Source organism: Vulpes lagopus, chromosome 11 (assembly GCF_018345385.1).
Source record: "Vulpes lagopus strain Blue_001 chromosome 11, ASM1834538v1, whole genome shotgun sequence".
In the NCBI taxonomy this organism is placed as follows: domain Eukaryota; kingdom Metazoa; phylum Chordata; class Mammalia; order Carnivora; family Canidae; genus Vulpes; species Vulpes lagopus.
This window is the reverse complement of record NC_054834.1, coordinates 74,950,817-75,018,816: the sequence shown is the minus strand read 5'-3', so window position 1 is coordinate 75,018,816 and position 68,000 is coordinate 74,950,817. Positions and strand designations below refer to the sequence as shown.

Genomic DNA, 68,000 nt, shown 5'->3' with positions numbered 1-68,000 from the left:
GCCACGGCCACTGCCGCGGATCCAGGTCCAGACCCTTCTCCTGCTCCCGGCCCCATCCCAGAGCGTGCGGGAGCTGACCGCAGCGTCCCAGGCGCTGTCCACCCGGGAAGCCCAGGCGGTGGGGCCCTCTCACCTGCTGGCCTGAAGTGGGGGTCTGCGCCGGGCCGCCGTACGCACCGCCGGCCCCGGAGCTCGGTCCGGGTTCCCCGAAGTCTCGGAACATGCCCTGGCTGGCTGCTCTGTGGGGTCCGCGTCGGCTGCTTGGGTTCTGACTCACTTGCTCCTCTTTTCTTTTTATGAATGAAAAGTTCTCGGGCTGAACCACTTGGATGGGGGGGAGGAGCGGGCGATTTTCAACGGCGCTGGACACCTCGCGGCTCCACCTCCCCAGACGCACCGCCCTCTGCCAGTCCGCGCTGAACTTCTCTACGCCTCCCACAGTCCGGTAGCCGCCTTTTCGTAGGGAAGGGGACGGACCTGGCGTCCCCGAGCGGCAGGTCTGCCCCCTCTGACGTAGTTGCCCATACATGGTGCAATTTCCTCGCCGCGCCCAGGTGGAGCCGAGGATTCCCCCGCGGATTTACGCACCTGCCTGCAGCTGGGCGCCCCGCCGCGTCCCGCCCGCGAGCCCAGACTCTGGGCCGCGGTCCCACTCCCGGGAGCCCATTCACCGCTTGGTCTCGCCTTAGTTTTTGCCTCCTTCAGATGGGACGAAGTAATTACGCCTTGCAGCACGTGGGAGGTTGGAATGAAGAATGAGGAAAGGGTCTGGAAACAGTAAAGTGGATTATAAATGTGCTTGTTGTGGTTATTCTTTTATTTACTAGATGCTTACTTCATGCTAGGGACCACGCTACTGCCATCCAAGGCTTCACAGTGGTGGCGTGAGGCCCTTTTGCTGGCATTGTTTAAAGGTTCAGGCATAGTAAAAGTGGACAAATGATAAAGTAGGGTTACCAACGGGGTAGTATATTTTAGATGTTTACAATGAGCCTGTTAATGGTTTGAACTACCCAATACAAGGCAACCTGATTGTGCTACTCATAATTTAATTTTGGAAGCTGTAACAAGTTTTAGTTCAGAGCCCCTATAAGCAGTAAGAGCCTGCAGTGGGACACAGTTGTCCTGTGGGCTGATACATGCCATCTTCTTTAAATACTGCCACTGGTCTTTAAATACTGCCAAATAAGGCTTGGAAGCCTTATTTGGAGATTATGTCAAAGGTCTGTATGAATGTGAGGCCAGGGCCAAATTTTGACAACCAAGGCCAACCGCCCTGGGGAGTAGTAGGTACTGTCATCATCCCTATTTTACAGATGGGAAAACTAAGGCTGGGAGATGTTGAAATGAAGTGCCTAATATCACTAAGTGAGTAGCTGAAGGAGGTTGTCAAATAAGGGCTGTGGGTCCAAGCCCAGGCTCAGGCAAGATTTCTCAAAGACCCTCTCAATAACTTTCTCATGGGTGCAGAACATCAGTGCTGAGAGGACCATCCCAAAGCTTCTCTACTTCCTCCCACTCTGCAGATGGGAAAACTAAGGCCCAGCAAGACTAAAGAGCTGCCAATGTCACACAACTATAGAAAGAGAGCTGGGCTCTCCTGCTTTCCACTGCTACCTCCATTTGATCAGCTCCAGTTTTGTCCACAGGGAAGAAAGAGTTCAGGGAAGGAAGGTCCTGGGCTGCCTTCCTTGGGGACTCAGGCCAGGAGTCTGTGGGTGCATTCAGGACTCAGAGACAGGCCAGCTTGGCCCTGGGCTTCCAGTCCCAGAGCTACTACCATTTTCTGTGTTTGTGGCCCTGGCTGGGTTAACTTCCCTATGAATCCCAGTCCCAATGGGAATAATTGGGCCTCCTGCTGACCTCATGGTGTTGCTATAGGATCAAATGAGATCATAAATGTGAAAGTGCTTTGTAAGCTATAAAGTGCTGTGTACTCACAAGGCGGTTACCAGCTTGGTGCCTCTCCCTTGTCCAATGCCTGTCTTTTTCTAAAAAGGAAAGAAACCAACAGCAGTTTACCAGCATAAGAAAAACAGAGATGAGAGAGAGAGAGAGAGATTCGAGGCACTGTGATCCATGGAAAAGAATGTGCATGCCAGAATCAGACAACTCTGGGTTCTGAAGTTTGAATTCTGGTTAGGCTGCTTGCCAGCTGTGAGATCTAGATGACACAAACAATCTCTCAGAGCCAGAGTGTCCTGTTCTGTAAAATGGAAGCGTAAAGGTAATTACGTCTCAGGGCTGTTAGAGAATAAAAATAAAATTATATCACATGTTTAGCCCAGTGGATAGTAAGAATTTGACAAATGGCAAAAATAAATAGACATGTTAGTAAAAACTTCAGAAGTGGGAGTCCTTGGGGTTCTGATCACATGCTAGGGCAATCATGCAGTGTACTCATACTACTGATGTTCTAACTCTTTGGCTGAGATGGGTTGAGGTGACCAAGGTGGCCAGATGGTGGCACATGTGAGGACTGACAGGTCAGCCTTGACAGCATATACATGCCAGATCCAGAAACACCACGCTGTCCCACTCCCCCAGCATCCTGGGGCAGTGACTGAGCAGGGGCTCAGGTCTCAAATCTCTGTGTGTGATTACATGGTTCTGAAAGTCCCTTCCTGCTCTAACCGTTGGTGGAGCCACAAGGAGGTCCTTTCAGAGGCAGCACATTCCAAGCTCCTCAATCACTAACTCCTAAAAAAAAAAAAAAAAAAAAAAAAAAAAAAAAAAAAAATCACTAACTCCTGCTTCGTGGCTGCAGAAACGTTCCTGATCCCTGACCTCACCAGCTCCCACTCAGGGAGGCCAGGCAAGAATCCCAAGGGATTGCCAAGGGGCCACCATGATTATAGGAGTCTGGAGTCTGAGAAACCAGGGCACTGTCCCTTGGCACCCTGTGTGAGCTTGGCTCAGTCACTTCCCTCTCTGAGCCCCAAAGAATGCCCACTTCCATGGGGCTGCAAGGAGACGATTAGTGAGGAAAAAGGAGATGATGGATGAGTGTGCTTGGCACCCAGCAAGTTCTGTCAATGTCCCCAGGATGTTGGAGGTGATGTTTATGTGTTTCATTTTCCATTCATTTCTTATTTTTATTTTTAAAATATTTATTTATTTATGTATTTGAGAGAGAGAGAGAGAGAGAGAGAGAGAGAAATAGAGAGGAGGGGTAGGGGTGGGGCAGAGGGAGCTGGGGAGAAATCCTTAAGCCAACTTCCCACTGAGCATGGAGCCAGACTTGGGGCTCCATCCTAGGATCCTGAGATCATGATGTAAACCAAGATCAAGAGTCGATACTTAACCCACTAAGCCACCCAGACATCGATTTGCTCTTTAAATTAAAGTCTAGGGATCCCTGGGTGGCGCAGCGGTTTAGCGCCTGCCTTTGGCCCAGGGCGCGATCCTGGAGACCCGGGATCGAATCCCACGTCGGGCTCCCGGTGCATGGAGCCTGCTTCTCCCTCTGCCTGTGTCTCTGCCTCTCTCTCTCTCTCTGTGACTATCATAAATAAATGAAAATTAAAAAAAATAAATTAATTAAAGTCTATTTTATAAATGAGGGTGAAATTTACATAACATGCAATTAACCATTTTAAAGTGTTGACTGCAATAGGATTTTATGCATTCACAATGTTGTGCAACCACCACTTCTCTCTAGGTTTTTTTTTTTCTCTCTAGTTTTCAAAACTTTTTATTATCCCAGAAAATCATCCCATCCCCATGAAGAAATCACTCCCAATCCCATCTCCTGGGGACCACAAATTCTCCTTCTATCTCTATGAATTCGCCTATTTCATATAAATGGGATCATACAATATGTGACCTTCTGCATCTGGTTTCCTTCACTTACTGGAATCTTTTCGAGGCTCATTTATGTCATAGCATGTATCAATACTCTGTTCTTTTTTATTGCTGAATAATATTCTATTGTATGGATATACCACTATTTATTTATTCTTAAACTGATGAATATTTGAATGTTTCTCCTTCTGGGGTGCTATGACTAATGCTACAAATTTTTATGTGGACATATGTTTCTATTTATCTTGGGTATGAGAATTGCTGGCTCATATGGTAATTCTGTTTAACCTTGTGAAGAACTGCCAGACTGTTTTACAAAGTGGTTGTACCATTTTACATTCCTACTAGCAGTGTATAAGTGTTTTAATTTGCCCACATCCTTGCCAACATTTATTATTTCTGTTGTTGAAATGAAAGACATCCTAGACGGTCTGACATGGTATCTCATTACGTTAATTTGTATTTCCTTAATAGTCTATCATGTTCCTTAATGATGATTATCTTTTCATGTGCTTGTTTGCTATTTCTACATATTTTAGGGACAAATATCTATTCATGTTCTTCATCTATTTTTTTAAAAAATGTTTTTTAAGGCTCCATATTCAACATGGGGCTTGAACTCATAATCCTGAGATCAAGAGTCCCATGCTCTACTGACTAAGCCAGCCAGTCACTCCTAATTGGTTTGTGTGTGTGTGTGTGTGTGTGTGTGTGTGTGTGTGGTTGTTGAATTAAATGAGTTCTTTATATATTCTGGCTATCAAACCCTTATCAAAAATATGATTTGCAAGTATTTCCTCCCATCTTGTAGATTGTCTTTTCACATTTTCCAGAACGTCTTTTGATGTGCAAAAGTTTTTAGAATTTTTATGAAGTCCAATTTTTTACTTTTTTACTCTTTATTTTTTTTAATTTTTATTTATTTATGATAGTCACACAGAGAGAGAGAGGCAGAGACACAGGCAGAGGGAGAAGCAGGCTCCATGCACCGGGAGCCCAACATGGGATTCGATCCCGGAACTCCAGGATCGCGCCCTGGGCCAAAGGCAGGTGCTAAACCGCTGCGTCACCCAGGGATCCCTGTTTGTACGTTTTTTAAAAAAAAGATTTTATTCATTTATTCATGAGAGACACAGAGAAAAGCAGAGACATAGGCAGAGGGAAAAACAATCTCCCTGCTGAGAGCCTGATGCAGGAGTCCATCCCAGGACCTCGGCCTCAGGACCTGAGCCAAAGGCAGATGCTCAACCACTGGGCCACCCACGTGCCCGTTTTTACTTTTATTGCTCATTCTTCCAGTGTCAGATCTAAGAATCCACTGTCCAATTTGAACATTTACCCCTATGTTTTCTTCTAATTATTTTATAATTTTGGTTCTTATATTTAGGTTCCTGGCTAAATTGAAGTTTATTTTTTTGAAGATTTTATTTATTTGATAGAAAGCATGAGCAGAGGAAGGAAGAGGGAAAAGCAGGCTCCCCTCTGAGCAGGGAGCCCAACTTGGGGCTCGATCCCAGGACCCCAGGATCATGACCTGAGCCGAAGGCAGACGCTTAACTTAGTGAGCTACCGAGGTGCCCCTAAATTGAAGTTTAATATACATCTAGTGAAGTGCACTAATAAAATATAATCAGCTCAGTGACTTGTTACAGGTATGGAAACCCATGGTGCTACTGCCCTGATCAAGACAGAGGACGTTTCTAGCAGCTCACAAGTTCCTTGTGCCCTATTCTGGTCACTATTCCCCACCCATAGGTACCACTACTGTGACTTCTACCCTTGATGATGACTTTTGCCTCTTCTTGAACTTCATATAAAAGGATGTGTCCTTTGGTGGCTGATTGCACTCATTTTTCTGGGATAAGTGCTCAGGGATGGGATTATTGGGTCACAGGGTACATGCATGTTTGCTTTTGATGTTCTCCAAGGGAATTTCTGCTCCTTTGCAGTCAATCTCTCCTCCCCTCCAGGAAGTCACTTATCTCAGTCCTATTGCCATACGTCAGTTCTATCTCTTTTGGACTTTTACGTCGGTGGAATCCTACCATGCATGCTCTGTTGTGTCTGCCTTCTTTCTCTCACCTTTTGTCTGAGACTCATCCAGGTGTGTGGAGCAGTAGTTCACTCCTTTCGCTTGCTGAATCCAATCCCATTGCATGATGGACCAGTTCTATATCCATTCTCCTGAATTAATGGAATATAAAGTCGAATGGAGCTGGCTGTGGAAGGGGGGCAGTAAGGATGATTAAAGACTTGGTCTTGGCCCCAAGGCATGTACAGTGTAGAGAGGTGATCAGACACTGAAGAAAACAGCCCTGGCAGTAGGTGGACAATGCAGGAGGCAGGAGCTGGAGAGCACCAGGGACACTATAGGAGGCCCCTAAGAAGGAAGGGTGCTTTCCCACTAGGGAGGGCAGGCTTCCTGGCAGAGGAATCCTTGAGATTGTGGGAGCTATTCCTGGGGTTGAAGTCAGTGGGCACAAAGGCCTGGGGGTGGAGAGACAGGAGGCCTGGGGACTCTGAGGTCCAGAACATGTGCTGGAATGTTTGTTGGGACTGTGAACTGGAAGGGTGGGCAGAGTAAGGCCTAAGCCAGGGTCTTGGATGCCTCGCCAAGGAACTTGACTTGGGCTGGGTAACAAGGGGACTCCTGAGTGGTGTTTGAACAGGGAAGTGACCTGTGCCCTGTTTGCTGAGGCTGAACTCTAGAGAAGAGGGGGCTGAGTCTCTCATGGGAAGGCCTTCTGGGCCTGGCCATCCAGGCTTTCAAGGTGAGAGGGAGTCATATGGTGGGCCCTGGGAAGAGGAAGAAGATGAGGCAAGAGGGAGGCTGGGCTGCTGTTTCCAGAGTCTGTGTATCACTCTACTCAGTCCCCAGATGCCAACTGAGCATACACTTGTGCCTGTCCCTCTGCGGTCCTTTGAGGCTCATGCCACCCTCCTGTAATGGCAGTCCTGTCCCCATGAGGCAGATGAGGACCCTGCTACAACCAGGATGGCTTGGGGAAGCAGGGGAGGATGACCACAAGAATTCTGGAGTCTGGTGACCTGGGTTCGAGTCCCAGGTCTGGCCTTTTTTTTTTTTTTTTTTTTTTAAGATTTACTTACTTATTCACGAGAGACACACAGAGAGAGGCAGAGACAGGCAGGGGGAGAAGTAGGCTCCCTTCAGGGAGCCTGATGTGGGACTTGATCCTGGCTCCTGGAATTACACCCTGAGCCGAAGGCAGATGCTCAACCGCTGAGCCACCCAGACATCCCTCTGGCCATTCCTTTAACTTCTCTATGCCTCTATCTCCTCATTGTGAAAATGATATAATGATTTCAACTTGCTTTTCAGGGTTGTTGGGGGGAGTAAATGAGATAAGAAGGTGTGGATGGCACTTAGCACAGGGCTGGTTTCTTGTAGAAGAGCTCAGTAAGTGTGAGCATTTTCTTGCTGTAGTGTTTTGTGCCATATGGACCATTCCCTCTACAGAGCATCAAAGGTTCTTCTGTCAGTGCCCAGTATGGCTCTGCCCACACAACATAGCCCTTTAGGTTTCTCAGTGCAATTCCTGCTCCCTGCAGACCCAAGCCCAGAGCAGTTAGGGCCTGTTACTCAGTTCTTGGGCTCTCCTCACCCTCCTGGACCTGAGGCTTACCCCCACCCCTGGGCTCCAGGGTGCTCCTGCTCTGGGCCAGGAGGGGGATGAAATGCTCATCCTAGGATAAAAGGCTGGCAGGCCTAGGCTGGGCCAATAACCCACTCCACCCTCACTGGGAGGATCTCTGGGCACCCATGTAAACTGAGTCATGGGGGGTAAGGGAATGAGTCATGCAGCCTATGAGTGGGAGCCAGATGGGGCAGAACTTGCCTGTGGAGGGCCATGCCCCGTAAAGCCACAACTCTCAGGGCCCCTCCAACACCCGGCAAGACCCCAGCCTGCCTGGCCAAGGGGCAGGGGTCTGGAGGCTGGAGTCTCAGCGTGCCCGCCAGTGTGTTCCTGTGTGAGTGTATGTGTGGCATCGGGGAGCGAGGCTGGCGGACTGGAAAGGGAGGCTCTGACTCCAGAGGAAAGGATGGGGGTTTGGAAAGGAGTCAAAGTCCTAGGGAGGAAGATTTTGGCGGGAATGCTTCTCTGCCCTCTCCTAACCTCTGAGGAGGTCTTTTTTTTTCTTTTTTCCCCTGCTGGACAAGTTTTCTCTTTTTAGCCTGGGAGGAGCCAGGGCCTAGCAGGTGACATTTCTGTCCTCTAGAGTTCCCAGGAGCCAAAGCCGCTCAGTGACCAGGGACACGGCTCCCTGTGTGAGCACTTTGGGGGGCTGTGGAAGCTGCCAGAGCGTTTCTACCCTTGACTGTGGCCAAGTTACTTTATCTCTTCTGACTCGCTGTTTTTTCCTCAGTAACATGAGGGCTGTGAGGACCAAATGAGTTACCGCTCGCAAACTGCATGAGGGAGTGCCAGGTACCAACTAAGTCTGTGTGCCCATTTGTTCTTACTGTCTGACCCTCAGTGTTGTCAACTGAAAAAAAATGGGTGAGGGGAGAGGGCCCAAGGCACCCGTTGTCTGGCCACTGCTTTGGTTCCAGTCTTGAGGTCACTGCTCCGGAAACTGCCTGCATGCCCTGCCCCACAGCCTGACTCTGTCCCTCTGTCCGGCCTGGGGGTTTTCACACCCTTCTGGGAAGCCAATAATCAAGGAAAAATGGGTTCGCTGGGTTTCTGGGCTAAGTGCCTTCAAGGCACCCCGTTGGTGTCTGGGGGCTGCCCGTCAGAGAAGTGGGGAGTTTCCCTGCCTGGATGAATCAGCCTGTGAGCCAAGCCTCAGCCCTGCCAGGGCCCCTCCCAGCGGGCGGGAGCGGGGTGCAATTGCCCTGCTGGGAAAATCCCCCAAACCTTGTCAAAGCCCCAGCTGAAACTTTCTCCCAACTCAGCTGTTTCTTGGCTTCCCTGTTTCCGCCCCTGGCGCCAGGTGAAATCAGGGGTCAGGTAGATATTCCCCTCATTCCCCAGCCAGTTTCTCCAGGGCCCCTCCCTGGGGTTTGGAGCACACAGGACATGTGAGTGGGAGAAGGTAGAGAGTGTGTGGGGTCTCCTTGCCCTGGCCTCACTCAGCCTTCCCGTGGTTTTATAAGAGGGCTAAGCACAGGGGCATGTTCAAATGTACTCAGCCTCGCCCGCCGGGGACTGGGCTGTTTCCTTACTTCAAAAGGGGCAGAATTCAGAATTCGAGGCAGGCAGGCCTGAGAGGATGGGTCTTGGGGAGCCCCTGGCCTGGTAGGGAAGCTGTTGGTCTGTCCTTATCATAGGCCTGGTAGATCCTTCCAGCCCAGGTACCCTCTGGGCCTCAGTTTCTCCACCAGTAAAACAAGAAGCTTAGTCTTGGCCCAGTCTGTTCTCCCCAGGCATCCTGAGGACCCAACTTGTGAGCTTTACAAATCGGATCCTAAGTCCTTGTTGGGGCTTACTTATCTTTGCAGCCTCACCCCAACAGCGCTTTTCTTTTTTTTTATTTAAATTTTTTTTTAATTTTTTATTTATTTATGATAGTCACAGAGAGAGAGAGAGAGGCAGAGACACAGGCGGAAGGAGAAGCAGGCTCCATGCACCGGGAGCCCGATGTGGGATTCGATCCCGGGTCTCCAGGATCGCGCCCTGGGCCAAAGGCAGGCGACAAACCGCTGCGCCACCCAGGGATCCCCCAACAGCGCTTTTCTATAGTGGGAGCTCAGCAATGCCATTAGGTGCTCTGGAGTTGGATGACCTGGTTTCAAATCTTGGCTCTGCCACTTAGGGCTTTGTAACCTGGAACCAATTATTGCACCTCTTTGGGCTTCAGTTTCCTCTTCTGCAAAGCAGTGATAATAACAAGGCGAGGTGAGACTTCGATGAGACGATGGAGGGAAACACTTTGTATGGTGCCTGGCTCTTTTTATGAATGGAATGAGGAAACAGGCCCGGAGACAGAGAATGACTTTTGTTCAATCACTCATTTATTCAATAATGCTTATGTGGTACTTGGGCTAGGCCGGGTCCAATGCTGGACTCTGAAGACACGTTGCGGTTTAAAAGTGCAGCCACCATCCTTGGGGGACCCCAGACACACAGATGAGAGCCACAAGGTAGTGGGTGTTATGGTAGCCTGGAATGCGATGAATGGGGAAGGAGAAATCTCTGGGAGGATGAGGGGGTAGGTCTGAGGTGTGTTCAGCCAGGAAAGCATGTGAGGGTCGGGTACACCAGGGTCGGATGAATGGGGAAGGAGAAATCTCTGGGAGGATGAGGGGGTAGGTCTGAGGTGTGTTCAGCCAGGAAAGCATGTGAGGATCGGGTACACCAAGTGGAGGTGACAGCATGAGCAGGGCACAAAAGTGAGAAAGGCCAGTATGCATGCAAGAAAATAACAGGCAGGGACACCTGGGTGGCTCAGCAGTTGAATGTCTGCCTTGGGCTCAGGGCATGATCCCGGCGTCCTGGGATCCAGTCCCCTGTTGGGCTCCTGCTTCTCTCAGGGAGCCTGCTTCAGAGAGCCTGCTTCTCTCTCTGCTTTTCTCCTTGTGTCTCTCATGAACGAATGAATAAAATCTCAAAAAGAAAGAAAGAAAGAATGAAATAAAGAAAGAAAGAAAAGAAAGAAGAAAGAAAGAAAAGAACAGGCAGCTCATACTTCTGCGACAAAGAGGGTGAAGCAGAGATTGAAGGAGAGGAGTCCAGAGGAACAGGCAGGGGCTGGATTCAGATTGGAATTTGGATTCAGATTTTAGTTTAATGAACTTATGGAGAGGTTGCTCTGGCCAAGCCCCGTGCTGGGCTCTCAGGACAGGGCTTTAAGTGTCGTTCTTGCTTTTACTGAGCCCCACAGTCTGGGCACATGGCTTAGGGACCAGTGGGAGATATACATCAATCAAGTGATTACATAAGTAACCTCTTGATCCTTGCTGAACGACAGGTGTTCAAGCAGAAGGAACAGCCTGAGGCCCAGGGCTGCATGCCAAGGGGTGAAGGAAGTGCCAGTTGGTTCCAGTGGGGTGAGCATAGGCGGGAAGTGAGGCTTGGCAGGGGTCTAGGGTCATGGCCACTTCGGGAGAGTGGATTCTATGTTGTTTCCATGGGGAACCATGGAAGGGCTTTGAATAGGAGAGGGGGATGGGTGGCTGTGCAGGAGAGCTGGCTGTCAGGGGATGGGGGGTTTGCAGGGAGGGAATGGGGCAGGGGTGGCAAGCTGCAGTGGTGTGGGAGGGAGAGTGAGGATTGGGTTAAGGCAGGGCTGTGAGGATGGAGGAAAGAGGAAGAGTGTATGAAATGCTTAGTTAGGAAAGGAGAATCAGGTGCTATTGGTACCACCTGGGCATCTTCATGGGTCCCATCAGGATCCGGCAGGATCCCCCCGAGCCCTGCATCAATTTGGTCAAGTGCAAGGCATCATTTGTCTGAGGGAGGCCGGGCAATGGGCTCTAAGCTGGAGACCACCCAGCTCTGGGGCTTCCCAGGGCTGGGCTGAGGGAACTCAGCCCTGGAGAAACAGGGTGAAGAGGAAGCTGGGGAGGGGGCTGAGCCAGCATCTCATGACTCACCCACTTCCATCCAGTCAGCCCAGTGGCATCTCCGCTCCCCTGCTCCAAATTCCAATTTGGTGAGGCTGCTGGAGGTTGAGTCAGCTCTGGCACGGCACGAGAGCAGCGTCCCAAGGGGCTCCTTGCCAGAAACCCTGGCCTCCAACCAAGGCCAGGGCCAGGGCCAGACATGGGGTTGGGGGATGTGGAGCCAGGCTCCCAGGCTCCAGCAGCTTCAGGTGGACGGTGCTGTCCAAGTTCAGTGAGTGAACATGCCCTATCGGTTGTGAAGAACTCATTGTGGGTGAGGCCTGGATATCAGCCCGGGCAGGAGGCAGGGCCTGGGGTGTAAGTCCTACTCTGCCCAACTCACCGCATTACCCCAAGAGATATCCTTTTCCCTGTTGGCCTCAATTTCCTTGACCACACAATGGGACCAATATCTTCTTCTGAATAGGTCATGAGACTTAAATAATACATATGGAAGTGCCTTGCAAACTGTCCAGTGGCCCATGACAGTCAGGGTGGGAGAAGTGAGTTCTTAGATGTGAGTTCCTTATGGCTGTACACATCATTCACCACATAAAGATGTCCAACCTAGGCTGTTGGGACCTCACCCATCCTCTACTCACCAGACCATATGCCCTAACCTAGAAATGCCAGGACCAAGCAAATACACCCTTTGCGCGGTAGCCTCTCAGACTTTGCTGGTTCAAGCCCCTAGATTTATGAGAAACCACTGAGAAACCGATTCTGATTCTTGGGATGGAGGAGAAGCAGGACTGGCTTTGCAGAGGCTCTCAGAGAGGCTCCTAGCCTTGGCAGTGAGGTGAATCTTATTATAGGAGGCAGTTAGGCGTGCCCATATAGGGCAGAGAAGCAGGCTTTCCTGGCCCAGCTTCTTTCCAGAGACCAAAGCAGGTAACCACCAACACAGTATTTTAAAAAACACTCAAGACACAGACCCAAACTGGGTTTTATTGAAATGCCAGGAGCAGGCACATGTCAAGGTAGTGAAGGAAGGAAGGTGGTGCAGGGAAGGAAGGAAGGTGGTGCAGGCTGTATGAGGTGGCAGGGAGGGGCAGGACCCATGTCCATGGCCCTGGCATCCCCTCTCTCTGCCAAGGGCTGAGTGGGTACAATCACCCTTCCCCCACCCCACCCCCAAAATAGCATGCTTAGGCCTGCAGGGCCTTTGCCCCCTGGACTATGAAGGCTCCAAGAGGGACTGGAAGCACTAGTTTTCTCTCTTGTGAGGGAGGAGAAGGAAAGGATGCAGGAGAGGGAGGTACAGCTGGGGAGGAGGGTGGCTAAGGAAGGCTCTCCTCCTGGGAATCTGTACCCAGCCCATGGTCCTGGATGACAGAAGGGAGCAGCAGTGAAAAGAGAGGCTGAGGGTCCGGCCCTCAGGGAGCCAGAGCCTCCAGCTGGTGGGAACTTGAGTCAGCCCTGAACAGAGGGCAAAGGTTCAAAGGGACCAAAGATGCAGGCAGTTCCCGATTCACCTGGTCCTCAGAGCTAGGGGGCTCAAACTCCTTGGGACAAAGAGGAGGAAGACAGGAGGATCCAACCCTAGCAGGGAGCTGAGTGGGAGGGGGGCAGAACATGGTCTCCCCCAACTTGGCCACACTAGGTCAGTTCCACATTGTTGGCGCGATCCAGCACACGGGAGCCACGGGTACTGCCCCCCAGCTGAAAACGACTCTCATAGAGAGTGGGGCAGAGGTGCCAGCGGTTGGCCCGGTAGATGCCCAAGTAGGTGTAGACGTCAGGTTTGTAGGTGAGTAGGCACTTAATGCCTGCTGCACGGATGGCTGCATCTGCCTCCAGTACACCTAAACGGTCCGTGAAGTCATCGGTGTAAACACAGATGACCTGGCGCCCACCCTCCCTGGCCCGTGGGCTCACCTTGGCCACCTGAAGCTGGCCCTCGACCACAGCCCGAGCAATGCCAGCCCAGGCGTGGTCCAGCTTAAAGCCAGGTGCCAGGTGTATCAGCCACTTGCCAGATAGCACATGATGAGTGATAGCCAGTTGGCGCAGGGTACTCGGTGTGATGGGCCGCCCGCTGGTCTGCAGAGCCTCCCAGGCTGCCTGCAGGCCCTGCACATCGCCCGAGTTGGGGACATAGCCTTGCCCATATGCTGCAATCCAGCCCACGGGCTCAGAGTTGGGTGAGCCAGGGTCCCCATAGCGAGTAACTTGGGATGGTGGGTACTTGGCCAACCAGGCATCCAGCTCGGTGGCAGGTGTGGTGCGAGCATCAAACACCAGCCAGGGGTCCATGTCAGCTGCCATGGCCTCTGCGGCCAGGTGCTCAGCAGTGAAGCCATCCTCGCGGCCGCCTGGAGAGTCTTCCTCCTCCATCTCTTCACCTGGCTCCATCCTGCCATGAAGGAACAGAGTTAGAGCAGGTCCAGGACAGACGTACAACGTGCTGGGCGCTAGCTGGTGCAGCCAATGGGCTTAAACTCCGTGGCCTTAGGCAAGACTTAAGGTCTGGTGCCTCAGCTGCCTTATCTTTACAGTGGACAAAAGCTGTTCCTGTCCCGTAGAGCTATGGAGCATTAAACGCCCAAGGTGGAATAAGCGCTGCATAAAGGTTATTACTAATGTTATTACCACTCTCCCCAATTTACAGACCAGAAAATTGAAGCTCAGAGAGAAGTGACCTACCCAAGGTCACACCTGCAATGAGTGACAGGGGCCGAAATGTGAATTCAGGTGTGGGAGCAACCAGCCCAGCTACAACTCCCGGCCCTGCCAGTAACTGGCAGGCATCCCGATCGCTGGGATTCAACGGAGGGAGGCAGAGAAGCGCACTTTCGCGTAGCATTGAGGAAGGCCCAGCAGGACCAGACCCCCCGGGCTGGCGCTGTCGGGCCTACTTGAGCACGAGCACATTGATGCCCGGAAAGAGCCGTGAGCAGTCCGAGGCCAATGGGGCGACAGCCGGACTGGAACCCAGGCTTGTTAGAGCCTACGAGAGCGCCAGCCTCGGGCCCGCCGCGCCCGCCGCCATTAGCGCCCACAGCCCGAGCCGCGCCCCCGCCCAGCCCTGCCCCCTCCCGCAGCCCCGCCGTCACCTCCGGCCTTCGCCGCGCTCGGTGCCGGCCCAGCCCCGCGCCCGGCTACGCTCCTGCCGGGGCTCCGCGCCGCCGCCGCCGCCGCCGCCGCCGCCCCCGCCGCGCCCCGCCCCCGCCACGGCTGCCGCCGCCGCCATCTTAGCGCCCGCCGCCTCAACAACAACTTTATAGACAAGCGCAGCACGGGGCGGGGCCACCGGGCCTGTCGCCCGCGCCGCGGGGCGGGGCCTACGAGGGGAGGGACTGACCCTGGGGGCGGGGCCGCCAGGGGAACCGGGGCGGGACGGGGCCTCGGGGGCGGGGCCTCGGGGGCGGGGCTAACGTTCGCTTTCCTAGGCTTGGGGGCCGGCGGGAGTGGCGCTCCGGTCCCGGAACGACGCGCACCGCCCGGGAGGCCCCAAGGGGAGGGCGCTCCGGCCCTGCGAGCGGCGTCCTGACCGGCGGCGCTAGGACCGCGTGGGGAGCGGCGGGGGCGGAGCAGGCGGCACCAGGACCCGGGGGAACCGCGGCAGGCGGGTGGCGAGCAGGCTCGGGGGCCGGGAAGCTGCGGGCGGCGGCGCTGGGCCCGGCGTGGCGAGAGAGGCCCTGAGATGCCGAGCAAGAAGAAAAAGTATAACGCGCGGTTCCCGCCGGTGAGCACGTGGCCAGGCCCCGGAGGAGCGGGCCGGGCTCTCTGGAGGCTCGGGCCCGAGCCGGGCTGGGGGAGGTTGCGTAGGGGGGGGGCGGGCGCACCGTGGTGTTCGGGGTACGAACGCCCCGCCCCCTTCCGTGCCCTCTCGGCGTCCGTGTCCCCAGCCCTCTTTCTCCCCGGATAACCTCTCTCGTTAGCCCCCAGCACCCCTTTCTGGGATGGAGGCGACAGGGTCCGAGTTTTCTGCCCCCTCCCCAGGCGCGGATCAAGAAGATCATGCAAACTGACGAAGAGATTGGGAAGGTGGCGGCGGCAGTGCCTGTCATCATCTGTATCCTGTCGGGGCCTGGCCAGGTTGAGGGACCTGGGGTAGGGAGGGAGCCCGGGGTCGCCTTGTTTAGGTTGGGGATCCCCCACCCGTGTTCTCCTTGACGCTCCTCAGCCCGGGCACTCGAGCTGTTCCTAGAGTCGCTGTTGAAAAAGGCTTGCCAGGTGACCCAGTCCCGAAACGCCAAGACCATGACCACATCCCACCTGTGAGTGGCCTGGGGGCTGGTTGGGCCCAGTGGAACCTTGCCCCAGGAGAGGTGGGAGGGTGCTGGGAGACCAGCAACGCCTCGAATATGGGTGGGTTTGAACTGGGGGAGGAGGGGTTGGGTGGTGTAGCAAGGCGAGAAGGTTCAGTAGTGAAGATGGGATGGAGGTTCTCCAGGCTCTATCCTCCTGATATCTCCTGCTGTCCCTTGCTGAGAACCCAGACATCTGGGCCTCAGCTGAATTCCATCTTCTCCTCACCTCTTCCAGGAAACAGTGCATTGAGCTGGAGCAGCAGTTTGACTTTTTAAAGGATCTGGTGGCCTCTGTGCCTGACATGCAGGGAGACGGGGAAGACAACCACATGGATGGGGACAAGGGTACCCGCAGGTGGGGAGCCAGGGCCAGGTGTCCAGGCAAGGAAGGCCAGGGCCAACTGGGGTTGGGGTGACTGGCAGGGGGTGGTCAGGGATGGTGAGACCTCTGGGCAGATGGACTCTACCTTCCCAAAGGGGTCGGAAGCCAGGCAGCAGTGGCCGGAAGAATGGTGGGATGGGAAGCAAAAGCAAGGACAAGAAGCTGTCAGGGACGGACTCAGAGCAAGAGGTGAGTGAGACCCGCAGCCCTCTGGTCTACTGTGTGGTGTGGAGGGGGCGGTCTTGTATCTGGCCTAGCATGCTGGCTGGACACCCGGACCCATCCTCACCTATGGTTTTTTGTAAATTAGGGCTGTAAAGTTAAGGCTAGAGAGTTCAATGTCTTGTCCCTGCCACTCCCAGGGATCTAGGCTCACCAGTGATGGGCTCATGCTTTTCTTGTCACTTCTGATCCCTGCCTTGCTCCCAGGATGAGTCTGAGGACACAGACACTGAGGGAGAAGAGGAGACACCCCAGGCGCCACCCCAGGCTGGCCATCCCCCTGCCCACTTTCAGAGGTAATCAGCTTGGTGGCACCAGATGAGGCTAGCAGACTCCTCAAGGCTGGCCTGCTCTTGTGGCCACTTGGTTTTGTTGTTTGTGGAAGATTTGGTGGATGAGAGGGGAGGAACTGAGGAGGGCTTAAAGGCAGAATGCTGCTGTCAGAAGATCCCCTCCCCTGCCCCCACCCAGCCCCATTGGAGGGGGCCTGGGCAGGAGCTGTGTGACCTGCTCTGGGTCCTTCCCTTCTCTGGGCTCGGCTGCCCCGGGGGCTCCATGCTCACAAGGGTGGGGTAGGTGGGCACTGGCAAGGGGCCTGATCTTTCTCTTCTGCTTTCTGCCCTGCAGCCCCCCGACACCCTTCATGCCCTTCACTTCGACTCTGCCTCTGCCCCCAGCACCCCCGGGCCCCTCAGCACCTGACGCAGAGGATGAAGAGGACTATGACTCCTAGCGCCCTCTGCCCCCCCCAGGCCACACCCCCTTTTAGTTGGTTTTAGTTGCTCTGGGGGGAGGAGAGAAGATAGAGCTGTTCTTAAATTTATTAAAAAATTAATAAAAGGGAACACCAGTGTCTGTCCCAGCCTATGTCCAGGGCTTTGTGGCCACCTCCCCATCCATCTACCTGTTTTCCCCATGCTGAGCTGAGGCCAGAAGTGGTGGTAGGCAGGGCAGCAGCTGAGTGGAGGGAGGCTCCAGAAGCCATGGTCCTGCCAGGGTAGGAGCAGGGGTGCTGACAGAAGGCAGAGTGGTGGTGGAGGACTGGAGCCAGAGGTGCTGGTTGTGCTGGAGGATGACCTGTCCTGTTTTGCTGTGTGACCCTGGCAAGGTTCCTATCTTTGAGTGGTCTCTCCTTATCTCCCTGGTAGAGATCTTTCTGCCTACTCCGGGCTACTGCAAAGGGACAGATTGGACAAACAATGGGAAGAGGCCTTGCAAACTATAGACTTCTGTGCCTGGTGCCATGAAGGGCATGTGGGAAGGGGCAGTGGGAGCAGAGACAGGTGGGATTGTCAGGGGCCTCAGAGATCAACTTCTGAGCAGGAGAGTGACCCATTTGGTCAGTTCACCCCCATTTCTGAGTAGACCCTGGAATCGTGGGGTCCCCAAGGCAGATGTGTGCTTTCAGGGAGCAGGGGCTTGGTGAGGCTGGGCAGTTGATGTGGTGGACAGTGGGTAGACTTGAGGTGTATGTTCTCAGTAGATCTAAGTGTGTGGCAAAGTGACTGGCTGTGGGGCTGAGAGGGAGGGAACCCTTAGGGACTGCTAGGTTTCTTTCCTTAGTGACGTGGGCAGGGGCCCTGTTCCAGCTGGAGGACACAGAGAAAGAGCAGGATTAGGTGTTAGGGTCACAAGTTGGGCTGTGGCGAGTTTGGAGTGCCTGTGAAGCTGTGTGGAGAGGTATAGGATGGGTACTGGCATGTAGGGGACTGGAGACAAATGTGTGAGCCTTGAGAGTAAGTGACTTCACCCCAGGGGGAGAGGGGAAGGCCTGGGCAGGCCACCCAGGGAGACTGGACAGCAGCCACACCCAGGTGCCCCCTGCCCCCCACCCTTGGGCACTGGGGGTGCCTCCAAGTGTGTCTGGGAGGAGGGAGAGGTAGGCAGCTGTCACAACAGCTTGGAGGCTTTAGGAAAAGCTGGGTGATGGTTGATGAGGGAGCTGGAGGTGAGAAGCTGAGGTGGGAAAGTGACACTCAGGCCTGAGAAGCAGAGATGAGAGCCGTGGCTCAGACTGAGGACAGAAAGACAATTTTTGGTTTTGTTTTCTAAGATAACACAAATGCAAGCTGTAGTGAGGGAGGGAGACTGATGCAGTGAGGTGAGCTTGCCTGAGGCTGGTCTTGGCCTCCACTTCCGTGGAGGATGATGAGTGGGTTTGGCAGGAGTCCCGAGATATTCAGGGTTTATGTTGTGTTATATTGCATTTATTTATTTATTTATTTATTTATTTATTTATTTATATTTTATTTATTTATTTATTTATTTATTTATTTATTTATTTATTTATTTATGAGACAGGCAGTGATAGCATGAGAGAGCAGGAGTGGGGAAGAGAGGGAGAAGCAGGTTCCCCACTGAGCAGGGAGCCCGACGTGATCCCAGGACCCCAGGATCATAACCTGAACCAAAGTTAGAGGATGCTCAACCAAGTAAGTCATCCAGGTGCCCTGAGGTATTCGGATTTTATGCAACAGTGTCTGACTTCTGTGGGGCATAGGAGGCAAGGTGGCAGTGTGGAAGGGCCTGGGCACCTGGAGCCTAGGGGCACCTGGGTCCTGTCTGCCTCTCGTCTGGTTGTAGAGCCCTTGCTGTCTTTTTGGGATCATCTCTCTTCTCTTCAACCTGTAGTATGTGCAGCTGATCCCACTCCCTGAAGTTAGGGGGTATGGATGTTGCACCACATCTTATGGCCGCAGTGAATCGTGCAGGCTGGGCCGTGATCCTAGCAGGCCAAGCAACACACCTGAGCCCTTGACGTTAGGCGGGACTATTGGAGAAGGATTTTGACAAGATGGCTAGCTTTCCCATGGCACTGGAGGCAGCAGGGAGCCCTTTCGGGAGTCCTGACGAGAGTGACAGTGGCCACATTGGGGTAGCAAAGCTGGCAGGATGCAAGCTGGGTGCTGCTGGAAGCCATTCCCCACCCCAAGGGGTGGTCCTGACTGAGAACAAAGTCAGCGCAAGAGAACCGGGAAGTTCAGAGATACGGATTTCTGATGACACCAGGACCTGGTCTTGCCTGAACCCTGTTTACCTTGGACTTCTTAGTCACATGAGCCAATAAACGTTTTCCTCCTTCAAAGCCAACTGGCTTTCTGTTACTTGCAACTGGAAGAGTTCTTGCTGATGGGGATTATGAATGGGAAGCGGTCCCCAGCGGCGCAAGAGCAGGAGCAGTTTTCTCTAGCAGTCGGTTGGGCCCAGTCCAGGGGTAGGTGGACCCCTGGTTGAGGGCGTGCCACGTGCCAAGTGTGATGAGTGGGGTGGGAGAGGAAGAGACCTTTGGAGCTGGTTGCTGGGCTGTGTCCAGAGATTAGGTTCTACACTGAGAAGTTTCAGAGTGCCTGGGCTGGGGACGACAGGAGGAAGGCAAGGAGGCCAGGGTGCTGGAAGCAGCCTTTAGACAAAAGGCTTGACGAGGCACAGGTGAGGGGGAGATACCCAGGAGCCAGTGGCCTGGGTCTCTGTGTTCTAGGCCTGTTTCTTCAGTCTGGGCAGTGGGCTGATGAGTGTACCCTCGGGAGCCAGGCCCTGGATTCAAATGCTGCTAGCCTTGAGCAAGTTCTATAGCTTCTTTGGGTCTCAGTTTTCTCATCTAAATGGGGCTGGTGATTACCTATGCTGGTTATATATGCTATACTAAATGTGCTTGGTAGTTACTAGTTGGAGCCAAGGGTTGACTCAACAAACTCAAAATACATAAGCTCAAATGCAGTGGATGTTCCTCACTTGCTCACATAAGACTCGTAATGGGATTTGTCTGATCAGTGGCAGAGCTTCTCCAAGGGGGACCTGAGGTCCCAGGGCTCCTATCCCGTGGTCCTACCATTTTCAACCCGTGACTGTCAGGCCAGTGCGGAAGGGACAAGCTCATAGCCCACAGAGGTGTTTGGGGGCCAGGACTGTAAGTGGCCCATCGCCTCTTCACTTCCTACTGGAACTGTCACAAGGTCCCACCCGAGGGCAGCTGGGAAAGGTGGCCTAGCCCACCTGTGGTTGAACCAGAACTGGCTGGTTCTGCCCCAGGACCTCCCAGGCCTTTGGGAAGGGCTTGACCCAACCTCCGCCAAGTGTTGGGGGTGCAGCCTCCTGAGTGAGGGCGGGGGGCTTAGGAGACAGTACCCCTGGCTGGGTTTGGTCTCTTGGTGCATCCTGGGAATAGGAAAGATGGCTGTGCCCGACAGGCAGCACTGGGCACCAGGAGTCAGCAGCTGGTCAGCAGTCCCATCTGCAGAGCTCTGCCTGGGCCTGGATGATTTTCTCTTTTCGTTCTCAATTTCCACTGTGGAGCCCCGAGCCTTGGGCCAAGTCCTATCTGAAGGCCTCAGCCCAGCCTTGGCTCCACCCTGGGATGGTGTAAGCAGGACTAATACGTGAAATGGGCAGCCGCTTCTGAGGCAGCACGGCCACCAGGGACTGACACCCTTGGGTGAAACGTATGGACGCAGCCCTCCTTGCCAAGTGGAAAGGCTCCCTCTCCGTTGTTCACCTGAGTATTCATGCAGCAAGCGTTCCTTGAGCACCCAGCAGGAAGAGGAGAGGCCAGACCAGCCACCGGGAGCCTGAAACAAGGAGCATGCAATCCCTGGGGGCTGGAGAGGAAGGTAGTGGCCTTAGAACTCACACTGCTGGTAGGAATCTCAGGTGGTGCCACCACCCCAGAAAAGGGTCTGGCAGCTTCTCCTTGAGTCTGTTGACTGTGCTTCCCTGCGGCACAGTTCCTCTAGGAGTGTGTCCACTGACAGATGCATCCAGGAATGGTCCTGGCCCCCAGCCAGAGACAACGCAAATGCCCAACAACAAGAGCATGAATAAAGAAATGGGAGAATATTGGGCAATTGAAAAACACTAACCACTGTTGCATGCAACCTCTCGGGCGGATCTTGTAGACATTCTGTTGAGCAAAGGGAGCCAAACACAAGACTACACACACTATGATCTAATTCATTCAAATGAAGGTCAGGAACAGGGAGCAGGAGTCAGGGTGATGGTACCACAAACGGGGGCGATGGGGCTGGCCGGCTGGGGGCGCAAAGGAGCCCTCTGGAAATGTTTTACCGCTTGAACTGGGTGGTGCTTGTATATAAAAATACATTAAAGCTGCACATTTAAGGTACACATTTTTACCATAGCCTTATAAAAATTTTATCTACCTATTGAGACCCCGTTGCATGCTAGGTAGTGACAATTATGTGTGCTCTCGGAGTTGATTCCTGAGGGGGAGAGGTAGACAATAAGGAGATAAATAGTATATCAGCCGGTAATACATGCCCTGGGGAAAATAAAGCATAATAAAGGAGGGAGGAGTAGGGAGTCCTGGGGCAGGAAGGGTGGCCCCAGCCATTCCATGCGGGGTTCAAGGGAGACTCTGATAAGGTGAGATTGGACCCCATTAAGTAAGGAGCTATCTGAGGAGAGGGCTCCTGGCAGAAGGACAGTGAGGACAAAGGCCCGGAGGATTGTGATTTAGTCCTGTCAGGTTTCTCTATGGGCTGGCCCGGCTCCCACTACCTCATCCACCACCCAGAAGCCTGATCGTCGAGCCATTACCCTGTACTTGGCCTGCCTTGTCTGGGATGTGTTTTTGTGGCAAAGTCTCAGGAACTCAGAAGCTTTCTGAAGGGGAAGAAGGCAGTGGTGTGGACACATGAGGAGCTCCTATCCACATGTGCCCTGTGCGGGGTCCAGGGGTCCAGTGAGTGGGGAAATGGGAGTTAATGGCTTCCTCCTCTCACTCAAGGGCCATCCTTTCTCAGATGCAATAGGTTTGGCTCCAGGACATGGACAGAACCAAGTTTCCAGGCCATGGACGCTGTGGCAGCGGAATGACACCCGTGACCCAGATGCTCTGCCAGGGGCCTCGTCCTTCCTTTCTTGGGAAGAGCCTTTGTGAGAGCAGCAGGTGGCTCTGGATTCCTGTAGGGGATTCCCTGTAGCTGAGGAGTGAGGCAGGAGTTGGATGACCCTCACTTCTTTTCATCAGAGGGAGCTATATTCTGAAATCATTTCCATCCTATTTTGTGTGCATGTGCATGTTCAAATGTCATTTTAAAAAAAAAGTGAAATAAGGACTAAGGTCTCTGCACCCACCCCGGTAATCAAAGAGCTCCAACGGAAAACAGAAGATCCCACATGACACCTGTCAGAGTGGCAAGAATAGGAAGCCATATAAACATGATAGCTGGTAAAGAGCTGGTAAATGGAAGTCTGGTGCTTTTGGTGGGAGTGTAGCCAGTCAGGATGTTTGCAAGGGCAGTTTGACATCTAAGTGCCCTGGCAGGTCCACTCCTGAATAAAACCTCTCACAAATAGAAAAACGTGTCCTAGGTATGTTTTGAGGTGGTGAAGAGCCAGAGGCTGTCAGATAGCAGTGTGGACAAAGCTTAAACATATAGTGTTGCATAAAAACCAGAAAAACACAGAACAAGATACACAGCAGAGCCATGTTTGTGGAAACTGAACCTAGAGGAGGACAACAATCTTGCATATTTCTGCCAATTACTCTGTGGCCTGGGACAACTGACTGAAGGTCTCTCTATTTCTGTTTTCTCATCTATAAAGTGGGGACAATAGCAACTCCTTCAGGGACATGTGACGATTAAATGAGATTTGATACATGAAGTGCTTAGCAAAGTGCCCAGCGCACAACTAAGCACACAGTACAGTGCCTTAGGTCACTGCTGCATATAGAGCTCAATGCCTAGAAAGCAGGTTGGAAGCGCATGTGCCAAACATAAGAGCAGGGGCCTATGGAAAGCTGGGATAGGTTGGGGATGGGCTGAAGGGAAGGTTCATTTCAAAAGGAGTTTTTTTTGGAGATGCTGGTGATGCATGGAGTGCCCCAAGCAAGAAGCATGGGCTAGGGGATCCCTGGGTGGCTCAGCGGTTTCATGCCTGCCTTTGGCCCAGGGCGCGATCCTGGAGTCCCGGGATCGAGTCCCACGTCGGGCTCCCTGCATGGAGCCTGCTTCTCCCTCTGCCTGTGTCTCTGCCTCTCTATGTCTATCATAAATAAATAAATAAAAATAAATCTTAAAAAAAAAAAGCATGGGCTACTTCAGACTATGCTCCCAAGTTAAATAAAAACAGAAGATATTGCCAATTGTCATCCTCCAAAATTGGCTAAACCCATTTATCCTCCTAGACAGTGTCTCACAAGGATAGGAGAACAGTGACCCTGAAGTATTTATGGGATCTTGTATGTTGTTATCACTCACTCACTCAACAAATATTTCTGGGCACCTGTTCTGGGCTCTGGGGAGGAACACAAAAGATTTGACAACCTGTAGCTTGTGGTCTGACTCTGGGGTCTTTGCTGAGGGTCACACTGAACTGGAAGCTGCTTCAGGGGTGTCTTTGGGACTCGGCACCGTGGCAGAAGACATCAAGACCCAAGTCAAGAACTACTAGACTTGTCCCTTTTGGCAGCCACTTCCCCAACCAGAACTAGACCAGGAACTGCAGGCAGAACTATCTGGACTTCACTGCAATGACTGTTAAAGAGGGCGATGTCTCCGTGTGTGCGCGTGTGTGTGTGTGTTTGTGAGTGAGTGGTACCAGCATGTGTACAAGTCCCTCTGCCCCAAATCCTGAGTGTCAGCCAGGGTTAACTACAGGGCAGAAGGCACATTTCCTGGGAAAATCTGAACTGGCTCCAGCCACCCCTCCACTGTCTTCCATCCTTCTCCCAGGGTGGTGAAGGGGGACCTGAGTACATGGTGATCCCCACCCTGGGATCCTGAATCATGGCTTAAGTAACAATACTCACTGGAAAAGTATAAGACTGTGTCTGTGTAAAAGAGCCAGATGATTGAGCAAGAATATAGGGGTGGAATTAGTACCTTGACCAAGAAGAGGGGCTTCTGGGTGATTATTTTTTCCATTTTGTTTTGTTTTGTTTTATGTTATGAAACTGACCACCTTCTCTATACCCCCGCCCCCAAATTGACCACCTGCCCCTCTGGCTTCTGTTCTAGCTGGGGATGGTGTAACTGGAAGACCAAAAACAAAAGTTACAAACACCTAAGGGCTGAGTGGTAGGTGCCAGGAAGGGAGAGAAAGCAGAGAGGGAAGGGAGACAGGGTGTGAGTGTGCACACTGTTCCAGGAGCTCAGAGGAGTGGCCCTGACCGCTGAGTCCTTTCCCCTTCCTTGTTCCTGCGAGAGGCATGGTGCTGGTTTCCAGCCACAGACTCCCTGTGGTGGTTGTGCCCTGGGACCCGGTGTCACTTCCACTCCCCTTAAGTGCTTCAAGTTGTTTTCTGCCTCATGGGTTCTCTGCCCCCATCTGCCCCCTCTGTCTGGAGCCACATCTGACCTTGCTGGGAAGCTGGACATTTGTGGGGCAGGGGGATGGGGGATGGCAGGTGCGGAGAGCTGATGATGGCGTAGGGGCCCCTTAGAAGGGGCCTCCTCCACACCCCTACCACATACAAGGCAGTAGATTACCCCATAAAAGTCTGGGCTCTGCAGTGATGTTCCCTGTATTTTATAGCACAACACTTATCAGCTTTGTAGTCATATAACCTTGTAACACATAACCTGACCTCTCTGTGCCTCAGTTTCCCTATTATGAAACAGGCATCATCTTTTCCCTACCTCCTGGGGATGTTGTAATCTCTGAGATCTACAGAGATTTCTTGACCCTCTGTTTTGTGCCAGGCTCAGTTTTAGGCAATGGCATTTGACCTGGCCCTGTGTACTTGACCTTGGGTGAGGGTGGGGGTTTCACCCCGCATTGCACTTGGAATCACTGGGGATTTGTGAAGGCTACTGATGCCTTGGGCCCATCTGTGGAGATTCTGATCTAACTGCCTGGGAGGCCCAGTATTAAAAGCTCCCCAGGGGGTTCTAATGTAAGCCGGGGTTGAGAACCGCTAGGCTAACAATCCACAAAACAACCTGGAACAGTGTCTTGCTTCTAAGCCTTCCATACAAGGGTACAAGATGCTGTTCCCTCTCCTAGACCATCATTATCTGCCGCCTGAGTCATCCTCAGTACTCCTCACTGGCTGCCCTGCCTCCAGGGTCCCTGGGGCTGAGTCTTTCTCCACTGTGGGACCAGAGTCCTCTCTGCAAGCTCAGATTTAATCTTCTGGCTGCCCCTGTCTCCCTGGGTTTGAATCCTACTGCCCTCATGACTGGAAAATGCGTCTCCTCCCAAAGTAATTATCTAACCGCACCTACACTGTCAACCCAGCTCACCTCCCTCCACCACTGTGTTAATTAACTCCTTGTGTGCCATTCATATCACACACACACACACACTCAATACCTTCGCCACATGGGCTTTCTCAGTCTTCACAGACCCTAATACTACGCAGCCTTTAAAGCTCAGCTCAAATGTCACATCCTCCAGGAGGCCTTCCTGGAAGCCTGGCTGAAAGTGGCCTCTCCTTCCTTCGGTCTTGGGTTAGTGTTTGTGTGATATACCTTACCTCATCTGTTTCCATTTGAATCTCTCTGTGTCCTTGTATTTAGAGTGAGTTTCTTGTAGGCAGAATATGTTTGAGTCTTGCATTTTTAATGCAATCTGACAAGCTCTTCTTATTAATTGGCACGTGTACACCATTTTACACCCTTTTTTATGGTACCAAAATACATGTATGATTTACCATTTTAACCACTTTTAAGTGTTCAGTTCAGTGGCATTAAGTATTTAAGTATTGTTGTGCGACTGTCACCACCACCATCCATCTGCAGCATCACTTCATCTTTCCAAACTGAAACTCTGTTCCCATTAAACACCAACTCCCCCTTATCCCCAGGCCCCGGTAAGCAGTGTTTTATTTACCATCTCTGACTTTGACTATTCTAGATATCTTATGTAAGTGGGATCACACGATATTTATATTTATGTGTCTGACTTGTTTCACTTAGCATAATATCTTTAAGGTTCATCCATATCTTGGCATATGCCAGAATTTCTTTTTTTAAACGGCTGAATACTATTCCATTAATGTCCACACCACATTTCATGTATCCATTCATTCATTGAGGGGCATTTGAGTTGTTTCCAGCTTTTGATTACTGTGAATAATGCGTCATGACCATGGGTGTACAAATATCTATTCCAGTCCCTGCTTTCAATTCTTTTGGCTATACGTGCAGATGGGGTATTTCTGGATCATATGGCAATTCTATGTTTGAATCTCTGAGGAACTACCATACTGTCTTCCATAGCAGCTGCATCATTTTACCTTCCAGCAAAGCACGAGATGCCAATTTCTCCAAATCCCCACTGACACTTGTTATTTTTTGTTTTTTGCTTTTTGTATTTCTCCTTTTTTTTTTTTTGGCAAGTTAAACACATTTACATTTAGTGTATGGATATATTGGAATATGCTATTATGTGACTCTAAAAATTTTTACTTGTTCCTCTATTTTTGTTTCCTCTTTTTTCTTGTTTGTCTTTCTCAGTGATTAACATTTTTTTTTTTTTTTTTTTAGTGATTAACATTTTTGATGAATATCTCCTTCCCTAATTATTTCTCTATTTTTCTATCAGTTTAGAACTTACCTTTCTGGTTTTTTTGTTTTGTTTTGTTTTGTTTTATAACTACTCCTACAATTTTACCAGGTGTGCTAACACAAGATGTTACAATTAAATGATATCTTCCTCTCCTTCCAATCACAAAAGGGCTTTAGGACTCTTACACTTATGTCTCTTTCTCTCACCTTGCCTTCCATTCCATTGTCATCTAATATTTCCTATTTTTTATTCCCACAAATTAGATGCTATTACTGTTACTTGAGACAAACATTGCCCATTTGGAATTAGCTGTTTGTTTACTATTTTATTTGCCCATCATTCCTTCATTTTGCATTTCTTTTGTAACAATGATGCTGAGTACATTTTCATGTGCTTATTGGCTATTTGTATGTATTTTTTTGAGAAATGTCGATTCAAATCCTTTGCCCATTTTTAAAGATTTTTTCTTTTTCTTGAAGTAGAGGTGACATACAATGTCATATTAGTTTCAGGTTTACATTAGTTTACAGGATAGTGGATTGCCGATTCAATATATTATGCAATGGCTCACCACAATAAGTGTAGTTACCATCTGTCGCCATTCAATGTTGTTGCAATATTATTGGTTATATTCCTTGTGCTATACTTTTTAATCCCCGTGACTTATTTATTTTATAACTGGAACTTTGTACCTCTTAATCCCCTTTGCCTATTTCGTTCATCCCTATATCCCCTTCCCTCTGGCAACTACCAGTTTGTTCTGTGTATTCATGAGTCTGTTTCTGTTTTTTCTTTGTGTGCTTGCTTTGCCCATTTTTATATTGGGTCATTTGCCTTTTTATTGTTGAATTTTAAGAGTTATTTATATATTTTGGACACAGGTCTTCTATCAAATATATGGTTTGCAAATATTTTCTCCCATCTGGTGGGTTACCTTTTCACTTCCTTGATGGTGTAATTTTTAAAAAAGATTTTATTTAGTCATGAGAAACACGGAAAGAGAAGCAGAGACATAGGCAGAGGGAGAAGTAGGCTTCCTGCAGGGAGCCTGATGTGGGACTTGATCCCCATCGATTCTTTTCCCATTGAATGGTCTTGTCACCCTTGTCTAAAATTAACTGACCATAAGTGTAAGATCTCCTATTTCTGGATTCTCATTTTTTTTTTTTTAGATTTTATTTATTTCTTTGACAGAGAATGAGAGAGAGAGAGAGAAAGTGCACAAGCAGGCAGAGTAGCAGGCAGAGGGAGAGGGAGAGGCAGACTCCCCACTGGGGAGGAAACCCAACATGGGGCTTGATTCCAGGACCCCAGGATCATGACCTGAACCAAAGGCAGACGCCCGAGTGAGCCACCCAGGTGCCCCTATTAATTTTCTTTTGGATGCCAAACATTGTGAATTTTACATTATTAATCTGGATTTTGCTGAATTCCTTTAAAGAGTATTGAAATTTTACTGGTAATTTAGTTACCTATGGATTAGGTTTGATCATTTCAAGATTTGTTTCAAGCTCTTTTATGGCAAGCCTAGAGTAGCTTTCATTAACGGTTGATTTAGGCTCACCTCCAAAGTATGGCTTGTTTGGTTCTCTACTGAATTTTCTGCGTATTCAGTGATATTTCTCTACTCTGACTAAAGAATCTTCTTACAAATATTTCTAGAACTGTGTAGAAGAATTTCTAGAATATTCAAATAACTGGGAATTATTTGTCTTCAGCTCTGCAGTAATTGCTCTTCTCTCTCACTTTCTAAGGATTTTATCTAGGGCAGCCCAGGTGGCTCAGCGGTTTAGTGCCGCCTTCAGCCCAGGGCCTGATCCTGGGGACCTGGGATCGAATCCCACATCGGGCTCCCTGCATGGAGCCTGCTTCTCCTTCTGCCTGTGTCTCTGCCTCTCTTTCTCCGTATGTCTCTCATGAATAAATAAATACAATCTTTAAAAAAAAAAAAGACTATTTATTTATGAGAGAGAGAGAGAGAGAGAGATCACACATGCACAAGCAGGGAGAGCAGCAAAGGGAGAGGGAGAAGCAGACTCTCCACTGAACAGGGAGCCCAATGTGGGACTCGATCCCCGGACCCCAGGATCATGACCTGAGCCAAAGGCAGACATTTAACCAACTGAGTCACCCAGGTGCCCCTGTTCTTCCCTTGAACTGTATTTTTGTCCAGCTTTGTGGAATTTTGCCTTATGCCAGGTGCAAATTAGTATTTTTCCTAAAGCTTAAGGGGATCCATCTACAAGGTTTGGAGCTCTTTTTCTACATAGGTTCTTAAATGTTCTACCTCACAAATTCTACCTGTCTTTTGCCTGTCCAAACTCTGATCTCTGACTCCTTAATCAGTGAGACTGATGGACCCTGTTTGGATTCCCCTCCTTGCATGTAGTAGGGCATTTACCTCTGGGCAGGTGGCAGATGTAGATGACCTGAATGATGGTAGGGCTTACCTCACCTGCTTCCCTTTTCTCATGGATTATGGTCCTGTGCAGTCAGTTTTCTAAAATCTAGAAGTAGTTTTCCTAATGCTTTGTCCAGTTTCTCAGTTGTTTGTGGCAAAAGGATCAATTTGGTAAAACTTACTTTCTCATGGCCAGAATCAGAAGTTCCTCTGTCCTCCTTGGAATACCCCAAATCCTTTGCCTATTGCTCTTCTGAGATTCTTCCCATGTTCTGATTTTATCATAATCGTCATTGCATGTTTGCCTCCCTCTGTTGGACTATGGCCATCTCAGGGGCAGAGGGCTTGTTTTATTCACATCTGCATCTCCAGGGTATCTCCTGGTTACTTGGCACATGGTAAGCCTGTGGTGGGTGTTTGGTCTGCCCTGGCCATCTTCCTTCAGGACACGTCAAATCACATCCCTACCTTTAGAGTACTGCTCCTCCCACTCCAATGAGGTGGTAGTGCCAGAAATGCTGGTCCACATTCCCTTCCCACTGGGTTCCTGTGATTGGTGCAGGGATGGCCACAAGACTCGAGGCAGGGCATGTCAGAGTCCTTCCCTAGGATTTTTCAATCTGGGAAGAGTTTTCTTTTCACACTGGTGGCAAAGGTCCAAGGATAGCAATGTCGTGCTCCCTGCAGCCAACATTCCCATCAGAGAGAATGAAGGTGACAGAGAGAGGGAAATGGAGATGAAATGAAGAGGAGAGTAACATACACACACACACACACACACACACACGCACACCTATACACATGGAGGCAAGGGGCCCCGAGTCCTGCCATCCAGGCAAAATTGGACTCAGGTACACCTTTGCCCTTTTCATGAGTTAGTCATTTATTTTACCATTTTTTGGCTTAATATAGTCCTGTCAATCGCAAATCAAAAGGACTTGACATATAAAAGGCATCTCTGTACATTTGCTGAATGAATGGAAATAATTTGCATACCTGCCTCATGCTCAAGGCACATGAGGTAGTTTTCAACAAGAAGTAGGAAGATAAAATAAAAATAGAAGTAGAAGATCAGGGATCCCTGGGTGGCGCAGAGGTTTAGCGCCTGCCTTTGGCTCAGGGTGCGATCCTGGAGACCCGGGATCGAATCCCACGTCGGGCTCCCGGTGCATGGAGCCTGCTTCTCCCTCTGCCTCTCTCTCTCTCTGTGACTATCATAAATAAATAAATAAAAAATTTTTTTTAAATAATTAAAAAAAAGAAGTAGAAGATCAAAAACATAAAGATATGATTTAAAAGAGAATGTGAAGATCAGGTTCAAGAACATAAATAAATAAATATGAAGCCCATAATGCGCTCTCAGATCTATTAACTGAATATCATGTTCATCTCTGAGCTTCCTGGCAGCCAAAGCAGCCAAAACAAAATGGGAGATGTAGTGAGTTAGCTTCTTCCCTCTACCCAAGGAGCAGATAGCGCCTGCAAGTTCTTCAGGGGAAAGAACATGTATCCTAAAGGAAAAGTTTCAGAGGGGGCTCCATGAGGAGGTAAAGGGTGGTGTGGTAGAGGCCATCCCCAGCCACATTCCAACCGCCAAAGCCTGTAGTGAGCCTCCTGGATCTGGTCCTCAGAACATGGGCCTAGGAAACAAGTAAGGTTGCCAAGTGTAGTTGTTAATGCTGTTAGTCTTGCCTTGAACTTTCAGTGGCTCTGGTCACAGTTGGTCACTCCCCCCTCTTTGAAACACTTTCTTTGCTTGGCTGGGAGCCTTTACTCTCTCCAATTCTTCCCCACTGGCTGCTCTCTGGTGTCCATGGCCCCATCTCTCTGGCCTCTCCTGATCTCTGAAGGGTGGCAGGCCCCGCTCTAATATCCAGACCTCTCCTCTTCTCTCCTCTCTCTGCCTCTCCTGGCCCAAGCCTTCCAGTGTCTTTCCCAGATGACAGTCCCTCATTCCATCCTGGCCCTCCTGTCTAATCTCTAGTAGTCAGAAGGACCTTTTAAAAACATAAATCAGGGGTGCCTGGGTGGCTCAGTGGTTGAGCATCTGCCTTTGGCTCAGGTCATGATCCATCCTGGGGTCTTGGGATGGAGCTCTGCATTGGGCTCCCTGCTCAGTAGGGAGTCTGCTGCTCCATCTCCCTCTGCCACTCTCCTTGCTTTTTCTCTTTTTCTCTCAAATAAATTAATATAAATAAATAAATAAATACAAACATAAATCAGCTCACATCACTCGCCCTCTCAAAATCCTTTGCTTGATGGCTACTTTCTCCAAACAAGGTTTATGGGATATAATTAAAGATTATTTTTGTCTCCCAATGTTCCTCTAAAATGCGTAAGAGAATTTCTCCCTGTTCCCACAAATGAAGTTATGACTTTCTGTGCCATGTTTTCTTACAGTCCTATGATCACCTGAAATCACTAAATAGAGTTGTTAGACTGCCCGTTTTGCATGGTAGCCAAATCTCTACACTTGATGAGATAGTTTCCATTTCCCCAGCCATGTGGTCCCTGCTGATGAGGAAGAGGGAAGTCAGGTCTGTCTCCCTCCCTTCCCTCCTGCTCCCCCAGTTTGAGAACTTGCTGCTGTTGGAGCACAGGGAGGAAGGAGGGTAGGGGGTGCAGAGAGTTCTTCCTTGATTGGCTCTGGAAAAGATGGCCAGTCACTCTTTGAGTAGCAGGTGTTTAAATTGCGTTCTTGCCCTGTGGCGGCTTTACAGCTCCTTTATGGGCTACCTCCTTGACTGTAACTCCTGGGAAGTGGGCAGAGATTCTCTTTTGGCTGGCTCCAGTTTTCTTTTGCTTGGCACACACCTACCTTCATTGGGTACCCCCTGCCAGATAACAGAAGCCACCTGGACAGGACCTCCTGCTACCTTGCCGCAGGCCAGTTCCCACTGTGGTTCCATAGCCATTCTGGAAGTCTCATGTACCACTGACCTACAGGACTGCCATGGCTTCAGGGAGCCCACCTGAGCTCTCCAGGCATCTTCCTTTAAGTGCTTGTCCCCAGACTTAGAGACTAGCAGGCAGTCCCTGGTCCTACTCCCTGAGGGCAGTATTAGGGCTCCTTTTCTAAATCCGTCTCCTCACAAAGTTTCCCTTTCAGGATCTACTCTATTTCTTTATACTCTTGAGGTGGATCAGGGGTTTCAAGAGTGGCAAAATGAAGGGGTGCCTGGGTGGCTCAAACATCTGACTCTTGATTTCAGCTCAGGTCATGATCTCAGAGTTGTGAGATTGAGCCCCATGTAGGGCTCTGTGCTGGGCGTGTAGCCTGCTTAGGATTCTTTCTCTCCTCCTCCCTCTGCCCTTGCCCTCCTCAAAAGTGGCAAAATGGGTTTTTCCAATATCCTGTCACACTTTCCATCATGTTTAAGACAAACGTAGAGTCCTTCTTATAGGACAGTCCCCATGATCTGACTCCTGAGTCCCACAAAAGTTTAAAATATCAAATATTGGGAGCGCCTGACTGGCTCACTTGGAAGAGCTTGTGACTCTTTTTTTTTTTTTTTTTTTTTTTTTTATTTATGATAGTCACAGAGAGAGAGAGAGAGAGAGAGGCAGAGACACAGGCAGAGGGAGAAGCAGGCTCCATGCACCGGAAGCCCGATGTGGGATTCGATCCCAGGTCTCCAGGATCGCGCCCTGGGCCAAAGGCAGGCGCCAAACCGCTGCGCCACCCAGGGATCCCAGCTTGTGACTCTTGATCTCAGGGTTGTGAGTTTGAGCCCCACATTGGGTATAGAGATTACTTAAATAAATGAATAAATTTTAAAAATGAAATAAAAACTTAAAAAAATAAAAAATACAATGTCAAAGAATTTTACAAATAATTGGATGTTAGTAAATATAAAAACTTAATCAAAGTGAATGCCTTTCCAGGAAAATATGAAATGTTAAAGTTGGAACAAAAATATCAAAAATTTCAGTAGATCAGTAACCAGTAGAGAAAATTATCATCTAAGACTCCAATACTAAAGAGTGCGAATGGAGGTACTTTTACAGGGATGTTCCACAGACTTTCAAGGAACAAATGGTCCCTATCATGTATCAGTTGTTCCAAAAGACAAGGACTGGCAACAAATTTGCCGGGGAAGATGGCAGATGAGAAGGATTCTCTGCCCAAGCTTAAGGACCTGGTATTTCTCAAGAACCAGCTGGAATGCCTGCAGCAGCGTGTGGAAGAAGTCAGCAGTGGTGTGAGCCAGGAGGGCTCACTCTTGTCCTCCCCATTCCTCAAGGGCTTCTTAGCCGGCTATGTGGTGGCCAAACTGAGGGCATCAGCAGTATTAGGCTTTGCTGTGGGTACCTGCACTGGCATCTATGCAGCTCAGGCATATGCTGTGCCGAATGTGGAGAAGACATTGAGGGACTATCTTCAGTCATTGCGAAAGGGGCCTGACTAGCTCTGGATCCCATGGAGGAGAAAGGATGAGCACCTCTGGCCTGCAGTTAGAGGCCTTTCAACCACAGACACCATATTTGGCTTCCCGACCTATCACCTTTTGCTATCTCCAACTTGCCCACAGCCTTCATCCTTGCTTTCCTTCCTGCAGAGGGTAAACGGTGGCTTATCAGCCAGCAGTTTAGATGCACCTCCTTAACCTCACGGGACTGAAACTGAAACTGTGGCTTCTAGAGCCACCAGCCCCTTTCTCTTCCATCCCTGACTGTGGAGTTTGCAGCTGACTCTGATTCTCAGTATACTCTCTAGCAATGTACCACAGCTCCTCCCTCCTGGATCATAGGACTCCTGGAAGCTGGCTCCATACTGATTTTCTCCAAACTTGTTACAATTCCCACTGCCCCCTTGCTAGCTATACAGGCCATCCAGGGTCTGGTTTGAGCACGAATGTAGAGGACTGGGGTATGCCAGGCCTGGGCCGTCCCAGGCAGGCCTACTGGACCCTGATGCTACTCTTATCCACTGCTATGTATGGTGCCCATCCCCCATTGCTGGCACTATGCCATGTGAACGGCAAAGTGCCCTTCCAGCCCTCCTCAGCTGCTGACTGAGTTGACCAAGCTACTGTTGTGTGCCTTCCCCCTCTTGGTGGGCTGGCAGGCATGGCCCCAGGGGGCCACACCATGACGCCAGGCTCCCCCATTTGAACTATCAGCTCTATTCTATGGAGCTAACAACAACCTAGTGATCTCTCTTCAACGTTATATGGACCCCAGCACCTACCAGGTGCTGAGCAATCTCAAGATTGGAAGCATGGCCTTGTTCTACTGCCTTTGTCTCCAGCACCTCAGGGCCTAGCAGTGCTGCTGCTGATGGTGGCCTGTTATGCAGCTGGTGGCCTCCAGGACCCTGGGAACACCTTTCCTGGATCTCTGTCAGCGGTTGCTGCTGGCCCCATGCCCCTGTATATCACTCCACTGGAACTGCTGCTTTTCATCCTGTACTGCCTCATCTCAGGCCTCTCGTCCATGTACACAGAACTGCTCATGAAGCGACAGCGGCTGCCCCTAGCACTTCAGAACCTCTTCCTCTACACTTTTGGTGTGCTCCTAAATCTAGGTCTGCATGCAGGTGGCGGCCCTGGCCCAGGCCTCCTGGAGGGTTTCTCAGGATGGGCAGTGTTTGTGGTACTGAGCCAGGCAGTAAATGGACTGCTCACATCAGCTGTCATGAAGCATGGCAGCAGCATCACAAAAACAAAACAAACAAATAAACAAACGAAAACACCAAAAGGCAAGGACTGAGAGAACGCTGCGTAGTTCCTCATATGACTCCCAAACCGGCTAGAGACAGTATCAGAAAAGGAAAATATAGAGCATTTTGCTCTGAATGCAGATGTTAAACTACGACCTAATTGGATAAAATATAGAAGAATGCCCCACCTAAGGATGGGGAAAGGACATCTTAAGACATCCAGAATACAACCCCCCACTCAGACATTCATGGATCCAACTACATCAAAATTAAGAATTTCTATTCCACAAATATTCTCAGAGCTAATATTGACAGACAGGTGGTTGCAATCTAGTGAATAAAGAACTCCTACAGGTCAATGAGGAAAAGAAACACAATAGAGAATTGGGCAGTGAATATAAACAGGCAACTCAGAAGATTTGGCTAAAAATGGCAAGAAATTAATGACGATGTGGTCAGAGAAATAATCAGTGCAATTCAATTAAAATTACAATGAGATACCATTTTATAACCATCAGGTGAGTGAAAATTCATAAAGCAAATCATACCAATGTTTGGTGAGGGTGTAGGAGGCAGAAATCTTTGGTTACTTCTATAGGCCTTTAAGCTGGTACAGTCTCTTGAGAACATTCTGAAATGAGGCATACATTTCTTCTGAGACCACACACTTTCAATCCTTGGTAAATAAGCCACAGAAATTTGTGTGCACTGGAGCACCTGGGTGGCTCAGTTGGTTAAGTGTCTGCCTTCGGCTCAGGTCGTGATCCCAGGGTCCTGGGATTGAGCCCCATGTCAGGCTCCCTGCTCAGTATGGCACAGCGTCTGCTTCTCCCTCTACCTCTGCCCCTCTCCCAAACTCGTGCTCCCACTCTCTCTAAAGTAAATAAAATCTTTAAAAAAAAAGAAAGAAATTCGTGTGCAAGTGTTCAAAGAGGTCTGTACAAGGGGGCTGGCTGCAGCGTCCTTTGTGGAAGCGAGAGTCAGGGGCCACTTTGGCATCCGTCCTCAGAAGGATGGGTTAGTGATGTGTAATGGATGCAAACTATGAACACCAGGCAACAGTCAGAATCAACAGTTTTTTAAAAAACATAGTGTTCAAAGAATAAGGAACAAAAATGAGATCAATAGCACAATACCATTTATATAAGCTAAACCCACAAACGCATAAAAATGATATTAGATATTTCCCCACAATTCATTCATATTGAAGTAGGATGGGAATGGGGATTGAAGACAAAGGAGAACAAAAATAAACTCAAAACAATGAAGTGGCCTTGTATCCATCACTGATTTTTGGTCATTGTGAGATAAGGAATGCCGAAAATTCACCTCCCTGCTCCTGAGGACTGGAAGAAGAGAAATGTGTGGACACAAGGAGGCGGTTCACAAATGGCTCATGAAGCTATGAAAATGCACTCATCTCACAGATAATAAAGGGAATGCAAGTTATAGCAACAATGAGATAATATTTTTTCATCTATCAAATTAATGATTTTTAAAAATTATACTACACTTTGCTGGTGGGAATGTAAACATGGTTGATAGAAATCTACACTGATTGGGGGGAGTGGTTAGTTATTATCAAAATGTAAATTGTTTAGAGCCAGCATATTTGCTTATAGGAACATATTTTGCAGAACTATCCAATGTGCCACACGTGGGTGGCTCAGTGGTTGAGCATCTGCCTTTGGCTTGATGTAATCCCGGGTCCTGGGATCCAGTCCCGCATTGGGCTCCCTGCAGGGAGCCTGCTTCTCCTTCTGCCTGTTTCTGGCTCTCTCTGTGTTTCTCATGAATAAATAAACAAAATAAAATAAATAAATAAATAAAATGACCCACTGTCTCAGGTCTCAGTTTTTGCACTGAAAACCAAGCATTCCTAGGGACGCCTGGGTGGCTCAGCAGTTGAGCATATGCCTTTGGCTCAGGGCGGGATTCCAGAGTACCAGGATCGAGTCCCACGTTGGGCTCCCTGCATGGAGCCTGCTTCTCCCTCTGCCTGTGTCTCTGCCTCTCTCTCTCTCTGTGTCTCTCACGAATAATAAATAAAATAAAATAAAAAGAAAACCAAGCATTCCTAAGCAGGACCCAGATGGTTTAACAGGCAGAACAGGAGGGGAACAAAGAGGGCGCCATCACCCAGCACCTATCCCACTACCGGGGGTGTGCAAGAGGACAGAGGGGCAAGGAGGAGAAGCCTGTGGTGGTAAGCTGGGCTTCCTCCCTCCTCAGGCTTTGAGAGGGGCTCAGGAAACTTTGTTTCCAGAAATTTGGAAAGATTTGAAGGTTAGAATCCGACTGTGCCCAAGAAACTGGAAGTGCAAAGGGGATACAGTGGGCAGCCGCCACCACCCTGGGTGAAGGTCTGCACAGGGAGAGCTGGCTGCCTGTGATCTAAGAGTGAAGTAAGCCCTCCAATCTCAGGGGGCAGAAGATGTGGGGGGTAGCGAGCCAGGTGGCCAGCTTGACAGGAGGGGGTGCCAGATGGCTATGGGGATGATGGTGACTGTGCAGAAAAAGGCATTCTGGGTGCAGAGGAGTGCAGCTCCCTGTGCCAGCAGTTGGGGCTAAAGTTGGGGACAGAGGGAGCAGCTTTGGTTGAAAGTTCCCAGAGATGTCTCTGGAGCACCCATAAATTGCCTAAAGACAAAGCCTCAACATGAATCCTGCCAGTCCACAGAGTGCCTTCCACGCCATCTGCTCCTCCCTCCTTTCTGAGCTCCACCTCAGGGGAGATATATTTTATTCCCATGTATGTGTGTATATATTTAAAAAGATGCCTATCTGGCTCAGTCAGTGGTGCATGTGACTCTTGATCTTGGGGTTGTGAGTTTGGGCTCCAGGTTGGGCATAGAGCCTACTTTAAAAATATATAGAACAAAACAAAATAAAAAATAAAGTAAGGGAAATGTTTGGGGCTCCTGGCTGGCTCAATCAGGAAGGCAAGCAACTCTTGATCTCAAGGTTATGAGTTCGAGCCCCACACTGGGTATAGTGATTACATAAAAATAAATAAATAAAACTTAAAAAAAAAAAAAAGATGCTGGTGTACGTGCTCATCAGTTACTGTAAGATTATGTTGCATTCACATCACCTTATCCACCAGCTACTGGGTCCCAATCTGGAAGCCAAAGGAAGGTGCATGAGAGGCAACAATCTGAAAACATGTGTAAATTATTCCCACTAGGTTTCTGCCTGAGATGATAGCACCCTTCAGTGTATTTTCTCTTTATCTGTTCACTCACAAATTGGTTATTGAGGGTTCACTGTGTGGGGGCTCTGTACTAGGGGCTGAGGACACAGCTGTGAACAGAAATAAAGACTCTGCTCTTAGGGATCTGAGAGTTACCTGGGAACGACAGAGAGTAAAGCAGAACACATACGTGGATTCAATTGAAGGTGTATTTGGGTGGTAGAGCTGCCATAATAAGTACTACAGATGATAGAAATTTAACCAATGGGAATTTATTTTCTCACATATCTGGAGGTCAGAAGTCTAAGATCAATATATTGGCAGGTTTGGCTTCTTCTCAGGCCTCTCTCCTTGGCCAGCATGTGGCCATTGTCTTCTGGTGTCCTCATGTGGGCTTCCCTCTGTGTGTCTGTGTCCTGATCTCCTCTTCGTGTTGAGTGAAGGCCACCCGTAGGACCTCATTTTACCTTAATCACTTCTTTAAGGGCCCTATTCCCAAATGCAGTCAGATGATCAGGTACTGAGGGTTAGAATATCAAAGTCTGAATCTGGGGCTGGTGGGCTGGCAGTCCATAGTAGGAGGGTAAGGTGAGAAAGAGACTAGTGCAATGGGGAAAAGCAGAGCAAGAGGGGTTGAGTGCGTGGTTATGGTGTAGGTTGCAGGTCTAAATTGGGTGGTTAGAGTGGGGTCTCTGATAGGTTGACATTTGAGCACTACCTTGGAAAAAAGTGAAGGACTGAGCCACACAATTATCTGGGGGGACAGCATCCGGAGGGAAGGGCCAGGTCAGAGGTGAGACCATGTCTGATTCATCCCATAGAACAGCTAGAAGCAAAGACGGGAGGCGTGGTAAGCAGCTGAGGATGAAGGGTCACATAGGCCCCATTGGCCATTGCAAGACTTTGGATTTGAGTTTTCTTTCTTCCTTTTTCTTTTTTTTAAGATTTTATTTTCTTATTTATTCATGAGAGACACACAGAGAGAGGTAGAGACACCCGCAGAGGGAGAAGCAGGCTCCCTGCAGGGAGCCCGATGCAGGACTTAATTCCAGGACTCTGGGATCATGCTCTACTACTGAGCTACCCAGGTGCCCTGGATTTGAGTTTTCAAAACCATTGCAGGTCACATTTACAAGGAGGCTGCTATCAACAAAGAATAAGCAAACAAAAATCCACCAGAAAAACCCCACCTGAAAAACAGAACATAACAAGTGTTGGCAAAGATATAGAAAAGTTGGTACTCTTGTGCGCTGCTGGTGTGAATGTGAAATGGTGTGATCAGCTATAGAAAACAGTATGATGATGCCTCAAAAAATTAAACAGAGGGACGCCTGTGCGGCTCAGTGGTTGAGCATTTGCCTTTGGCTCAGGGCATGATCCCGGGTCCGGGGATCGAGTCCCACATCGAGCTCCCTGTGAGAAGCCTGCTTCTCCCTCTGTCTTTACCTCTCTCTATGTGTCTCTCATTAATAAATAAATAAAATCTTTGTAAAAAGTAAACATAGAATTACCATGTAGTCCAGCACTTCAGCTTCTGAGGACACACCCAAGAGAATTGAAAGCAGACACCTGAACAGATTGTCTGTACATCCACAATCACAGCAGCAATGTTCATTGTAGCTGAAAGCTAGAAACATCCCAAATGCCCATCAACAGATGAATGGATAAATGAAATGTGGTAAATACATTAAAGGAATATTATTTGGCCTGAAAACAGAAGGAAATTCTGACATAGGCTACAACGTGGGTGAATCTGGAGGACTTTATACTAAGTGAAACAAGCCAGTTACAAAATAACAAATATTACGTGATTCCACTCATAAGAGGTCCCTCGAATAGTAATAGAGAGAAAATGGAGTGGTGGTGGCCAGGGACTGGGGAGATGGGGAGTTATTATTTAATGCATTAGACTTTCAGTTACGGATGATAAAAACTGTTCTGGAGACTGATGGCAGTGAGGGTTGCACAACATTTTGTAAATAGAATAATGCGATTGGGGACTCCTGGGTGGCTCAGCAGTTGAGCATCTACCTTCAGCTCAGGTCATGATCTCAGGGCTCTGGGATTGAGTCCTGCATTGGGCTCCTTGTGAGGAGTCTGTTTCTCCCTCTGCCTGTGTCTCTGCATCTGTCTCTCTGTGTGTCTCTCATGAGTTAAAAAGGGGAAGAAAGAGGAGGAGAAGGAGGAGGAGGAGGAGAAGAAGAAAGAAGAAGAAGAAGAAGAAGAAGAAGAAGAAGAAGAAGAAGGAGAAGGAGAAGGAGAAGGAGAAGGAGAAGGAGAAGGAGAAGGAGGAGAAGGAGAAGGAGAAGGAGAAGGAGAAGGAGAAGGAGAAGGAGAAGAAGAAAAAGAAGAAGGCCACTGGGGGCAGCCTGGGTGGCTCAGTGGTTTAAACACCTGCCTTCCGCCCAGGGCGTGATCCTGGAGTCCCAGGATCTAGTCCCACATCAGACTCCTTGCATGGAGCCTGCTCCTCCCTCTACCTGTGTCTCTGCCTCTCTCTCTCTCTCTGTCTATCATAAATAAGTAAAATCTTAAAAAAAAACAGCGGCCACTGAATGGGACACTAAAAAATGGTTGAAATGGTAAATTTAGATAAGTGTTGAAAGTGGTGTGAACTCAGGTGGTGGGAAGTGTTCCGATTCTGAATACACTTGGACGTTGAGGATTAATTCCCAGATAGGATGGGGAAGAAAAAGAAGAGTCCAGGGTTTGGCCTGAGATACTGGGAGGATAGATTACCACTTGTCTAAGATGGGAAGGTCTGTGGGGGAAGACAGAGGGCTCAACTGGATGCCTATAAGACATCCAGGGAGAGGAGTGGAGTGGAAATTTGATATCTGGGAGAGAGGGATGGAATTCCAAGTCTGAGGGAGACACCAGGAGCACTGATAACTTTGAGTCTCATTTGCAGATAGATGGTATTTTCAAAGAGGAGCCTGGATGAGACCACTGGGAGCATGAATGTGTGGACTCAGAGGACTGCAGGCTGAGCCTGCTCCTGGATGGGAGGAGGAGTGAGCAAAGGAGCCGGGAAGTGGCCAGAGGATCCAGGGCACCTTGGGTTAGCAACAGGGCCAGCAGCTGGGGATCAAGGCAGGAGCAGGTTCAGTGGGAAGTGGGGGTGACAGCCTGATGGGAGCTGGTTGAAGAGAGAACAGGAGGAGATTGATCTTGGCAAATCAGATCAACTCTTTCAGGGGGTTTTGCTACAAAGGGGAACAAGGAAAAGGGGCAGTACTGGGGAAGGAGAGGTGAGGTCAGGAAAGATATGACAGCACATTTGTGTTGATGGAAGTGATTCTTTTTTTTTTTTTTTTTTTATGGAAGTGATTCTGAAGAGAGTGAAAAGTTGCCGGGAACAGAGGGGGCCGAGGCTGCCCCACATCCTTGGGCAGGCAATAAATGAATATATATGAAGTGTAGTCAGTGAAGTAGAGTAAGAGCACAGTGCCACTTAGGTAGTCTTTGTCAGGGGACATTTTAGCAGAAGCCTGAAGGAAGTGGGAGAGTGCGCCATAGGGATTCTGGAGACAGAGCATTTCAAGAAGCAGCAGCAGCAAGTGCAAAGGCCCTGAGGTGGGATTGACTGGGGTGGTTGGATCAGAGTGAGTGATGGGGGCAGGGATGACACCTGCAAAGACATGGGGCAAACAGATCTAGCAGGACCAAGGAGGCTATGGTAGAGACTTGGGCTTTTACTCTATGAGAGATGGGATCCATTTGAGAATTGTGAACAAAGGCATGGCAGGCTCTGGTCTTAACAGGATCATTCTGGCTACTGAGTACAGAATAGAATTAGGCAAGAGCAGAAGCCAGGTGGAGGGGCCATCGCAATGATTCAGATGAGAGACAGTGGTGGTTTGGGAGAGCGTGTTCATGAAGGAGATGGGGAGAAGTGGCTGGATTCTGTATGAATTCTTTTTTTTTTTTAAGATTTTATTTATTTCTTTGAGATAGAGAGCACAATTAAGGGGAGTGGCAGGCAGAGGGAAAGGAAGAAGCAGGCTCTCCAGTGAGCAGGGAGCCAAATGTGGGGCTTGACCCCAGGACCCTGGGATCACGACCCGAGCCGAAGGCAGATGCCCTGCTGGCTGAGCTACCCAGGCGCCCCTCTGCATGAATTCTGAAGGTGGCACCAGTAGGTTTGCTTGCGTATTGTGCAGATTGCGGATTGTGGAGTATGAGAGAGAGGAATCCAGGATGCTGCTGGGGCTTTGCTCTGAGCAACAGGAAGGATGGATGTGACCTTGACTGAGATGGGGAGAGTCTTACTTTCAACGTGCCAAGTCAAGATGCTTACCTATCTTCCATGTAGAGTGTCAAACGGCTGATGGATAGGAGTCTGGACTTTGTGGGAGAAGGCAGGGCTGACATATATAAACTTGGGGGTAGGTGGAAGGTGAGGGATGGCTTGTGTCAGACAGGATGAGCTCCCTTAAGAAGTGAGAGTGGCTAGGTAAGAAAAGAGGTCTGCACGCACCTCATAAAAATACCAACCTGAGCGACCCAGACCTGCCCTCTGCCAAGGAAGGAAGTGGCCCAGAGTTTGTCCAGGAAATCAGTGGGGCTGGGGTCTGGAAATGGAGCAGCCTACCTGTATACTTCCACAGGACACCGGATAGAGGAGGCAGTGGGGTGGGCATGGCAATCCACCAGAAAGAGCAGAATTTGCCTATTTTAGGGACAAGAAACCTTCACCTGGAGCATTAATTAGGCTGTTCCACTGGGCGAGCTCATTGTAAAGGTGCTGCCGGGATGGAGTCTGAGAGCAGATATGAGGCCACAGAAACAAAGCTCAGGGAAAACCATGCCTGTAGGGCATCTGCTGGACTCTGCTTCCTTTACTGGTCTCACTGGGGCCGCATGGTTGGCTAAGGAGCAACAGCTCTTCCACAGAAGTTAGGATGAGCCATGGGAATGTTCTAGGTGTACCTGTCTCTAGTAACTGATTTAAGCCTCACTGTGACCCCAGGAGGAAGATGCCATCATAACCAGCCCTGTGATGCCCAAGAGGACACAGAGGCACAAGGGGAGCTGGATTTGAACCCCAGTGCTTCCTGTGTTCTCTTAACTACCATGTGCTGCTACCCCCCAATAATAGTCTGCCATTGTTAGCAGTAGTGATAATGAACCATTACCAAGCATGCTGCCTTCATGATTTCATTTAATCTTTGTAATTAACCTATGGAATGGGTCTATGCTTTCCAGTTTGGCAGAGGGGAGAGGTGACTTGCCCAAGGTCACAGAGCTGGTGAGCAGCCAAGCCAGGCCTCCAACCCTGCCGCTGGGTCTCTAGGGCTCAGTTTGGCGCCACATCCCTATGCTGCTGGTGGTAGTGGTCAGTCCTAGGCATACCATGGGGATTTACCATGGCAAGGCATTTTGGTGATGCTTAGAAGTTTGGGATGAGATTTAAATGCTCTGACATCCTCCAGAGCCTCCTCTGGGTCCTGGTTGCCTGTTGCTTCCCTCCTGGGCATGGTGTTCAACTGGCTTTTCTTGCCCTGTCTGGACCTGGGAGGCCAAGTGGTTTGAACAAGATCTTGTTGTGAGAGCTCAGCTTGGCTTTTGCAAGGCCTCAGTTGGGGCTGGAGTACTGGGGGCAGCCCAGGAGGCAGGTGGAGGGAGAGGGACCCCCTCAGGCACCGAGGGTGTGAGGACCCTTCCAAATGGTCAAGTCTTGAGATCCCTTGTACAGATAGAGGGGGAGACAGGCTGAGTGAGGACAGGGGACTCATACCAGGTCAACGAAGAGTCCTGCAGAGGTAGGCTTGGCCCTGGGCCTCAAGACTCTCAGGCCTGGACTCTTTCTCAGCATCATCCTGAACTTTACCCCCCCAGAAGGAAGTTGACCTCACATACCCTGGCTGACCCTCCCTGGCCTGCTTTTTGTCAGAGCCCTTGAGGCTGACTGAGAACTGGTTGCCATAGTGATGGTGGGGGTGGGCAGTTCCAAGGCTGGCAGATGGGGGTGGGGGTCCGGGCAGGACACCAATATGCGAAACACCCACCAACGGGCGAGCAGGACTACTTCAGGGAGACCAGAGCAGGACACGCGGCTTCAGGGAGATCAGGGCAGGACATCCCAGGCTCCTGGGATGACCATAGGGCTGCTCAAGTTCCTGTCAGACATCCCCCAAGCTGAGCAGGTGAGGGAGACCCTGTGGGGGGACTTCCAACTGCCTGGAGGCAGCCTGGCTGCCTGGGGTCAGTGTAGGCCAGGGCTCAGGATGGCACTGGAGAAGCCATGAAACTGGAGCTGAGGTCCGGCGAGAGACAAGAAGGCCCAAGGCAGGCAGGGACCACAGGGAGGCCTAAAGGGTCCAAGGCGAGGATGAGGAAGACACCCAGGGATGACTCCCAGGCTTCCAGGAGAGCCATCTAGGGGAACTGCAGGAGAAGAAGGAGGAGGAGGGTTTCAGGAAAGATAATAAGCTTCCTCTACCTTGACTTAGCAAGTCCAGGGCCCCATGGAGCATTCAAACGAGCTATCGGGGACATGGAGGCAGCACCGTACCATGGTGACAAATCTGGGCTCTCGAGACAGACTCTGCATGTTCAGATCCTGACTCCACTTACTGGCTAGATAACCTTAGTCAAGTGCTGTCACCTCTCTGAGTCTCAGTGTTCTTATCTGGGATGAGATGAGATCTCATCGGGCCCTTTCACGAAGATGGCACTGAAAGCGAAGAAGGAAGCCCCTGCCCCTCCCAAAGCCGAAGCCAAAACAAATGCTTTGAAAGCTAAGAAAGTGGTGCTGAGAGATGTGCACAGTCACACACACACAAAGAAGATCCGTATGTCACCTACATTCCGACCACCCAAGACCCTGTATCTCTGAAGGCAGCCCAAATAACCTGGAAAGAGCGCCCCCAGGAGAAACAAGTTTGATCACTATGCCATCATCAAGTTCCCCCTGACTACTGAGTCATCCGTGAAGAAAATAGAAGACAACAACACACTTGTGTTCATTGTGGATGTCAAGGCCAATAAGCACCAGATCAAACAGCCTGTGAAGAAGCTCTATGACATTGATGTGGCCAAGGTCAACACCTTAATCAGGCCTGATGGAGAGGAGAAAGCATATGTTCGACTGGCTCTTATCATGCTTTGGATGTTGCCAAAAAAATTGGGATCATCTAAACTGAGTGCAGCCGGCTATAAATCTAAATATAAATTTTTTTCACCATAAAAAAAAAGATCTCATGGTATAACAGTGGGATATAGGTCCTTGGGAAAGTTAAATGAGTTGATGCATGAAAATCCTGAGCATCCAGCAGGTACTCAGCAACATCGTTAAATATTAAAAATTGAGGTGGTGATCAGTCAGTTTTAGCAATAACAAGAGCCCAGCAGGCCAGCCATGGTACAGAGAAGAGGAGGGTCCCTTGGAGGAGGTGTGGGATGCTCCAGGAGGCTGCTTGCAGCTAGGCCTCTTCTCCTGTCTTCACCTAGGGGAGGCTTGGGAGTGGCGATGATGTGATTCTGGGCCAGCAGCCGAGGTCTCGGAGCACAGGGCAGATGCCAAAGAAGGACCGGAGGCCCAAGGTTCGGAATAAGAAAGACCATGGCTCTGCTGAAGCTGAAGAGTAAGCCACTGTGCAATAGGCTGGGGGGATACTGGCTGGCAGGCCCCACTGGGGGCCGGCGCCCTGACCTTGACCCTTGCTCCCTGTCCTCTCCTTCCTCAGTCTCATCCCCTCTCCTCCTCGGAAACCCTCCTTCCCCTTCCAGTGGGCCTGGGAGAGCTTCACCACTGATGGCCAGGCTCTGCATCAGCCCAGCTTCTCCTCGGCCTCCGCCCCAGGCCACCAAGCTCTGTCCTTGCCCCGAGCAGTCCCCCAGTATAAGGCCAGGCACAAGTCCACAACCACCCTCCCAGAGCCCCATGGCTTCTGCTGGAAAACAGAGGGGCCAAACCTGGAGAGAAGCCAGCAGCTCAGGGCCTGGGGTTGCATCCCCGGCTGTTCTGGCAAAGGGGAGAGCCAAGAACTGGAGGCACCCAGTGAGTATGACCTCCAGCCACCTGGGAGGAGGTCAGGATCAGGATCTGAGTCTGAGGAAGGCACCGAGCTGGAAGCCCTGGGTTCTGAGGAGATAGAGAGGGGTATGAGCCCTGGGGAGCTGCCCCAACTCCTCATCAGGGGGTTGATATTAGAAGAGGAACAGTTTGTAGAGGTGACAGAGCAGGCCGAGGAGGGGGAGCACAGGACCCTCCATAGAAGGAGAGCTGGTTCTCAGAGAAAGGGGCAGAATTTTCGCGAGGCAGCCTCCGATGAAGATGACCTTCAGTGCAAAGGGAGCAGCTCCAGCTCCAACCTCAGAAGACCACAGAGGAGGAAGTCAAGGGCCAAGGAGCTGGAGGGGCCATGGGACCTGGAGAAGCTGCAGAGGCAGTTACAGCAAGAGTTGGACTGTGGTGAGTGTGGGCTTCAATGTCTGGGTTCCCCAGGAAACTACAAGGTGGGGAGAGAGTTTGGGGAACCAGCAACCTGGACCAGGAGTTCAGACAGGGTTATACTGCACTCCAGGTGCTGGGCGGGATTGTCCAGTGGGCTGGGAGGGAGGCTATTCTCTGACTTGTCCCACTCTGGATAGGCCCTCAAAAGCAGCCCTGGAAGGCTTTGGGGGCTGCTGTCCAGGCCTCCAATCGGAGTGGGAAGGCCTATGCCTTGGGAGATGAAGAGACTTTCCTGTTTGCCAACTTTCCTAACCGTACCTTCCACAAACGACAGGAGGCCACCAGGTAAGGTAAAAGAAAAAGGAGGATGGGAAGAAAGGGCTGGGAGTAGAGAAGGAGCCAGTTCTCCAGAGACACTGAATCATTCATCCTCTCATTCATTAATTCATTTATCCATTCTCTAATCTTTTGGTCATCCAATCTTCTACAGATCGATGCATCTATCCACCCACTCATCCACCCACCCACCCACCCATCCATCCATCCATCCACCTACCCATTCATATACCCACCCATCTATCCATCTCTGTCTACTTGGCCAGGTGTCTATGGACACAAGCCACTTTTCATTTATTTTCCATCTTCTATCCACCCATTAATCTATTAACTAAGTGATCAAAGCAACACATGTTGAATATCTACTCGTGGGTCCTTAGGATATAAAGATAAAAAGACATGGCCCCAGCCCTAAGAAAGTCAAGGTCAGCTGGGAAAGGAGGCAGATGGACAAGACAACAATGAAGGCAGTAGAGTCAGACAACTGCTATGCTTGGAGCTTGAACAAAAGACAATGAGAGCAGAGGGGAATCCTGGGAAGGGGCACTGTTGCATTGTCTAGGTGAAGGATGATAAGGGCCTGAACCAGCTGGCCCTGTGAATAGAGAGAGGGGAATCCATTAAAGAGATATTTGGGGGCTGGCTCAGCAGGTCTTGGTGATTGGTTAGAGGTGGCAGGTGAGAATCCATTTCAACATTCCAATAGCACCCCTCAATTCTGACTCTGTCATCCCTGGCTTGCTTCCCATGCTTCTCAGTGCACTTGGAACAAAGCCCAGGTGTCTTGGTAAGGAGGCTCCTGTCTCCCACACCCGCCTATATAGGAATAGCTAGAATGTGCCATGCTCTCCCTCCCTCATCTCCCGGAGCTGCCATTCTCCCTCATTCACTCAGCTAACTCAATGTATCTTTAAACTTTTGAGGTAGGCGCCGGCAGGGAAGCTCTCCCCTCTGCTTGCCTCTGCTATAGCTCTTGCCACATGGCATTACATTGGGGGGCTGGGCTGCCTGACTATCCCTGGGTGCAGACTTACAGATCCCTAAGACAGGTGCCAGATTTTATTGGTCATGGCCTCCCTGCTGCCCTACACCGGACATGGCACCTAGTTGGTGCTCAACAAATATGTGCTGAGTAAACAAGTTTATTGGTCTGACCATGATTGAACTATGCATGAATTCACCAACACTGAGTTTCTATTTATGTTAAGCACTGTTTTAGATGCTGGGGAATCCACTGGTAATGAAGAGAAGAGATAAGGAACCCTCCTATCATGAGGCTTACCCTCTACTTGGGATGAAGGATAATTAATAAAGAAATGAACAAAATGTACAGCTAGAAATGGAAAATACCTGGGGGTAGAAGGGGTGGTAAGGGAGTCTCTCTCTCTCTCTCTCTCTCTCTCTCTGATATTTGAGCAAGGATCTAATTAACAAGGAACTGGCCATCAGAGCTAGGGAAATAATGTTCCAGGTGGAGCTAAGTGTTGTCTACTCAACCACCCACACCATTCATCCACGCCTTTATCCATCCGTTGATCCCATCACTACTTTGTTTCTGTTTCCCATCCATTCCATTCATATATCTGTCCCTCAAACCAAAAGGCATCAACCTAGTTCCTACCAGAGATGGGGGTCAGAGAGAACAAGGTCTGACCCCTGTCCTCAAGGAGAGCTGCTTTGCAATGGGAAGTGAGCAATCTGGGTGAGATCACAGGTGCACCAAGCCCCACAGGACTGAGGGTGTTCAGAGTTGGGGCACACAGCTGGCTGGAGTGGGAGGAGGCTTCCAGGAAAAGTAGGGAAAGGCCTTGAGGTGGGCCTGTGGGCCGAGCCCCAGATGTAGCCCTCATCATGTCAGACTTCCATGACAAACCCACTCCCCAGACCTGTGGTTCTCTGGGCTCTTGCAATCCCTCCCGCAGGCCCTCATACTCCTCTCCCTGCCCCTGGCCTCTATGAGACTGCTGCTCCCCCCAGACTTCTCCCATCCTCTTCTTTCCCTCTCCCTATTGAAGAAGCTTGCTGCAGGCCTGGGAGCGGCAGCAGGAGGAGGAGCGGCAGCAGGCAGAGCTGCGGAGGGCCCGGGAGCATCGGGTACAGCAGCAGGTGGCTCGCTGCCTGGCAGCCTATGCACCCAAAGGGAGCCGGGGGTCAGGGACCACCCACCACAGGCTGGAGGAGCTGAGGTAGGAAGCCAGGCTGGGGAGGCCCTGGTGGGGAGAGGTCAGGGAAGATAGTGCAGACGCCAGAGGAAAGACACAGGAGACACAGTCCTCATCTCCCTCCAGGGCTGAGTCTCCACAACCATCCTCCAGCCCTGGCTGGTGGGCCAGGCCATTTGGCCACACTTTACAGATGAAGACCCTGAGGCATGCAAGGAGGAGGGGCTGAGCCAAGGTCACCTAGTTAATATAACAATCCTGCAGCTGTCAAACTCACAGAATGTTCTATATGCATTACCACATGCTCAAATCTTTTTTTTTTTTCTGATTTCAAAAGCTAGGCATGCTTATTATAAAAATGCAGATGTAACCAAAATAGTTCACATAGCACATAAACAGTGCCTATGATCTCACTCCTGGGGACAACCCTTGTTTGCCTCAGGTGAAGAGTCATCTATTTTATTCTCTTCCTATATGTTGACCATTAAGAAGAAATAGACAAATGTGTCTTTAAAAACAAATCTTTTTTAGACTCATAACAGACCCTTAAATGGGCATTATTATCAGTCCCATCATTCAACAGAGGAGGAAACGGAGCTCACAGAGCTCAATTACTTTGCCAAGGGTCACAAGTGAGGGGCAAAACTAGGATTTCAACTTGGGAAGCTACTTAGCCAAACCTGCTAGCCCATTTCTTAGTGCTTGAATACCTAATCTGTAGATAAAGGGTACTGGGATCTTCCCCCGAATGCCCTATCCAGTGAAACAGATAATACAAATAAATATGGTCACCAGTGCCATGGACATTGAGCACCTACTGGGTGCAGCTGGCAGCAGGGCAGCCCTTTCCACACCTCATCTCCTTTCATCCTGAGAGAGGAGCTAGGTCAGGGATGAGGTCTCTGCTCTGCGGTGGGGCCACCAGGGATTCAGCTGGGTTCTGGTCATCTACTCTTGGAGGCTCAGTCTTATTATTCCCAATTTTGAAGATGAGAAAACTAGGGATCTAAGAAGGCAACGGTGTTTTAAAAGAATCCTTGGCCAGTGATCAAGGAGATGCCTTCTCCTTGCGAAACCTCATGTTCATTGTTTGTGTGTTTATTTTTTTCAATGAGGCAGGAAGCCTAAGGTTCAAACTCCAAGGGACAGATGTGAATGAGAAGAGTGTTTCACACACATCTCTTGTATTTTCTACAGAGAGCAGATATTTTCCATGGGGGTCTCTCAGTCCTTATAACCTGTGACTTTTGCTCTCTCTGTTCCTCAAAGGCTCTGGCCTGTACAGGAGGTGTGGGCTCAAGAGAGGTCGCCCTGTGGGAGGAAGACTTTCCTTTCCTTCCCAGATGTTGGACAGGGCTGACATCCACTCTCCAGCTTCCTTTCTGCTCGGGGCTCCAAGACATGGACTTCCTCTCAATTCTAACAAGAATCAAAAAGGAAAAATATGCATGACATCATAGGAGAGACAGACTGAATGCCAGCTCACTTCCCACCCCCACCTTTGTAACTGCTGAAATTACCTCTTGAATGCTGAAGACTCCATTTTGCAATGACTTCTGTTCCTGGCCATGGGTTTTCAAATTCATCTCTTTTTCACCAATGGCCCTGGTGGGGCAAGGCAGTGTTTTTCAGGGGCCTTGTACACTTGTTAGAGGTTCCAACATGAGTCTTGTCTGCTTCTCCGCTCCTGTGTATGGGTGCTGCTGGCACACCCAAAGACCTCTCTTACATGCTTCACAGGATTCCTGGTCCTTCACAGGATTCCTGCCAGAGGGCCCCTCTTGCCGCCTGGATATTCAGCTTGATAGGCAGGCACATTTCAGACAAATGTGCAAACCAATTTTTTGTAAACGGATGTGTGCTTCCCCTGTGGAACCTTGATCTTTTTTGGGATGTATTCTTTCATTTGCAACATCATTCTTTTGTTCCTCTGTCCCATGTTCTAAGTTGTGTGCTTATAAGAACCCCAGAGAATGGTAGCAACTTTGTCCAATCCCTGCCATAGTGCAGAGAAAACTGAGCCCGGAGCCCAGAGTGGGGCCTTACCCAAAGCCACGGTCAATAGCCGCTGCTTCTAAAAAAAAAAAAAAAAAAAAAAAATAGCCGCTGCTTCTTCCTCACAGATGTAGCGTGAGAGGGTGCAGGGGTGTAAACGCAGGGGGAAGAGGCTGTGCAAGCAGATGCCCAGTTGCTCCGAAGGCAGTGCTGCCCCCCCCCCCCCCCCCGTGAGTGTGGCTGGGAGGCTAGATGAGCCCTGGCGGCACAGCCTGCAGACTTGGTCTCAGTCTCTACTCCCCAGCTGTGTGACCTTGGACAAGTCCCTCAACCCTCCTGGGCCTCAGGCTCATCATGGGTAAAATGGAACAAATAATTTCTACCCCACTGACCTCAGGAGGAATCCAGGGCGGAGATGGGAATGAAATGGCTTTGCAAGGTAAGGGTGGGGAGGATGTCAAGTCCTTAGTGAGAATGAATGGACTCAAGAGTGGGGATAGGTTGTGTTCATGGTTAGCTGCCCAAAGGCCCATCTCCCTGCAGGCGCCAGGAGCGACAGCGCTTTGCTCAGTATCAGGCAGTGCTACAGGACATCCAGCACAGGGTACAGGCCCGGCCCTACCTGTTCCAGCAGGTCATGCAGGTGAGGGCTAGCACCTGGAAGACATGCCACCTCCCTGAGGACAGTGCTTTTCATTGGAGGAGTGGGTAGGGAGAGCGGGCCCTTTAGATAGGAGCCTGGGCCACACCTACCTGGAAGCCCTGGGACCCTCTCAGTAATCATAATGCTATTTGTCCTCAGCAGCCTTGGTGCAGAGTAGGAACCCTTATCTCTCCTCAGGTCAATGCCCGGCTCACGGTGACCCGGCGCTTCTCCCAAGTGCTGTCAGCACTGGGACTGGATGAGGAGCAGCTGCTGGCTGAGGCAGGAAAGGGAGACACAGAGGGCACCTCCAGGAAATCCAGGTGAGGCCATCTAGCTAGTCAGAGAACTGGCTCTGCCCAGCTATTGGAAGAAGGGGTGCCACTGCCAGTCCTGCGCCCTACAGCCTCTCCCCCACCTGTCTTCCTGGGCTCGGCATCCAGGGAAAAGCTGAGAAAACTTGTGAGCAACCATGTTGACCTGCCCTGAATCTAAGCTTCAGCCCTGGCCTGGTCCACTGTCTCAGCTTGAAGGACTTGGCCTCCCCCAGACCCCATCCTCCGTGTCACCGGAGGAGGGCAGGACCCAGGTTATGTTCTCCAGATCCCAATAAAGAAACTGAGGACCTGGGGGCAAGGTCTTACCCCAAGACACAGGAGCAAATAAGCTGCAGAGCCAGTGTAGGAATCTGTGGCCAACTGAGTGGCCACACACCAAGCCCCTGTTACAGGGTAGTGCCACACAAATCACCCCCTGCATACTGTCCCTTATACTTTAGGACAACCTGGTGCACAGCAAGGTTTATAAAGCTTATTCGTAAGTAAACTTAGGCTTGAGAAGGGGAAATCACTTGCTCAGAGTCTCACAGCATAGAAGCCAGATCTGAACCCCTATTGCCAATAATGGGCTTTCCACCCCTAAAGCCCAGGTCTCCTTGGGCCTGGGGGTGGGGCACTAGAGCCCATGGTCTCTATCTGTGTCTCCTTCTTTAAGGAGCCACAGGTCAATGGAGGTGAGAATGGAGCACTCTTCTGAGAGCCTCCCAAAGACAGAACCCACCAGAAGGCACTCCAACAGGCACTCTACTCCAAGCCCAAGTCAAGAGTCTAGCCCCTAAGATAACAATTAAATGCTTTATGGGAAATATAACTTGTAATTTCTGGTGGTGCTGGGAAGAGGCTGCAGTTTGGGAGTAGGAGGTAGCAGGAAGCAGCAGGCTTAGCTTGCCCCATCACCCAGGAGCTTTGGTTGTGGAGCTGCCCCCACCAGCACACACAGCTCTGTTTCTGCTCCTGCTTCTCCTCACAGAGCAACAGCTGTGACTCCTCCACTCCCATTTCCAACATTTATGCTGGGTCCTAGGAATTCAAGAGGGAACAGGACCTAATGGCCTCTGCCTTTGAGAACTCAGGGTGGGAGGGGAGGAGGTTTGGGTCCTTAAAGGGGTACGTATCTTACACTGTAACAAGCGGTTTGCACAGGGGCCACCAGTCCCAGCAACTGGGGGTTGCGGGTCAGAGGAGGAATTATGTGAATTGCGATTTTACTTTTTAAAAGACTTTGTTTATTCATGAGACACACAGAGACAGACAGAGATGTAGCCAAAGGGAGAAGTAGGTTCCCTCTGGGGAGCCCGACAGGAACTGGGTCTGGGATTACGACCTGAGCCAGAGGCAGAGGCTCAACTACTGAGCCACCCATGCGCCTTGAGATTTTAACTTCTAAGTAACTTCAAATTTGGGCCCCCAAGGAGGGGGGTGGGAATGAGCTCACATACACAGTCGTGCTGTGTGGAAATTTGCAGTTTCTGGGGGTTCAAAGTACAGATTTAAAAACCCAATCCAAGGTGAGGGGGGTGCCTGGGCGGCATCTCCCACTCTTGGTTTTGGCTCAGGTCCGGATCTCAGGGTTCAGCTGGCCCTTGTCTCTCTCTCCTTGCCGCTCCTACTTATTCGCTCTCTCAAATAAGTAGATCTTAAAAAAAAGAAACAAAAAACAAGGAAAAAAGAACCCAATACGAGTAAGGTGGAAAGACAGCATTTGGTAATATTGGGTGTAGGGGCTCAGAGGCTGGGCTGGGTCTCAAAACAAGCTGCGGCGTCCCACACCCGATGGAGCCACGACGAGGGGCTGGGGGCGGGTGGAGCCCACCAGGAGGATGCCGACTGGAGCGGCGGGCGTGGTGCACGGTAAAACCGGTAAAACCGTGAGGCAGGGAGCGTCCGGTGGCTGGGGGGGGGGGGGCGCTTCCAGCTCCCAGATTGCCGGCTTTAAGGGCTTATAGTTCAAGGCTTGTAACCCCCACACCGGGTGCACGCACGCACTTTGAAGACCGCCACCCAGACCAACAGCTCCGCAAATACGCAGCCGGGCTCCAATCCCAGCCGTCCCGTGAGCCCTTGGGGCAGGCACCGAGGCGAACGGCGGAAGCAGCCGCTCTTGGTTTCCGGCAACACGACAGCGGCTGCCGGGCGACCCGGAAGTATTCCCATTTTGCGTCGTCGGGGCTCGGCGGCGGCCGGGCTCGGGGCGGACGTACCACCATGGGGTCGTCAAAGAAGCACCGTGGGGAGAAAGAGGCGGCTGGGACGACGGCGGCGGCCAGCACCGGGGGCGCCACCGAGCAGCCGCCGCGGCACCGGGAGCACAAAAAACACAAGCACCGGAGCGGCGGTGGCGGGAGCAGCGGTGGCGAACGTCGGAAGCGGAGTCGGGAGCGTGGGGGCGAGCGCGGGGGCGGGCGGCGCGGGACCGAAGCCGAGACACGCAGCGGCGCGCACGGGCGGGAGCGCAGCCAGGCTGAGCCCTCAGAGCGGCGCGTGAAGCGGGAGAAGCGCGATGACGGCTACGAGGCCGGTGAGGGCGGGGCCTGTGGGGGCGGGGCGGGGTGTCCCGGGGCGGGCGGTCTGGCCTGGGTGCGAGCCGAGCGCTGCGGCTCCGGCACCCCGACGCTGTCTCCGTCAGCAGTTATTAAAGAGTCTTCCTATTTGGGATTAAAAGTTGTCTCTCTCTACTAACCTCTGCGAGGGCAGAGGTTTTCTGTTTTCTCAAAATTGGCACCTCACAGGCCCTTATTTGTTGAGTGAATGAATCCATGAAGTTGTACTAGCTTGTGCAGAACCAAGGAGAAACCTGATATTGGGCAAACCGGGTAGGGTTCATAGCAGAGATAGGAAACCGGTCGGAGCACAAAGGGCCCTACAGAAATTTGAATTTTGTCTTGAGGGTGGTAGAGAGCCATGGATTTAAGCTGAGGAATGAGTTGATCATATTTTGCAAAGATTCCTAGATTGAGAACTGGTTCAAAAATAGTCAAGACTGGAGGCCACGTGAGGATTGATAGTGGCGTGTGCTGAGGCAGCGGAGGGTGGAGAGACCTGAACAGATTGAAGAACTATTTTGGAGGAGGAATTAGAGCTTAGCACTTGGGTGGGGGTAAGAAGGAAATGAGGATGGCTCCTTAAATTTTGGTTTGAGCAACTGGGTGGGTGGTTGTGTCTACTGAAATTGAGGACTTTGGGAGAGAAGCAGACTTTTGAGGGGAGAGAGTTCAGTTGTGGAGAGCATTGCAACCGATAGGGTTTGGGCTGGATAGAGCAATTTGGAAGTCATAAGTAAATCAGGTGGCAAATGAAGCCTGGCAAGAGAGTAAGGAGTGGACCGTAGAACCTTAAAAATGCCAGCATGTTCATAGTAGGTAGAGCAAGAGGCTATAAGAATGCTTGGTGGTACAATATCCAGAAAAGAAAACTATAGAATCTTGTGTCATGGGGCCTGTTGCAAAGAATAGTCGATGGTGTCACACACACCACAGAAAATAAAGGAAATTTGAGCTGAAAAGAATCCATTGGATTTAGAAATAAGGAGGCTGGTGACCTTGGAGAGAGCCTAGAAAGGTTGGGATCCAGGGTCCAGGTGAGGTATAGGGGAAGAGGTAGGTTATGGGGTGGGGATGCAGGAAGGATGAGCAGGTGGTAGCACCTGGGTGGGGAAGTTCCATCTGGTGGCGTCTAGCCTCTGTGTGTTGTGTTCCGAAGTTACTTGCTGATTGAGAGATGAGTCGAGGAAGTCTGAAAAGCTACTTTATCTCAGCATCCTCACTATCCATCACAAAACAGGGACCAATAAGTACCAATAAGTGTATTTCTTGACTGGATGAACTGCACAGAGAACACAGTCATGCTGCTAACACAGTCCCTGTCCAGTGGGGAGAAACAGACCTGGAAGTGAGTGATGAGCTGTGGAGTTCAGGAGAGAGCAGTTCATTCTGACCAATAATTAAATAGGAGTTCAGAAGGAGGTGGCAATTGGTCTCTGCATTTGGTTAGGATCTTGTCTATCAGAGTTAGGCCAAGGAGGGCAGTGTGGGCTGAAAACAGAATGTACAGAAGTGGAGAGGAGGCAGAGTGAAGGCTGCAAAAAGGTTGGCCCTTTTGGGGCAGGAGAGGAAGGTTATGTTGGGGTCTCAAGAGATTGGGACTGAGATGGAAGGAGCTACTGAGATGGAGGAAGGTTGCTGTTTTCGAGCATCTCAGTAGGGCCCGGGTATGGGTAAGGGAGGTCCCTGCAGAGCTCGAGCCAAAGATGTGGTTTGTTGGTCCTTTGTTCAGCTCCTGAACTATACTTCTTGTTCCAGCTGCCAGCTCCAAAAGTAGCTCAGGAGATGCCTCATCTCTTAGCATCGAGGAGACCAAGTAAGTTCTGTCTCCCTGATGTTTCTACTTTTATTTTCTGAGATAGAGGGCTTCTGGGACAGTTTCCTGGGGGACCATTCGCACACTAAGGCATTCTGACTGGAATTGGAAATGACGTATAACCATTTGAGTTACAGAAAAGATGCTAAGACCCAAGAGAAAGATGGTCTTCTGCTGGTTAGGGGCAGGCCAGGCCTAGTGCCTGTGTTCCCTGATTTGGAAGCCAGCATCCTTCCCAATATCCTTGGCTGCCTGGGTCAGTCTCTGCTTTGGGGACCCTTAGGACTTCTCAGTTCCATCCTGTTTTCATTCTCTATCCAGAAATGTCTCTGATGTCCCTATTTTGTTGGCAGCTCCTAACATGTGTATCTCTTGTCCTCAGTAAACTCCGTGCAAAGTTGGGGCTGAAACCCTTGGAAGTCAATGCTGTCAAGAAGGGTGAGTGTGGGACTGAGGATGGGGGTGAGGAAGGGCATTTGGGTGGAGGAGAAAGACCATCTGAAGGGGTCTTTGAGGAGGATGGGGTTATGGCACAGGTTCAGCACCATTTAGTGGCCGTGTGTGTGTATGTGTGTGTGTGTACACATCCTTGTGGATAGGCACAGGCTTCTCCTTAGTGTCACAGCGGAGGGCTGGGAATAGGCTTATTCTTTAAGTTCATATGGCTAGCATCGTTGCTTGCTCTGGCTGTGAGGCAGCATTAGCTAGAACAAGATACATGCGTAGTTGCTGCAAACTTATCTGGGCTATGCAGGTGTTGGGTTCATTTGTTTCTTAATGCATGATGGGAGGTGAGGATGCTTACAACGTGTGGAGGATCCCGTCATGCTGTGCGGGAAGGAAGTAGGAGGAGGGAGGTGAAGGATTCACTCCCCTTCTCCTGGCCCCTTCTGGCCCCCTGAGCTGGAAGGGGGCAGGGTGAGTGGCTCCCTCCTCTCCCCACCAGCCATGGGCAGGCATAGCCTCACGTCTGGGCCCCCCTTCCAGAGACGGGCACCAAGGAGGAGCCCGTGGCAGCTGATGTCATCAATCCCATGGCCTTGAGACAGCGAGAGGAGCTACGAGAGAAGCTGGCAGCCGCCAAAGAAAAGCGCCTCCTGAACCAAAAGCTGGGGTGAGGAGGTCCCAGCCAGGGTGGGGAAGGGAAGAACCTGAGGAGGCTGCCAAGGAGCTCTTGAGTCAGGTGTGGGGAGCAGGAGTGGGGTTCCCCAGAAGGCCACTTTGTTCCTTTTTCAGAAAGATAAAGACACTGGGGGAGGATGACCCCTGGCTGGATGACACTGCAGCCTGGATTGAGAGGAGTCGGCAGCTTCAGAAGGAGAAGGACTTGGCAGAGAAGAGGGTGAGCGCCTGGGCAGTTGGGGGTGGTTGCTCATTGCCTCTGGTAACCTGCCTGGCTGGTGAAGCAGGAGACTTGTCCTTGGGAGGTGACTGGGCTCAGAGAGGTCGGAGATCCGTGGTCAGTGGCATCTGTTTTGGATTCTTAGCAGCTGGCCTACAAGGCTTGCTGGTTTTTTGTTTTGTTTTGTTTTTTTAAGATGTATTTATTTATTCATGAGAATACACAGAGAGGAGGGAGAGGCAGAGGCATAGGCGGAGGGAGAAGGAGGCTCCATGCAGGGAGCCTGATGTGGGACTTGATCCTGGCTCTCCAGGACCAGGCCCTGGGCTAAAGATGGCGCTAAACCACTGAGCCACCTGGGCTTCCCTGTTTTTTTTTTGTTTGTTTGTTTGTTTGTTTGTTTTTGTTTTTTGTACTCCCACCTGGTAAAGTCCCACGGGTCTTCCAGTGATGCTGAATGGCCTGAGGTCATTGGTTACCCCTCTCTCATCCCATAGGCCAAACTGCTGGAGGAGATGGACCAAGAGTTTGGAGTCAGCACTCTGGTGGAGGAGGAGTTTGGGCAGAGGCGGCAGGTGAGGCTGAGAACAGGGTGCCAAGCGCTGTTGTACTTTGTGCTGGGATCCCAGGGCTGGATGGGTCAGGGCTCCTGACTTAGCTGGACATTTCCCCTCCCTTGTAGGACCTGTACAGTGCCCGGGACCTACAGGGCCTCACTGTGGAACATGCTATTGATTCCTTTCGAGAAGGGGAGACTGTGATCCTCACCCTTAAGGACAAAGGTGGGTTGAGCTCCGGTGCTCTGGTTGGGGGCGTAGGCCCTGCTGAATCGAGGGCAAACCTGAATGGCTGTTGCTCCTGCCCTCTCTGCAGGTGTGCTGCAGGAGGAGGAGGATGTACTGGTGAACGTGAACCTAGTAGATAAAGAGCGGGCGGAGAAAAATGTGGAGTTGCGGAAGAAGAAACCTGACTACCTGCCCTACGCAGAGGATGAGAGCGTGGATGACTTGGCACAGGCAGGCTAGGCAGCAAGATGGGGTCTGTGGCTTTTCAGGAGCCAGGCTGGGTCCCAATCTGTACCTCTTGTTTTGCAGCAAAAACCCCGCTCTATCCTGTCCAAGTATGATGAGGAGCTTGAGGGCGAGCGGCCACACTCGTTCCGCCTGGAGCAGGGTGGCACTGCTGATTGCTTACGAGAGCGGGAGCTGGAGGAGATCCGGGCCAAGTTGCGACTACAGGCTCAGTCGCTGAGCACAGTGGGGCCTCGACTCGCCTCTGAGTACCTCACGCCTGAGGAGATGGTGAGCCCTGCGGCCTCCACCTGCACTTGTAATTGGGGTGGAGATTCCTTCCTCTCCTCTGGGGGTCTTGTACTGTGGGGGGAGCTGTGGAGGAAGAGCGAGTATGAGGGGCTTGGCCCTCGTGGGTAAGCAGCATATGACAGCCCTAGGGAGGTACTGGAGGGGGACGATGGCTGTAGACAGAACAGGGACTGTTGACACAGATGGTTCTGAGTTCGTGTTCGAGCTCTGCCACGTAGCCAGCTTGTGCCTTGGATGAGTCATTTAACTGTGAGCTTGTGGCACCTGTTTGAAATGGGAATGGTGGGAGCCATCTCTTGAGGGGTGTCGTGAGGATTAGGGACAATGTGGGTAAGTGGTCATTTTATAGCTGTGTGTGGATTTTGTATCTGGGATGATTGTGAACACAGAGGTAGATCTCTGGCTCAGTAGATCTCTTGGCTTTGTGATTAAGAGCAGGATTCTGGAACCAGAAGAATAAGAGCTCTCTCTTCACAATCCTGCCTTCCCATTCAGGAGTTAGGTGACCTTCAGCAAGGAACTTAGCCTCTCTGGGCCTTGGTTTTCCTCATCTCACAAGTGGGATGAAGTCACACCTATGTCACATTTTTTTTTTAAAGATTTATTTATTTACACAGAGAGAGAGGCAGAGACATAGGAGGAGGGAGAAGCAGGCTCCATGCAGGGAGCCCGACGCGGGACTCGATCCCAGGACTCCAGGATCACGCCCTGGGCCAAAGGCAGGCGCTAAACCGCTGAGCCACCCAGGGATCCCCCTTATGTCACATGTTGTTTGTGTTTCTAAAGTACTTAGAACAGTGGCTGGTGTGGAGGAATGCTAAAGAAGCATTCATCCTTGGGATGCCTAGGTGGCTCAATTAAGCATCTGACTCTTGATTTCAGCTCAGGCCATGATCTCAAGGTGGTGAGATGGAGCCCTTTGATGGGCTCCATGCTGGACATGAGTCTCCTTAAGATTCTTTTTCCGGGACACCTGGGTAGCTCAGTGGTTGAGCTTCTGCCTTCGGCTCAGGGCATGATCCCGGAGTTCAGGGATCAAGTTCCGCATCAGGCTCTTTGCATGGAGCCTGCTTCTCCTTCTGCCTGTGTCTCTGTCTCTCTCTCTTTCTCTGTAATGAATAAATAAATAAAATCATAAAAAAAAGAAAAAAAAAGATTCTTTTCCCTGCTCTTCCCACCCCTCGCTCCCCCACCTTCTAATTAAACTTTTTTTTTTTTTTAATAGCATTCATTCTTGTGGGCTCATGGCTGCCCGCCTTCCCCATTTCATGTCTCATTTTTCTTTTTTTCCTCTCAGGTAACTTTTAAAAAGACCAAACGGAGGGTGAAGAAGATCCGCAAGAAAGAGAAGGAGGTGGTAGTGCGGGCCGATGACTTGCTACCTCTTGGGGACCAGACTCAAGATGGGGACTTCGGGTCTAGGTGGGCTTGGAGATCAGGTTGCAGTATGGGGGTTGGACTGGCCTAGGGCCCACACTCACCCGAGAGGCCTCTTCCCACAGGCTGCGGGGCCGGGGCCGGCGCCGAGTGCCTGAGGCTGATGAAGAGGCCCCAGAGGAGGAGGACAAGGAACCGGCACCTCAGCCCCTGCAGTCAGATGACACCCGTGTGGAGAACATGGACATCAGCGATGAGGGTGAGGGGCCTGTCCAGCTGGGGCAGGGTGAGGGTGGCAAGGGCCGGGCTGAGGGGCCCTGGGCAAGGAGGTGATCTGAGCAGGTCTTCCCTGTGTTTCTTTCAGAAGAGGCTGGAGGACCACAGTCAGGGTCCCCAGAGGTGCTGGAGGAGGATGAGGCGGAGCTGGAGCTGCAGAAGCAGCTGGAGAAGGGGCGCCGCCTGCGGCAGCTCCAGCAACTCCAGCAGCTGCGAGACAGCGGTGAGAAGGTGAGGCGGCCCAGGGGCTGAGCGTGGGGTGGGGGCATGCTGGCCTCCTCAGGGCCAGGGCCTTTAGGGACAGGCGTGTCCATGGTGACCTGTCCTCAGGAGCATGGCACCTTCATTCCAGTTTGGATCTTTTTTGTGTATGTAATGTCATGTTGTTAGCAGATTTCTTTAAGATCAACCAGTGTTTTGCTCTCAAGATATTTTAAAGTTGGAGCCTTTCCTGTCTTCTCTCCTTCTATGGCTGGGTGTTGCATTCCTCCTGGGAGTAAGGATTGTCCCGGGGGTGGGGGTATCACTGGTGAGCAGGACAGCGAGGGGCCCTGTGTTCTTGGAGCTGCCTCTCTAGCTGTGGCCTGAGGGCAGGGTAGCAGTAAGCATGTGTGCACATGCGCACACAGCACTTCTGGTAGCACCTGGAGCTGGGCAGACCGTCTGTGGAAAGCGGAGCAGATGGCTGGAGGGCTGGAGTCTTGGGTCTGCTTTTGAGGGGAGACCTTGCAGGGGATGGCATTTGAGCTGAGACATAAATAACAATGAGGAGCCAATCTTGCAGAGATTCAGGGTGGATGTGGGTGGGCAGACTGGGCACTCAGGTGGTAGAGACAGCAGGTGTTCTTGGGAGGAGTAGCCTAGAACACTTGAGGGCCTGGCAGTGTGAGCCGGGCAGAGGCCAGTGGGGCCTTGTGGCCATGAGCACTGTTGACCCTCAGTGGGCACTTGCCTGGGCCAGGCCCTGCTTGCGTGCTTTGTATATCCAGTGACTTGATGTTCACTGCAACACCTTGTGAGGAAGGTTCTGTTATCTCCGTTTTATAGATGAGGAAACTGAGGCATAGAGGCCTTAGGGAAGTGACCTGGGGTTACATGGCTGGTAAGTGGCAGAGCTTGGGTTTGAACAGCCTGACTCCAAAGTCCACGCTTTTCACCCTACCCCTCCCAGCTCAGGGGGGAGAGACTGGAGCAGTGAGTCCCCAGGGCCCAGCCCGTGGGGGCTCCTGCAGTGGGGTCAGAGAAGCAGCAGCCCCTGAGCTGGAAGAGAGCCATGGGAGTGGGCGGCACAGCAGCCAAGTAGGGCTTTTGAGGAGGGGGAGTAGGGAGTCTTCTAATTCCTGAGAGGCGGGTCCGATCTGGAATAATAGAGTCAGCAAGACTGAGGAGGTAAGGAAGCCAGGCCAGCAATTGGGGACAGTCCCTCAGAGCGAGAGCAGGTGGACTCTGTGAATGTTGGAGGTGTAGCGACGGGTGGTCTTGGTGGCAGTGACCCAGATGCTCTGCTGCAGCAGGGAACACGGCCCTGGATGGTGTGGTGAGTGGGCGTGGCTGTGATCCAAAAAGGCTTGGTTGGCAAGAACAGGTGGTGGGCTGTATGCTGTCCACCGCTGCTGCAAAGAAGGTCAGAGAAATGGGGCGGTAGCCAAAGGGGGTGTGAATGAGGATAACCAAGAGTGCAGAAATCTGTCCTTGTGGAACTTTTGTTCTAGTGAGAGGACATGAAAGAAGACATAAACAACATCCAGTAGGAAAACCACTGTGAGCAGAAACAGGAAAAGGCCAGGTAGTGGAGAGATGAGGAGTGAAGAAGCGCTCCCGTTTTAGGTCTTCTGGTCAGGGTGGGCTTCCCCGAGGAGGTGACCATTGAGATCCAGATGAAGTGTAAGTATCAGTGACATCTAAGGGCGCAGTCCAAGGTGAGGGAGCACCTGGCCCCTGAGACCCTGAGACACGAGCCACTGGGCTTGCTCAGGAAGTTGGCTGAGGCCTGCATGGCTGCAGGGGCAGGAACCATAGGGAGTGTTACAGGGAAGGAGATGGTCACGGGCCATTCAGGCAGATTTGCTGTTGCGGTAGATTTAGCCATCAGAGTTCTGTCTTTGGAGGAAAAGCAGTGGAAGGCTGTTGCACACATCCAGTTGGAATGACGTTGACTGTGATGGTAGCCGCAGAAACAGGAGGAAGTGGCTGTATTTGGGATGCATTTTGAGGGTAGAATCAACAGCGTTCATTTGTAGATTGTGTGCAAGATTGTGAGTAGGTACAAGAAGTTAAGGATGACTCCCAAGAATTCTGACTTGAACAGCTGGCCTCTTGCTGAGTTAAGGAGAGGATAAGGCCATTCCTGAGATGGGAAGAGGTGGGGGAGATAACAAAATGTTCAGTTTTGGTTAAGTCTAATAAAAAGTGCTTTTCTATTAGGGGTATTTGATACTAAACAGGCAGTTGGATATGTGAATTTGAACTTTAAGGGAAAGGCTGAGACTGGAGTTATAAATGCAGAAGTCATTTAAAATCCTAGGATCAGCTGGAGTCATCAGGACAGTGAGTGTGGAGAAGGGAAAGTGCGTGAGGGTAGCAAAGAGGAGAGGGTCACGTGACAAGGTCCTGAAGTCACGTGACAAGTGGCTCTTGAAGGAAGCGCGTAAGCATCTGTGACACATGCTCCAGAGAACTTGGGTATTGGGGATGAGCATTGACCTTTGGATTGGGCAACATGGAGGTCACTGATGGTCTTGTCTAAATCGTGGTCTTCTGGGGTGCGGTGGTGGGAACTGAGAGCCAGACCACACAAGTTTCAGCAAGGCTGCCAGGTACAAGATTACCAGATGAGAGCCAGTTGTGTTTCCACACACCAACAAGAGAGAGAAAGTATAACTTTAAAAAAGGTACTGTTTGTGAAAGCAGTATAAATAGTAAAGTAGCAAAGATAAGTGATAACAAAATGGATAAGAGAGAAGCCGATTGCAACAAAATAAAAAGGAATAAATGGTGTGTGAGATAGATCTCTATGGGGGAAGTTGCAGTCCATCTTTGAAAGACATTGAAGAAGACATAAATAGATAGACTGTGGTTTTAGGCAGCTAGGGCTGCCGTGACAGAATGTCACAGACTGGGTGGCACTTATTTAAAAGATAAGGAGACACTCAGGCTTTGAAAGGGTATTTTTTTTTTTTTTTTTTTGAAAGGGTATTAATAGTGTTTCTCAGACTGGATGATGGGTACCTGGGTGTGTGCGTGGTTGTTATTGTTTTTAAAAACGTGTGTTAGAACCTGTTTACATTTATGTTGCCATTCATTAAAAAAATAAATATCGTGTAACAACATGGAAGGAAGGGATGTTGAGTGGCATGGTGATGGGAGACTTCTCTCAGGAGTGTGCTGTCAGGGGGAAGCAGTGAGACTGCGGGGTGGAAAGAGTGGAAATACTAGGCCACCCTGTCTACTTATGGGAATGATACAGTCAGCAGAGGGGACAGTGGGTTCAGTCGATGGTGTCTGGGACAGATATATGAGGGGTCTTGGAGCCATGCTGGGTAGGAGGGTAGTCTGAGGGAGGAGCAGGGCAGAAGGGGTGAGTGCCAGAAGTCTGTTGGAGTTCCACATGGCATCTTCCCAGCCTGTGGCCTCAGAGAAGGATTCTAGAAGAAGCTGTGTTTAGTTGAGCCCTGAAACAGGAGTTTGTCGGGTGAAGGGTGGATGGTAGTGAAGTGGCAAGAAGCCCTGATGTGCTCTGATCCGGGAGGGAGATGTGAGGCTGTGGGGCTTTGGACAAGGGCCATGTCGCATTTTGGATATTAATTTAAAGGGCAAAAAGGAGCCATCGATGGCTTTGCAGCAGAGGAATGAGATGGGTGTAGGTGCAGAGTGGAGTTTGGACTGGGAGTCAGGGAGGAAGCAGAGACCAGTCAGAGGTCTTTTGTGGACAGTAGGAGAGTAGGAAGGCTTGTCTTACTGCCATCAGGGAGGATTCTGGGTTTCTGGGTCTCAGTGGCACCTCCCCCAGAAACTTCTGGGTTTGCCCACAGCTGTTCCCTCCCCCAGGTGGTGGAGATTGTGAAGAAGCTGGAATCTCGCCAGCGGGGCTGGGAGGAGGACGAAGATCCAGAACGGAAGGGGGCCATCGTGTTCAATGCCACGTCGGAGTTCTGCCGCACTTTGGGGGAGATCCCCACCTATGGGCTGGCCGGCAACCGGGAGGAGCAAGAAGAGCTCATGGTGGGTTTTCAGGCAGCCTACCTCTCCTCTCCTCCTTCCCTTCCTCCTCCCATCCCTTCCCCTTCGCTCCTGGCTTGGGTTTTCCGTGCTGACAGGTCCCTGTCAGGTTTTGCATAGCTGGTAACAAGCCTTGGTGCTCCAGTGGGTTAGGCTGGCTGGGGGCTGGGGCTCCTGGGCTGACCCTGGTCTTCTAACCCCTAGGACTTTGAGCGAGACGAGGAGCGCTCAGCCAACGGTGGCTCTGAGTCTGATGGGGAGGAGAACATCGGCTGGAGCACAGTCAACCTGGACGAGGAGAAGCAGCAGCAGGATGTGAGGGGCGCGGGGCACAGGCTGGGGTGGGGGGATAGCAGAGTAGGAGACCGCAGCCCACAGGCGGAAGGGGTAGAGCCTGGGGTTTGAGGCCACCCACCCAGGCTCCAGCCCCAGCTCTGCCCCTTCCTTGTTGGGGGACCTTGAGCAAGTGGCCTGTTGTCCCAGAGCCTTGCTCTCTCACTCTGTAAAGTTCATGGTATCATGGCAGGACTGTGGCATAGCGCCTGGTCCCAGGAAGGACCACAGTGGTGTGTGGTGGGGGTGATGGGGGCAAGAGGGTGAGGAGCCCCTGCGGCCCACTTACCACCTGTGTCCCCGTGTGCTCCCCCTCAGTTCTCTGCCTCCTCCACCACCATCCTGGATGAGGAGCCCATCGTGAACAGAGGGCTGGCAGCTGCCCTGCTGCTGTGTCAGAACAAAGGTGAGGGGCTGTGAGCCTTGGAGGGGCAGAGTGCTGGCAGCTGCCCTGCTGCTGTGTCAGAACAAAGGTGAGGGGCTGTGAGCCTTGGAGGGGCAGAGTGCTGGCACAGCTTCCTCTGGTCCCCCTGGGGCCTTGAGCTGCTCCCCTGGGACCTGAGAGCTACTCATCTGCACCCAGTTTGGGGGAAGTTGTTGCAGCATCTGGCCTCTTGGCTCTGCGTCACTCCATTTTTGACAACTTTACCACTTAGTCCCACAAAGCACCACTCACCCTTCAAGTGTCAGTTGTAGCTGGGGAAAATCGGGACAGTTGAAGCAGTCAGGCCCTGGCGCAGAGAGACCCTGGCATGAGGATCCTGCCATATTTACTGGGCCTGGGCCGCACCCCTCTGAGGGCAGGCCACTTGGAGTCTGACCGCCACCTGTCCCCAGGGCTGCTGGAAACCACGGTACAGAAGGTGGCCCGGGTGAAGGCACCCAACAAATCCCTACCGTCAGCCGTGTACTGCATCGAGGACAAGATGTGAGTGTGGCAGCGCAGGCAGGGGCATGGGCTGGTGCCAGCTGGGAGCCACCAGGAACCCAAGCAGGGCGGGCAGTGGCTGGCCCTGAGGGTCCCTTTTCTCGGTCCAGGGCCATCGACGACAAGTACAGCCGGCGGGAGGAATACCGCGGTTTTACCCAGGACTTCAAGGAGAAGGATGGCTACAAACCCGATGTGAAGATTGAGTACGTGGATGAGACGGGCCGGAAGCTCACTCCCAAGGAGGTGAGCAGGGCTGGCAGTGACCGAGTCAGAGAGGCAGGGCCCCTGCCCTTCCCACCTGAGGCAGAGCTGCACTGTGGGTCTCGGCTCAGCCAACCGCTGGCTGGGGAGCTGGTGAAGTGTTGCCACCTCTGTGTCCCGGTGAGCACAGCAGGCCCCGTCATAGGCTTGGTTCCTTTGCCCAGCTGCCCCCCCCATGGCTTCACCTACCCTGGGGGGCCACCTTTCTGGCAGGTGGTGTGCAGGCCTTGGGCTGACGTGTGCTCACTGTCCCTTGCTCCTGCCTTACCTGCTCCCAGCTCCCACCACCACGGGTGTGCTGCCCTCAAACCCAGCCCCAGCCTCCGCCTCATTCAGGATCCCAAGTGCCCCCATTGCAGCACATCCAGCCCCCATGCCCATCTCCCTGACTCTGGGGAGCCCCCAGTGCTAGGGCCATGGCCCTTCCCTCTGGGGACAGGTGGCTCTAACACGGTTCCTGCCCGTGTCCCAGGCTTTCCGGCAGCTGTCCCATCGCTTCCATGGGAAAGGCTCAGGCAAGATGAAGACAGAGCGACGGATGAAGAAGCTAGATGAGGAGGCGGTGGGTGACCCACTGGGACGTGGGGGGGGGCTTCCACATCTGCTGGCGCTGGGGTGGTTGGTGGACAGGGACCCACTCCTGCCCTGTGCTGACTGGCCCGCACCCTACAGCTCCTGAAGAAGATGAGCTCCAGCGACACACCCCTGGGCACGGTGGCCTTGCTCCAGGAGAAGCAGAAGGCCCAGAAGACGCCGTACATCGTGCTCAGTGGCAGCGGCAAGAGCATGAACGCGTGAGTTGGGAAGCTGGGCCGAGGGGGGAGGGCTGAGGGACAGCACTGGGCCTGACGTGGTGGGAAGGTTTTCAGCCTCATGCCCCTCTTCTCTCCGCAGGAACACCATCACCAAATGAAGCTGATCTCCCTTCTGACCCCCTCCCCGACTTTAATATTAAATAAAGTTCCCTCCTTATTTTTTCCTCCTTTGTCATGGTGCAGATTCCAGGGTCAGACCTGGGTGGAGGGGCAGGCAGTGCTGGGAAGAGCATCCACAGCACTGCCCTTGGGCTTGCCCTGGTGGCTGTGTGACCTCAGGCAAGTCACCCAACTTCTCAGAGCCTTAGTTCTGTCATTCATACTGTCAAAACAGCTGTTTCACAGGATGTCTTGTGAAGATTAAATGAGTTTGTTCATTCATTCATCCAACTGGATTTAGAGGTGAGCCTGTCCCCTCAGAGGTGGCTTCGGTCTGGCGTCTGCTAGGTATGACCCGGCCACCTAATGACACAGATAACTAAAAGAGATGAGGGAGAGAACCGTCCAGAGCCTCTAGGAAAGTCCTGCACCCCTGCCCTGGGCCCCAGCCGGCCAGAGAAGCCAGTCGGTTGATTTTCTCCACCCCCTCACCCCTGAGTGTCCGTGTCTTATGGTGCCTGGCTGCTTGTCAAAGGTCACACCTTATCCCCAACAGGGCTGGCTTTAGGGGACTAGTGGAGGTGTTTTTAGCACCTCCGTCTCCCAGCAACCGTTGCTACACAAACCCCCGGCCTGGGGCCCAGGACTCTGTGGGTTAATGGGCTGGGCTCCCCGCAGGGTGAGGGGGCCACCATGCTCCTCGCTGCCTTGGCCCCACGTGTGGGTACTCAGGGAAGTGAGCTCTGAAGGACATCTCCCCAGGAACGTGCCAGAGCCCCGAATGGAGGGCAGGGCCACCAGGGGCTCCCATGGGAGTCAGAACTGGGGTCCTGCC

The 68,000-nt window shown here is 51.2% G+C and overlaps 6 protein-coding genes and 2 pseudogenes across 6 annotated transcripts in view; 6 read left to right on the top strand and 2 right to left on the bottom strand.

Moving 5' to 3' along the window:
- The window catches only part of FOSL1 (FOS like 1, AP-1 transcription factor subunit), a 7,055-nt gene extending 6,151 nt beyond the window's left edge, over positions 1–904 (bottom strand). The window contains exon 1 of the mRNA XM_041723568.1: positions 134–904. Within this exon, the coding sequence (XP_041579502.1) occupies positions 134–529 (396 nt within the window). The 5' untranslated portion in view covers positions 530–904. The remainder of the gene's footprint in view (positions 1–133) is intronic.
- Positions 905–12,301: 11,397 nt separating this feature from the next.
- On the bottom strand, positions 12,302–14,593 carry C11H11orf68 (chromosome 11 C11orf68 homolog). Its single transcript, XM_041722859.1, has 2 exons — positions 14,428–14,593; positions 12,302–13,727 (listed from the first exon to the last, which is right to left on the bottom strand). Exons 1-2 carry the CDS (start codon positions 14,562–14,564, stop codon positions 12,971–12,973), a joined length of 894 nt encoding a protein of 297 aa, XP_041578793.1. The 5' UTR covers positions 14,565–14,593; the 3' UTR covers positions 12,302–12,970.
- A 179-nt stretch (positions 14,594–14,772) lies between these two features.
- On the top strand, positions 14,773–19,316 carry DRAP1 (DR1 associated protein 1). Its single transcript, XM_041722860.1, has 7 exons — positions 14,773–15,059; positions 15,317–15,389; positions 15,501–15,594; positions 15,863–15,982; positions 16,105–16,198; positions 16,439–16,527; positions 16,859–19,316. Exons 1-7 carry the CDS (start codon positions 15,018–15,020, stop codon positions 16,962–16,964), a joined length of 618 nt encoding a protein of 205 aa, XP_041578794.1. The 5' UTR covers positions 14,773–15,017; the 3' UTR covers positions 16,965–19,316.
- Positions 19,026–23,881, top strand: LOC121471664 (annotated as a pseudogene).
- Positions 23,882–33,205: 9,324 nt separating this feature from the next.
- On the top strand, positions 33,206–33,514 carry LOC121501523 (SLC35A4 upstream open reading frame protein-like). Its single transcript, XM_041773600.1, has one exon. It carries the CDS (start codon positions 33,206–33,208, stop codon positions 33,512–33,514), a length of 309 nt encoding a protein of 102 aa, XP_041629534.1.
- Positions 33,515–33,824: 310 nt separating this feature from the next.
- LOC121471663 lies at positions 33,825–34,817 on the top strand (annotated as a pseudogene).
- Positions 34,818–43,893: 9,076 nt separating this feature from the next.
- LOC121471662 (testis specific 10 interacting protein) lies at positions 43,894–52,614 on the top strand. Its single transcript, XM_041722445.1, has 8 exons — positions 43,894–44,109; positions 45,416–45,549; positions 45,652–46,379; positions 46,559–46,706; positions 48,713–48,883; positions 51,398–51,497; positions 51,696–51,820; positions 52,491–52,614. The coding sequence occupies exons 1-8, from the start codon at positions 43,894–43,896 to the stop codon at positions 52,612–52,614; spliced, it is 1,746 nt and encodes a 581-aa protein (XP_041578379.1).
- Positions 52,615–53,979: 1,365 nt separating this feature from the next.
- Positions 53,980–67,230, top strand: SART1 (spliceosome associated factor 1, recruiter of U4/U6.U5 tri-snRNP). Its single transcript, XM_041723202.1, has 20 exons — positions 53,980–54,353; positions 56,134–56,191; positions 56,574–56,629; positions 57,179–57,305; positions 57,428–57,533; positions 58,031–58,108; positions 58,216–58,315; positions 58,407–58,549; positions 58,628–58,834; positions 60,153–60,277; positions 60,358–60,491; positions 60,597–60,739; positions 64,556–64,729; positions 64,931–65,041; positions 65,378–65,465; positions 65,897–65,987; positions 66,098–66,233; positions 66,724–66,813; positions 66,924–67,045; positions 67,146–67,230. The coding sequence occupies exons 1-20, from the start codon at positions 54,041–54,043 to the stop codon at positions 67,162–67,164; spliced, it is 2,421 nt and encodes an 806-aa protein (XP_041579136.1). The 5' UTR covers positions 53,980–54,040; the 3' UTR covers positions 67,165–67,230.
- The last annotated feature ends 770 nt before the right edge of the window (positions 67,231–68,000 follow it).

Coding starts and splice junctions, on each gene's coding strand:
- LOC121501523 (XM_041773600.1), top strand. CDS start 33,206: ATGGCAGATGAGAAGGATTCTCTGCCCAAGCTTAAGGACCTGGTATTT.
- C11H11orf68 (XM_041722859.1), bottom strand. CDS start 14,564: ATGGCGGCGGCGGCAGCCGTGGCGGGGGCGGGGCGCGGCGGGGGCGGC. Junction 13,728..14,427: donor GAGCGCGGCGAAGGCCGGAG/GTGACGGCGGGG, acceptor CCTTCATGGCAG/GATGGAGCCAGGTGAAGAGA.
- DRAP1 (XM_041722860.1), top strand. CDS start 15,018: ATGCCGAGCAAGAAGAAAAAGTATAACGCGCGGTTCCCGCCG. Junction 15,983..16,104: donor GGGGACAAGGGTACCCGCAG/GTGGGGAGCCAG, acceptor ACCTTCCCAAAG/GGGTCGGAAGCCAGGCAGCA. Junction 16,199..16,438: donor GGACGGACTCAGAGCAAGAG/GTGAGTGAGACC, acceptor CCTTGCTCCCAG/GATGAGTCTGAGGACACAGA.
- LOC121471662 (XM_041722445.1), top strand. CDS start 43,894: ATGGTGGGGGTGGGCAGTTCCAAGGCTGGCAGATGGGGGTGGGGGTCC. Junction 46,380..46,558: donor ACAGCAAGAGTTGGACTGTG/GTGAGTGTGGGC, acceptor CACTCTGGATAG/GCCCTCAAAAGCAGCCCTGG. Junction 46,707..48,712: donor AAACGACAGGAGGCCACCAG/GTAAGGTAAAAG, acceptor TCCCTATTGAAG/AAGCTTGCTGCAGGCCTGGG.
- SART1 (XM_041723202.1), top strand. CDS start 54,041: ATGGGGTCGTCAAAGAAGCACCGTGGGGAGAAAGAGGCGGCTGGGACG. Junction 58,835..60,152: donor ACCTCACGCCTGAGGAGATG/GTGAGCCCTGCG, acceptor TTTTCCTCTCAG/GTAACTTTTAAAAAGACCAA. Junction 65,988..66,097: donor TACTGCATCGAGGACAAGAT/GTGAGTGTGGCA, acceptor TTCTCGGTCCAG/GGCCATCGACGACAAGTACA.